Source organism: Drosophila grimshawi, unplaced genomic scaffold (assembly GCF_018153295.1).
Source record: "Drosophila grimshawi isolate 15287-2541.00 unplaced genomic scaffold, ASM1815329v1 contig_848, whole genome shotgun sequence".
In the NCBI taxonomy this organism is placed as follows: domain Eukaryota; kingdom Metazoa; phylum Arthropoda; class Insecta; order Diptera; family Drosophilidae; genus Drosophila; species Drosophila grimshawi.
The window spans coordinates 22,488,326-22,560,000 of NW_025063692.1; the positions used below are offsets into that span (position 1 = coordinate 22,488,326).

The 71,675-nt window shown below is 37.3% G+C and overlaps 4 protein-coding genes and 1 long non-coding RNA gene across 5 annotated transcripts in view; 3 read left to right on the forward strand and 2 right to left on the reverse strand.

The window, feature by feature from the left end:
• Window positions 1-4,432: 4,432 nt before the first annotated feature.
• Window positions 4,433-5,088, reverse strand: LOC6565355 (cofilin/actin-depolymerizing factor homolog). The gene has a single exon (XM_001991156.3). The coding sequence runs from the start codon at window positions 4,989-4,991 to the stop codon at window positions 4,545-4,547; it is 447 nt and encodes a 148-aa protein (XP_001991192.1). The 5' UTR covers window positions 4,992-5,088; the 3' UTR covers window positions 4,433-4,544.
• Window positions 5,089-5,466: 378 nt separating this feature from the next.
• LOC116805597 lies at window positions 5,467-6,022 on the forward strand. The gene is made up of 3 exons (XR_004365272.1): window positions 5,467-5,559; window positions 5,621-5,760; window positions 5,831-6,022. It is a non-coding gene; the product is annotated as an uncharacterized LOC116805597 (long non-coding RNA).
• An 18,572-nt stretch (window positions 6,023-24,594) lies between these two features.
• LOC6565354 (cholecystokinin receptor type A) lies at window positions 24,595-49,414 on the forward strand. The gene is made up of 5 exons (XM_001991155.2): window positions 24,595-25,426; window positions 40,506-40,706; window positions 40,770-41,138; window positions 48,585-48,879; window positions 48,951-49,414. The coding sequence occupies exons 1-5, from the start codon at window positions 24,595-24,597 to the stop codon at window positions 49,360-49,362; spliced, it is 2,109 nt and encodes a 702-aa protein (XP_001991191.1). The 3' UTR covers window positions 49,363-49,414.
• On the reverse strand, window positions 43,666-44,431 carry LOC116805576. Its single transcript, XM_032738275.1, has 3 exons — window positions 44,362-44,431; window positions 43,973-44,302; window positions 43,666-43,920 (listed from the first exon to the last, which is right to left on the reverse strand). The coding sequence occupies exons 1-3, from the start codon at window positions 44,417-44,419 to the stop codon at window positions 43,871-43,873; spliced, it is 438 nt and encodes a 145-aa protein (XP_032594166.1). The 5' UTR covers window positions 44,420-44,431; the 3' UTR covers window positions 43,666-43,870.
• Window positions 49,415-69,457: 20,043 nt separating the features above from the next.
• The window catches only part of LOC6565353 (cytochrome P450 18a1), a 4,072-nt gene continuing 1,854 nt past the window's right edge, over window positions 69,458-71,675 (forward strand). The window contains exons 1-3 of the mRNA XM_001991154.3: window positions 69,458-70,162; window positions 70,991-71,112; window positions 71,293-71,675. The exon at window positions 71,293-71,675 is cut by the window's right edge and continues 47 nt beyond it. Coding sequence (XP_001991190.1) covers window positions 69,775-70,162; window positions 70,991-71,112; window positions 71,293-71,675 — 893 coding nt within the window. The 5' untranslated portion in view covers window positions 69,458-69,774. The remainder of the gene's footprint in view (window positions 70,163-70,990; window positions 71,113-71,292) is intronic.

Here is a 71,675-nt window from a genome sequence, read left to right on the forward strand (position 1 = left end):
TTCGAACATTTGTATGGATTCAGGTAGAGGTACATTAAATTGAAATTGAGCTGAACTCAACTTTTCAAAGTCACTGATGCGTATGCGTGACAAAGGTGAAGGATGCAGTGTCAATTGAACATTCCTTACGATACATCTTTTATTAAACTAAAAAGTTAAAATAAATTTAATTGAATTGAAAAAGAAAATGTACACAGAATTTAAGTTTTGATTTTATTATTACTGATAACTGCAATAAAATGAGGCAATCAGATACACTCAATTGTTGTACATTGCAACCCCACGTAATGGACATTCACCATATCCTTAATTATGTCTTAACAACAAGATTGTATTTAAAGAAGCGCCTCTTAAAATAAAAATTATAACTCAAGTGAGAGGGAAACAGCTACGCTCCATTATTGGGTATAACCTAGTTAAATGAAATATTTTTGATGTATCTCAACGAAAATTGTTAATCTTATGCTAAAGTTATTACATTGATTTCGACCAGCGAAATTTATGGTTGAACCAAATTCGAGGACTCCTAGAGATTCTGCAAGCAGGCCGTTACTAAATTTTGCACAAACTTATAATACTGGGAGTGGCAACAGAAACATTCGCCAACGAACCACAAAATACATTAATTACCTTTTGTCAAAAGCAGTGGCAATCAACTAGCAAATTATTGGCACGTGGCCACTTCGACTAGCAAGCTGGCAGAAGGCAGAAACCAAAAAGCCTAGGCGATTAGATGAGCTAATATCCAATAAATACTTTGGCTGATTTATGACGAAAGCCCCCAACTCCCCCTGACCAAGAAGGCGAGCGGTATTCAAGTAGGACTCGCTTACTGTGCCCCATCTGTCATAAAATTCATTTTATATGCAGATAAAATACCAAATTACCAAGCTTACAACTTTGTCACATTCTCCTATTCTTGCTCTCTCTATCTCTCAGCCACAAATGGAGCCCATTCAATTAGTGGAGCTGCTTGTGACTTTGCACAAAGTTTACTACTCGGGACCGCGGACAAAAATGTTCTCGATGCGTACTCAGTCTGTTTAACAACCTACGTGTGCCGCATTGCGTTTGCATAGCATATATATATATAGTATATAGTATATATTTTGACTATTCTTACTCAGGATTATCATTAAATTCAGAGGGTTGTCTATCTAGTTGTTTAAACAAACTGATTTCAAAGATAACATTGCCTGCAAAATCTATTGAAAGCAACTATAATCTATATTCATGGGTAAACAAAAACAGCTTGAGCAAACATCGCCTCTTGGGTAGATGCAGTGGCTGTTGAAATCGAGCTTATCTTTGTTCAAGTATCTTACTGAAAGTATTTCAAATGTTCGCTTCTACTAACAAAATTGAATTGCATATCTATAATTCAGCATGCGCATTTCGTCGAGCCGAATGGAATTTATTCTTGTTTCACGTATAGTGGCTTTCAATTTAAGTCCGACCATGAACAATTCCTCACATAACTCTTGTGAGGATATGTCTTAAAAAGAAAAGAGAGTCAAAATAATTGTATTCTATTTTATTTATTACAATAAAATGACAAATTACAATTTTGATTTTCGAATTCAGCGGCGACTTAAAGAGCAGCTGATCTACATCTCTCTGATTGACAACCAGTTGGCAGGCCTTATTGGTGCAGGTGGCAACGCCCCTTGCAATCGAAGTGCAATCGAACTACAACTACAACTGTAGCTGCAGCCAACTTCACTGGCCTTCGATCACTCTTCTTCTACCAAGCATCTTAGCCGCTCACGAGAAATGTTTTCTAATCAGCGTACATCTCAAAATTGTGTGGAAAATAAATAAATGGACTCCATACCGTACAGAGTCAACTCCACAATATTATTTAATTAAGTTTTATTTAAAATAAATATTTTTGGAAATAAGTTACTTATTTGTTTGGATTTCATTTCATAGCTTGCAGCTCATCGCACGAACAAATGCTTTGTAATATTTATTGGAATATCTTAAAGGACTGTGAACGCCACCAGGCCTGCTGCCAGCGATGGAATAAACCAACAATAGCGTGAGTATGGCAATGGCGAAAAATAATAAAGCCCTGTCTGTATCGAGAAGCAGGAACTAGTAAGAACAAATCGAAAGAAATATATTTGTAAAATTATAAGATTACGAACGAGCATCCTACCTGATTAAAAAGGCTAACTCTTGTGCGACCTTCCGTCAGTATAAATATATGCTGTATATTGTGCATATATATTATATAATCTATTAATTATAATCTTATGGGTATTTTGAGTCCATTGAAGTCATAACATCATATTACTATACTTACATACTTTCATTAAAATGAAAGTATTTTTTTTAGTTAGTTAATTATCTGCTCATGGGAGGAGCCTTAATAAAACTTCCATATTTCGATAACGATAGTGAATATTAAAGTAAGAATTAACACCAATTGTTAATCTTCTTTATCTGGGCACGTTAGACAAACACGAGTAGCGCATCTCTAAATGATAGTAGTCCTCGATCGATATCGTGAGGTCACCTCTTGAAAGTTTTCGGTTTGCTTCCCTATGTTTCTGCCTACAATTTTTATTTATGTAACGCTCTCGCAAAAGAATACGCCACGCGTATTCGTTTCTGCGACAAATGATGGCTAGGATTCTACCTGAATATTTTTACCAACACCCAGCTTTTTCCTCTTGCTGCTCAGAGATAGAGTTTCGTTCCTGTATTGTGCAGTTTCAACTTTCACTTGGTATGTAAATACTTTCAATTGTTCTTCCTACTTGCATTTTTTTTGGCATTGCTGACAGCGCAAATAATTTGTGTGCTCTGAAGTGATGGACACGAGCTGAGTGGATGTCACACTTGAGACTCATGCATCAGTGAGTAATGTTCTCACAGCCTCTCTCCCTCTCTCCTTCCATCCCTGTTTTCTTTTTTAAAGCAATCTCATGATTCGTTATTGACTAACTCAAAGTTCGGCCTGCGCTTGCTTTGTGCCAGTGCAATTTGTTTAGAAACCCAGAAATGAAAGGAACAAACTCTAGCTGCTGCGATACGTGTGTAATATTAATCAAGGCAAACTTATAATTAAAGTTACTTTCGCCAAGGTACGAAACGAATTTTGTGTTGACTTGGATTAGACATGAAAGAAAAATACCCAAAATGAAATATAGATATATATATGACACAAGATTGTGAAACTCTTTTGCATTTTAAATATTAGTTGTTCGATTCACCTCGCTAAATTTAAGTATAAATCAAACCAAGTTGTTGATTTCATTTGTTTATGCTGCAATATTTCTCTTTTATGCAGAAGCGTACCATGTTCAATTATTGTATTGTTTGCTTTATTTAATTTTTTTGTTGCTTTTTTTCTGTCTGTCTTTGTCACCGTGTACCATTTGCCGTGTCTGTTGCACAAATAAATTGGCTACATTTTAATTTTCCACTAGATTTGCGTGGCTTTTTGGCACGTGTTTTATATGCTCTTTGCCCTTTTTTGGTTCGCTTTGATTTTTATATTCAACATTCTTGGATGGGTGTGAGAGTATGTATATATATATGCGTGGATTTTGTCCGTGGGCTTGTGCATTCTGTGCCAGGTTGTTTGTTCTTGCTGTATATTTACGTTTTTACATATTGCATATACATACATACAAGCTTATGGCCAACATCCTTTCGCAAATCTTTGTATATTCTGAGTATTTTTCATGTGTGTTCTTTATTCATGCTGTGAGCTCTGATTGTTGGCTTTCGTTTTAAGTCTCGCAAGTGGCACAGTAACTGTTGCCTGGCATCGAGGCGTATGATGAATATATTTTTGATATCTACGTTGGGTGTTGGTGGACAGTTTATACAGTAAACATGCCTTTGCAAATGAACTGTTATTCCTGTACGCCAATCACGCAGTTCTTTTCACTTTCCTTTCGTTTTAATTTGACCACTAGCTTACAAACAGGAACAAGAAAAAATAGGAATATTTCTGAAAATAATTTTCCTATTCTCAATTTGAGCAGGCGACGTGCCCATTATCAATTTGATTAATTCTATTGTTCTGCCAAATGAAATGGAAGACTCTCGCTCTCGACGAAGTGGGCGCTGCTCGCAACTTGGTCATGATTTATGAATGAGATAAAAAGTCTCAATGGCAAAACTTTTGCCTATCTCCCCAGCGACAATGCAGACGTCGTCGCCAGCAGAAATTATTTTTGGGTATATACCGTCGGGATGACAAGTGTTGTTGCCATATGCGGGTCAAAACTAAACACATTTAGCACTGGAAAATTATATTCGTCTTCAGTGTTTGCCAAATGTCAAGGAGCCGAATCAATGACCACATAACCAAATGTTAAATTGGCTTATTAGACGCGTGGAAGATCAAATAAAGTTGCCGCCAAGTGGATTAGGTTTCAGATGTGGCACATGAGCCAAATGTTCAATAGAAGGATTAGGTTGCAAACTTTATAGGTAACACAGATAAATAATACAATTAAGGATAGTTACATTTAATGCATTTGAATTTCGGTTGCTCTTGAAGTTGTAATCGTTGGAGTTTTCACTCAATTGCGGTCAAGAACGCGAAGCTGCTTCTCGACACACTCGCGACTTGCTTCGTCCAATTCGGTAGCCTGTATATATTTATGCACGCCAATCAGCTGCTGTTTAAGTGCAGCAAATGAGGTCGAGTAGAGCATCTTGTCCTTAATCTTGGCTTGCATTGGGCACCAGAGCATCATAAAGATCCTCTCCTTTAAGGAAGTGGACGAGGTGCCCTGGCACTGATGATGGTACGCATAGTCATAGACAGCATAGCGGCACTGTTCCGGTCCCCCCTTCCGTAAATCAACTAGAAAATCATCATAGCCAGCATCACGCCGACCCACAATCTCAATGCTGATCTCACTCTCCTCTTTTATGGCAAGGATCACATAGCGATGCTGCTTGAATTTGTGTATCTGCTCGAAAATGTCATTGCACTCCATAGAAACTTGAATACCTGACGTCATGTTGTTCCACCTTTTGTGAACGGATGCATTCACTGGCTCGTCAAATTCAAAGAAATCGCGTATCGTTTATTTACAATTTATGTGCTGGCTAAGTTTTCTTAAAAATTTCGATAAGTTGTGTGCTTCTCTCGCATTGGTGAAGGAAATGAAACTTACGAGACTAACTGTGTAGACTCTAAATGAATAGCCTACCTGGTAATATGAATACACATTCACATCTCATTCCAAGCAGCAAGATTCGATTCAAAAAATCATTTTACGAATTATACGTCTTAAAAAAGTACGGAATAAGTTCACGACAAAATTATAATACATTCTGTAAGGTTACGAAAAAAGAAGGCATTTATCCGTTCATTATCTTATAATTTTGCTTGTGTATATATATGTATATGTGTATATATGTATATGTATAAAGTTACCAAACTTGAAAGGTAAAGGTTAACCGCCTACAATTTAAGAGGTGAAGCTACCAAGCTTTGAAGTCAGATTACCAAGAAGCTGGTAAGAACATTTCTTGGCAGTGCCAGGTTTTTTTGGAAATGGAGTCACCAAATTTAAAAGGAAAATTGTAATTATATTTCAAATGTAAATGTCATTAATTTAACTTGTATTTTTTGAGACTTCCAAAGAAAAGACGAAAATGAGCCATTGCCAATAGCGAACGATCTATATGGGAGATAGTATATGCATTTTTGAATCTGAATTAAATAATTATGTAAAGCTTGTATTACGCTCAACTTGGCTGTATTTTTAAAGAGTGTCAGGAAATGTAAGCATAATTAATGAATTCTGCTGTTGCCATTTGATTTCTATATGCTTTTACCCCATGCATATTTCAGAGTGCTTCATCATGCATGGCTTATACACGTATTCCCATCAAAAGTCACCCCAATTTGCCAGAACCAACGCGTAAATCGAGAATCTCTTATGACGGCTGAGTGTGGCCATAAAGTAAAGAATATTCAAACGAGAAAGGAAAAACTCCAATTAGGAGTATTATAGTCGAGACCAGAGATGCTCTGCATGATGAAATCACCACATTCGATTAATAAATATAAATTTGTTACTAAGAAAGATTTTCTGGAATAATATTTAATTTGGTTATGTATAAAATTATTAATTTATTCATTTAATCTTTTGGCTGCAGCTAGCTATGTTTTGAATTAGTTTTATAATTAAAATAAATTTAATGGCACCCTGTTTTTATTAAACATTTTATGGTTACTGGTTAACACAATATGAATAACAAGAAATAACAACCACATACCATGAGACATCCTGTAAATGTCACAAGGCTCTAAATCATCAATACTTAAAGCCATCGATTATAATGTGCAAAATGTATACTAAACAGCCTTAAGAGTTGGCTGGCCTTAAATTTGATTTGCTTTGAGTATTTTTGGTGAGTATCAAAAGCAATGGGCAGCGTAGTAAAATTCGTTTTGGGAACGTTACGGTGTTTACTACTAGGGTTTCTCCACTGGAACAACGACAACAAATTGTGGGAATTAAAGACCACGTAAACAGAGCCACCCTGTGGCCAATATTCAGCGGGGATTTCGCTTTTATTACGCGTAAATGAAAGACATTTGTTGTCGAATGTCGCACAGGCGTATGGAGTGTGGGTCTGGGACTGAGACCGTGACTGGGACTGGGAATGGGAATGGGTGAGTGGGTATTCACATTGGGTATGAGGTTGGATTTGGTGGCTAGAGGAGAAGCGGACTGCGGGGATGGTTATAAAATGTTTTACTCGAAATTTAAATGCGAATGATTAACAAGTAATCGAAGCATCCCTAGACACACACACAAATAAACAGCATGGCCGGCCTGCTTTCAATTAAGTGTTCAGGCATTATTCATGAGTCTTTTGCTAATGAACCCAAGTACTAGCCCAGCCAGGGCCCCCTGCAGCGGAACGCAAAATGGCAGAAGTTCACTTGAGTTTAATTGATTTGAGCCATTTGTTTAAAACAACAGCACACATACCCGCAAACACCCAAACATATTCGAGCTCTAAGCACAACAACAAAGAAAGCAATTATAGAGGCGTGCAATTATTTTATTTTCTTTTATTACTTTTATTTTGATTTTCGTTTTGCCCACAGCTACGCTCATCTACTTTTTGTGTGTGCTTTTCATACCGGCTAAGCGCACAACTGGGATACAATTATAATTAGTTTTTTGTTTATTGAATTCGAGTGCATGTATTTTGAAAATGTTTGCCCTCAATGAACATGTTTACACATACAACGTTTTTAGGAACTCACTGGTTGCCAACCAACAGACAATTTTATATTTTCCAATTGCCAGGTTATACAAAACAATTACATACATGCAAATTAAAGAGAAACTATGGATGTGCAAATAGAATTTTTTATATTCACTTTAGTTTTTTCTTAATTAAACCGTATGGCAACTAGTGGCAAGTGTTGAAAGAAAGTGCATATACATACGTAAAATCAGCGGGGATATACAAGAATATGTAGTCTACGTAAAGTTTTTCTCTTTCAACAAAAGTCTTAACGACGGGACGCCTTGGTCGATGGCAGCTGTCGGCGGTTCCATAAGAAATGAGAAAAGTTGAACTGTGAAAGAAGTGAGCTAATGACTGATGATAAATTTCAAACTCAACGCAGAGCGGCAGACACCAAGCAAAGTTGAAAGTTGAGAGTTGAATCCGGAGGATGGCGGAATTGGCATTTTGCAATGCGGTGCAATGCAACCTGAAGTACACTCAGAAAAACAAGTAAGAATGTTGAAGTCGAGTGAGTACCCTGAACCCAGTTGTTAAATACATATTCTAATTTTATTGACATATTTCCTCTTTGAATTCTTTGCTCAATCAAATCTAACTATCTCTATCAATAATACGCATATGCTTTTAAGATTGCATTTTGTTTATTAATAGAAAATTTCGTTTAAAGTGGATATGCAAATACTTATTTTTAGAAAAATCGTTTTTGAAATGCAGAAAATAGAAAATTTGCTCTCTCTACTGCTGTGATAAGTTTTTTTTTTTTCTACTTAAATTATGCGAATTTATAAACTACCCAAAATGTTTTTGTGAATGTGAAATCTTAACAAAAAAATATCAGTGGCAAAAAGCTAATATTAGAGTTCTTTATAAACACAAAAAAATACCAAGAAAATGAGAAACATTTTAGAATAATTTACACTGGGATTAAGAAAATAAAAACCCATCTTTTAGAAAGCTTCCATTTTAGAAATATTATCCTAAGAAATAAGGTGAGTTTCCAGTTTCTTCAAATCTAGGGGGATTAGTATAAACCTTAACAATGTATAAACATATGCACAAATATTATATAGACGGATGTTTCAGAGCCTTCTTTGCTGAGTGTAGAAAATCAGATACTTTACTTTAATTGTCAAAAAACCTTATAGTTTTAACTTTAAAACTCAAACTTTTAATTTTTAAATTACAATGTAAGAAAAATTGATTAGATTAAAAATTTCCATGGATTGCATTTCCAGTTTAATATAGCAACAGCCAACTGATAGCTTCAGTTGAGAAACAGTTGAGAAATTTAAGTGCAGTCTAGCAAAGACAAAATAATATAAATATTGAAATTAGTCATATTTACGCAGTACTTAATATTTAAGGTTCAATATGTAAAATATTGATATGGATTAACTGCAGATGCCCAAAAAAAAAACAACATTAAAAGATCAAAGGGAATACATTATGAGAGCTACTCAAGGTAATTGACGTCGCATGTCGCCGGAAATTAAATGTGGTGGGGTTTCTGGTGGTGGGGCTTCTGTGAGCGTACATTCTTAAGGTAACGGCACGACTAATGCGTGATAAATTTCGATTTTCAGTTCGTGACACACACGCAATTCCGTCAGCCGTGTGCCACATGTGATGGCATGTAGTAACATGCAGTCCTGTGTACTCTAAGACGGAGACATCCTTTGTCAATTTGTCTTTTGTGCAGAGCATCGCCAAAGCATCTTCCGTTTCCTTGACATATGTGAATAAGTGAAAGTGGTTTCGCAGCAATGGAAATAGAAAGGCCAGCGATGATCAGTGCATGTACCGAGGTATCTGCTCGATTAGCTCATCAATGGAATCAGCTGCCATGAAAATTGCCTGTACACCTTTAACACAACAAAAAAGTGTTTTAGACTTTTGCTTAATATGAAGCTCAAAGCGAACTGTTTTGCATATATCTGTCTGTAACTTAATTAGCCTAAAATCTAACACAACTGCGTTGCTTATCACCTTCCTTCTCAGGTTCTTGATGGCAAACTTCGGCCTTCACTCTCCTCCTGTTATCCAACGTTAGCGCTATATTCGCACATTTCATTTGCATTTGTAACGCTTTTGAGAAACTTTTAATATTGTTGCGAGATATTTGACTCATTAAATGCTTGTTGAATAACGCATTCCTTAATGACTTTGCAAATGAATTCGTAATGCGTTTCACAACACAGAATTGTTTTTTACACCCTTGCAGCGGGTAGTATAAATAATATGAAATTTGGAATAAATCTATAATAATATGAAATCAATTCATAGGAATTCAATTTAAGGCGGACTTACATTGTCCATATTATAAGTATTACAAGACATTATTTCATTTCGCAAAGTCAGTTGAATAAAAAAATCAACTAATTCTATTTAATGGTTAATCAACTACTTACGAACTCTTAATGCTCGCTTCGTTGAGTACATAAGTGGTAAATCCGTTTCATATAAACGATTTCCTATGAATGGACTTGCAGTTCACAGAAATGCTGCAGAAAAGTAATTGTTGAATCGGTAGAAAAGCCTGCATTTTTGTGGTGCGGTTGACACAAAAGTACCGCTTACGAAGGCTAAAGGTGTATGTTTAAATGTCATTTGTTCCATTCAATTTTGCAATTTTCTTTCCTATATGTTATTTATATATATATATATTCGCCACTTAGTTGGAGGGAATATTGTACTGTCAGTCTTCGCTGAGAGCTGTCAGGTAAAGCGACGTTTAAAGAATTTAATTAAAAATAAAGTAATGTTTATGATAGCTCTTGTTTTGCCTCAAGAAGTGGTTACATTAATTGTTTTGTGTTAATTCATTGAAGACTCCCACATAAACTCCCACATAAATATATTAAAATCTTTTTTCTTGACCTAAGGCTACAAGAGCTAATGCCTCCTTATGTCTGTTAGCCTGCTGTCTCCTGTTAGGTATCGTCATCGCTCCAGGGTATAACAACGTTTTGGTGCTCCTTGTTTGCCCGTTTGCCTGTGTGCTTTGTAACCTCAATAGCACCTAATCAAATTTTTACGGCTTTTGTGCAATTAAACTCGTATCATTGAGAAGAGCAGCACAGAGCACAAGGACGAAGCCGACGCCACAGGGCCTGCCATTTGTTTTCATATTACACACACACACACATACGTACACAGTTATACGAGTGTATACATTGGCCATGTTTGAGTATATGTGAATATTTTGTCACTTATTTGACATAATATAACGAGAATGGTTTTATGGTGAAGAGGTTTTCCAACTCCCCTGCTTTTCAATTTTCACGACAAGCTTAAATTTAAAATATTGGTGGTATAGATGGTTATATATATATATATATTAGATGGGATAACCGATGTGGAAGATGTAAAGCCATGGGAAATGTATGTCGAAAAACAACAACGTATTTTAATACTCTTAATAGGATAGTATAATATTATTTAGACATCGGCACGCCGATAATAGTGTTCCTTCCTATTTTTAACTTTGTGAACAACACGCCTTGTCAACTGTATCCCATGCAAATGAAGGACATGACGGTGACACAGGAAGTTCTTTTTTGCTCGCTTCTGTCTCCGCCCGCGATGTTATACGACCAATGACATGGCAAGAATGACACACAAAATGTATAAATAAACAAACAGAAAATACAACAGCGCATAGCAAGTGGAAGTGGAAGTGATATTGGGCGTGCGTGATAAGAAGATGTCATGACATATAGAGTTTTGAAGCTGCTATTTTTGATCACCTCATTCATCCAAATTATTCTTTTCGCCCAAAAAAGGCTTTTTTCCAAGAGTTAATTGCGAAGTAAATATTAATTATTATGTAATGTTTTCAAAGAGAATATTTGGTATTTATTGTTATAATATCAAGGAAACTAAAGATGAATCGATTTGAATTTTTAGCTGCGGTGCTTATCTTTAAGTGTAAAATAAAAACATTACAATTTTCTGAAAGTAAAACTTTTACTTTGAAGCTTCTATTTGTCTACTTTGCATTAAAAAATATTCAGAGAGCGAAATCGGACAGACTGTAATGTGAATATATCATTTTGTAATTAAATAAGCTATAAACCCAATAACTGTCTAGCTGGCTGCCTGCCTGTCGTGCTAGCTGCTAACGGATTCCTTTGGACCAGCGAAACATGCACGTACATCAGGCAGCCTAGCGAATGTTAATGCCCTTCGGGGCTGGTCTCGGCCACAGAGGACACCCAGCCACCCGTCAACCAGAACCCTGTTGCGTGCTTCTAACTTTCTACAATGCGCACGCAGTTTGCATATTTGCACATCAATTTGGAACTTACACAGGGAGGTGTTCAGATTTTGTAGGTGGTGGTGAAGCAGCAGGAAGAGCAGCAGGATGTCCATGGCATCAAGGAACAGGCCAGCATCCATCGTTTTGATTACAGTGCAGTGCGTGTTTAATTTGTGCTACCAACTCAGCGATCAAACTGAGACTGTAATTAGTTCACATCCATATCCACGTATGCCACACGCCACATGCCTCAACCCCCATCCCCCATCCGTCACTCATCGCTCGGGACAAACGGAAGTTTGAGGAAAGCATGTCAGCGAGCCATTGTCGCACAATTAACCAAACAATTAATCAAGATGCAGCCAACTCGCAGGCAACTTTAAGCAAAATTTAATTTAATTTTGCGCTAATGTTAAAATTTTGCAAATGCCGAAAGGCGGCTAGGCGGAAAAAAGCAATTCAAGTGTCATATGCCAAAAGAGAGAGACAGAGAGAGAGAGATAGAGAGTGATGCAGGAAGAAGGAGGATGCAGGAGGTGTCTAAAAGTAAGCTGCTTGTGGAGTTCAACTGTATGGGCTCGTGTTTGACAGTGTGACTTTAATTTTGGACTTTGCGAGTTTTGCGCTGACGGCTTTTGATCACACTCATAAATCATGAAAAAGTTTGAGTTTTTTCGCGCTCTTGGACCATTGTAGGGGCGCTTCATGCCATTTGGCAGAGCCTCCAAATTAATCAAATCGCGAACGACCAAGTCCCTTTTTATACCCTGAATACATTATAAATGGGTGGAAATGGTATGATGAAGTCGTGCCAAAGTATGCAATTGCCAGGGGGAGTACAACCTGCCAAGTCGGCCTAGCCGTTTCGAGAATATCGATACAAATCGATGTCATCAAAATCGGATAAGAAATCGCAGGACCCAATATTATTCTCATGTTGACTTCAATCCTATCGGCATAGCAAGCATTTTGTGCATTTTCCCTCTAAACCTTTCCGTTATTTCCTTATTTCCACTTTCTCTTGAAAGTTCTACAACTAATCTATTGATCGCACGAACCTTTTCGAGTTCTCTCTACTGATAGCTATAGACTCTAATAATAATTCAGAGTCATCTATTTCTATCATCGCGAATCATGTTTAAACGTTTTATTCATTAATAAGAATTTTGTATGCATTTGTGGTTGGTCATCTTCACAAATCATAAATTTTGTTTCATTCTTTTTTGGTCTGGTAACGTTTTTTTCTGGTTTTTCTCCAATGCAACATATAATGGATCAGTTTTGCTATTAAATGCCTGATTAGGGAATTCTAATTTGTTTCTTTCGACAATTGAAATAGACAGATATAAACTACAATAAATATTGAAATAAGTTGGGTAAGTTGAATTAAATTGCATCCAACTTAATACTTGAAGCGTACATTTAATAAAACATTTTGTTCTTTCATGGTTGCTGCTCTTTGCTAAGGAGGCTTCGCAAGAAATTACTGGGCTTTGTCAGGACAGCACACAGAGAAGCAAATTTCATTTCAATCTAGTTTTGATTCCACTTGGGAAACTTGAAAGTTGATGAAATGGCACGAACGAAGTCAATAACAATGCGAATGCAACCAGCATTTGCACCATGAGCACAGCAATAAAAGATAAAAGAATTCTCGGGAAAGCTGTTGCCCATGAATTTCACATACTTTATTGAGAGCAGAGCCGCACAATAGACGCACACCACACACACACACACACACACACACCACACACACATAAGGCCCATACACACCCACAGCAATGCGCATTCACACAGAGTTGATTGTAAAAATCAAAGCAAAGTCGAAAAAGACACAGAGCAAACAAAACACGTGCCAAAAATCCACGCAAATCTAGTGGAAAATTAAAATTTTGGCAATTTATGCGTGCAACAGAGACGGCAAATGGCAGACAGACTGTGACAGAGACAAAGGCAGAGAGATAATGGCAGAAAAGGGCCCACAAGGCCATAGAGGCCGACAAATTTACGACTTTTGAGTGTCTCTCGTTCTTCCACAAAGGATTTGTATACAGTTCTTTGATTTGGCGTTAAGAACAAATTCCGATGCCTTAAGCCAAATGCGGCCACCGACGCACATGGGACCTCGTCTGTGCTGCTAATGTATCCACTACCAGCAAGCCTTTGTATATAACTACGGAACCTGTCACAACATCATGTTACATTTAACTCGAGACAGTTAATATATATATTATTTACCTTGTACAGCTTCACCTCTGTTCATTTTCGTGCAATATGGGGCGCAATAAAATGTGGTGTCTTTATACACATTAGTGTACACATACAGCCCAGATTTCTATTAATTCGTACATTGAGAATATTACTGATAGTAGTACTTTCAGAGACTTTTTAATGCTTAGGGCGTGACTGTACATAGGAGCTTACACCTTTTGGAAAGCTTATTTAATTGCCTTAAATAACATATATAGATTAATATCATACTCTCGATGCCAAGTCTTAGTTCCTTGCGGGATGTGGAAATACAATATCGTGTTCAGTTACCATTCCTAAAACATTTTATCTATACATATTTACTACTAATGAAAAGAAAATGCAGTATCTTTTAAAGCGTAAAGCAATATCTTCTGCACCAACTGGCATAATTTACGCATCTGTTGAGTCTTGTAAATGGCAAATATTTTGAATATCTTTACTTACTAGTAATCTGGAATAGTTATATATTTTGCAATCATACTTTTAGAAGCACACAAGCTGCATGAAAATATAAGGATATGAAGCGTTATATACTTGCGACTTAAAAAATTACCTAAATATGCTTTAAATCATAACAAAATTTCTGATTTCAAACACAAACACAACTCTCAAGAAATGCCTGAAATACTGAGGCGAGTGAAACACCTGCCATTTATGTATGCACATACATATATGATGAGAAAAATTTGCGACAATTTGTGTATTTACATGCACTGGGTTCATCGAAATTAATAATTTAAAGAATATTTCATTATATTGTTGACAAGTAAAATGCGTAGGAGCTTCTCATTTCTGGCTATGCCTGTTATGCGTATATTGAGGTGGCATGCAGCGGAGGGGCAAGCACTCTATGCTAATAAGTCAGCGGAAAGCTGCACTAACAAAAATTTACGACGAAAAGCCAATCAATACAGGACGATGATAGCTGATAAGTTACACATGCACAAACACAGTTAAAGCTCACAATCCCTACTCCGAAACGCCTTAAAGGGCGACAACAATGAAGCTAAAAATCTGAGCAGGCCCGGATACAACATTGGCGTAAGCCGGTTGTGAGTTGGGTACATTTGGGGCGACGCCATTTTCCTGCTGTTTGCCAAGAATGGAATCAAGGGACAACATGTTCTTTGCTAAGCAAACAACGTCAAAATGTTATATGCATTAAAAATTTAGAAAGTTCTCAGTAAAAAGGCATTTGCCATCTAATTATGCTAATATATTTATTTACATACATATATAAACAGCTTAGTGAATCAAGGGATCGATAATTAGGATTAGTCTTTTCAATTAAAGTTTTTTTTTTTAAATTTTGCGCTTTTTATTTTATTTTTTTATGTACATTTTGAATGTGTGTTGTGTGAGCGATGATGATTTTAAATGGCCAACTTTGAGGAGTACAAACAAATTATCTCTCAAATGAAATGAATGGACCTGCTCACTACAATGATTGTTAGATGTTGATGTTTCATATGTGCTGCATTCTTTCAGGCGTCTCTGGTTAGAAATTGACAATTCGCCGAGCCGAAATTCAGATGAGCAATTCATGCATGCCACAGCATAGGAGTGTATCAATTTGAATTGCAAACTTCAATGAAAGCTGGCAACGACACAAGCAGTGGTCCAGCGGCATGAACAGGGACCGACACATACCCTCATCAGCATCACTGAGTACTTGTCGCATGTGGCATGTGGAACGTGGCGAATGGATTGTGGCGTGTGGCCAATGCTCAGGCGGCTGCTACCAAGAAGGGCTCAATACCCTTTAAAATTAAAACACAAGGTACTCGAGTTTCATAAGAATTTGTGGGTGAACTTGGTAAGTTCGAATGCATCTATGACAATAATAATATATTATATGTAAGTCTCTGAAATCGAATATTTTCTATCAAACCAACATGAGTAAACATAAAAGTATTTTTTTCTTTCGATTTTTATTTTCATAATGTCTTAGACAGTTGAACCCAACAGCATGCTAGCTAATTATAATTTCTTTATTAGCTAACATATATACATATATATATCGGTTGTTATATTCTCTGTTCTCCATGTCTCAACAGATTGTAAGTGTATTAAAACTTTGGCATCTTGAAATCACTTGAATTTCGTTGGTAAATACATGAAATTGACATTTTTGTATTTCATGCTGAAATATTTAATATGTTGCCCAATTCCCAGCCATCGAATGAGTATTCAGACATGCTTGGGGATACTATTTAACTATCTATGTATGTGCATATGTTCTTGTGTTGTGGAGCTTTGACCTCTTTGCAATATTCGTGGTCGACGAACTTGCCACGAGACACATGACGTACGAGTAGGGTGAGGGTATACAAAACAGCAGCCTGGACAACCATAACCACTGTCTAAAAGTCTGCACGAGCTTTTGCGATTGTGTAATTGGTTAGATATATATACATATATATATATATATATGCTCGCATGACAACCAATAAGCATGTACACAATTATGTACATTTGCAATCAGCGTAAGAAACGGTCGGTTGGAGCTCTCAATGGACTCGATATTAAGCCGCACATGAAGTCCAACTACATACCAATTAATAAACAATCGTGCTGAGGGTATTATAATTAAATAAAAAAGCAATTAGTTAAAAGATGAGTTCTCGTACGAAAGTTCGTATGCTTAACAAGGTATGCCGGGCAACTACAATACAGATGATGTCTTTCTAATTGTGCCTGTTATGGCAATCGGATATCGATTGTTATCGATATTAGCAAAACTATGGAAGTTGTCGATAAGCAACTCAAACTTTATAGCTGCTATTGATGCTGATCAAAAAGTACATAAATTGTATTGAGCTGGGAATGCTTTTGTTTTCCTGGCCCAATTTCAACAGTCGTCCTTAACCAATTTTTTGAAAAGGGTTTAAAAAGATAATATTTATGCTATGCTTGTACACGCATTTTCGCCTTGCTCAATCTACAAAGGGACAACACTTAAGTGGGTCACAAGATTTGCTCTCCTAGGTTAGGTCACTGGCAGGACTGGGTACGTGCTGAGGGTACGTCGAGGGTTGAGCATGAGGTCACTAACTGCTTATGTGATTAGCGTTAAAATTAAAATGCTTTTTGCCGCTTAATGGCTAGCATGTGCAGCAATGGGCTTGCGGCTTGTGGCTCAAAGAACTGGTGGATTGCTTAGCAACAAAAAGAGCCGCAATTCAAAGTAATTGTCAGTGAGGCTAGAGCGAGATAGATAGAGAACATGAGATAGAAAAGAAAGGGAGAGTGGTAGATGGGCCTCATCGCTTGGGACTTGGGCCCAATTGAAGTTCAGTAATTGAAATGAGCTGCGGCCCGATGGGTCGCTGTTTAGCTAAGTCAGTGGGTTGCTGGGTCGCTTGGTCGGTGGTTTATTGGTCTGCTCCTTGACAGTCAAGGTGTCATCTGGCTGGCTGTTAGCTTGCAGTGGGTAGGCCAAATTGATGGTCGCTAATTAATTCGCCTAGCAGCGCGATGCACACAAATGAAATACTCATTAATTAAAAACGGATTTTGCGTGACCTAAGCTGTCAACTCATTCAGCATCCGTGGACAGTGACCACCCACGGAGAGGCTGTGTATCTATCAGTGTATGTATGCGATTATTTATTTATTATAGCGCTACAAGTTTGCTACTTATAAATTATTACGCTTGCCACAAAAGTGTTATTAAAGAGAATATAATTACGTTACAAATAAGAGTGAACAAATACATATATAGATATATAGTTACCGCATGTGGCTTAATGCCTAGATCTTATTAATGCAAAATTGTTAATATTATTAAAAAGTTCACTTAGTTCATTTATTTGTATATATTGTCTGTGTTGTGCTCAAGATTGGCTTCTGAGATCCATAAATTAGCTTAGACGTAATTTGACATTTGATTTTAAAGCACACTTTTAGCTCTCACATCAATTTACCAGTGATTATTTTTGTGTTTTCACTCCAAATTTCTTATAAAGAACATGACACACATGCGACTTGTGTTTGCACTCAAAATTAGAGTTAATTATGAAATATGCCGTCATAAGTCACAGATTTTTCAATTTCACTATGGGATAAATGTCTGGAGTCTGGAATGTGTTCTTTAATGGGCTGGGCTGCACATACATATACCCTTTAAACAATTATACGATACGGCGCACTTCAAGCGAGTGAAGAAACCGCAAAAGTTTACAACGACAAACACAATCATAAAAGGCCGTGAACAAGATAAAGAGGCCAACCGAGCAAAAGAAGCAAGGCGAAGCCAAATGGACCAAATGAGCATCCACTGGCGACACGTGGCTCCCAGAACCGAGAGGGCTAAGTCTGCCACAAGCTTTGCCACAAGAAAGAAATAAAGGGAGTGAAAGAAAAAACGACAAAGCCTAACCCGCATCTGCCCAATTCCCATTCCCATGGCTTCAACTGTTCTTTAGGCGCCATCCGGAATTATCATAAAATTGCGTCTTAAAATATTTGAGCTTACTCGTTTTGTTTCTTGCTGTTGCATATCCGGATGTTCTTGCTGCTGCCGCTGTTGTTTTTTGCTGCGCTGTTTAAACATTGATAAGCCGCTGCCATCTGCAAATGACTGCACTAAACGCGCTGCTTTGAACTGGCCCCAAAGGCTTTGTAGCTGGTCACTGTTTTATTCCAAATTTTATGTGCTTAAGTTCAGACATTAATTTTATATACGACTGTGTACCTTAAATATTTTGCTGGCATTCATTCGCTTTCATGCCTAACAGCGGAGACACATTAGCTAAATTTTGACAGCAACTAAGTAACGCGTTATAATTTACATTTCCGATTTTCACAAAGTACGTACGATATACAGAAGTTGTTAAACCAAACTTATTTTCATGTTGAGACAATAACACGCACATCTAAATGCTCATGTATATGTATGTGTTTATAGGGATGTATATCCACTCATACAGGATATCGTCTAGTCGGGTTCGCGCGACTAGAGCACTCTTGCATGTTATTGTTATTTTTTACATTTGCTTTGACACTAATGTTTTTTTCTTATATCCGTTGATGCCTTTGCTTTTTGTTAAGATAATGCGCCAGGGCCAGCAATGGGTTTGACGTGGAAGAAGGGTTAAAGGGAAAACTAACTGAACTGCCAACAGTATTTTTAGCTCACAAGTGAAAGAAAGTTGCCAGTCGTTCAGTAAACAACATCAACGTCAGTAACACAAGACGGAAGTGACTTGGAAATTGTCTAGTCAAGGAGCAATATAAATTCACGTGTGTGTTTGCCACTTTTTGTCTTGTGTGTATTTGTGTATGTGCGTGAACAATGAGGCGTTGCTGTGAGTGCCATTGTCAACAGGAGTAAGAACAACTACTGGAAAACAAGTTCAACAATAACACGAGGAAATGGAAATGCACACATTCTATATAGAGTGGTGCAAGGGGAGGGTGCTGCTCGGGTAAACTGTTTATAAATCACACTGCACTCCCAAATCGGATGACTTTGGCTTAACAGCCAGTTGCCAATTGTAGGGGCGCGCTTTTATTTCTTTTTTTGCTGAGCGCCATTTAATATTTCGAAATAGAAGCGCATTAAAGATAAAAAAAAGAATGCAACAAATTATTTTGCTTAATGAAAATTTGTTTTTGTAAACAACTGAAGCTGCAGCTATGCAAACTGCATGCTATTCTATTCAATAAAAACCATTTGTTCAAGTGCAGGATTAAGGAGAAAGTGGCATGATTATGCAAGCTGTACTGCTGCTGTTTTCGTGCCGCTACAGTCCGATGCAGGCTTTACTCCTGTATCTGTTTAAAGAGGTTCCAGTGATATATTTTGCAGGGTATTTAATCTTCTTTGGCCTATCTTATGTAGGTTTTGGAATTTTTATGTTCTGTAATTTATCTTGAAATGCGGCTACAATTGTGTGCCCGGAAGGGGGGGCAGGGTAAGCTGAAATTGACGGGTATCTGAATTCAGCGGCACGTGGTGCCAATGTTGTCTATTGCAAATTTGATTCCTCTAGGTAATCACTGGTTCGCACTGCGGTTGCTATCATTCATCAGAACTGGGAGTTTAAGTCACTTTTCATTTCCACGTTGATGTGGTGTCGATCCATAAATGATGGCATAGCAATCAATCAAAATTAAAATATTGCACGCGTAATGTCGCTTGCGTATTTGCTGGCTTCTGTTGCATGCCTGATACTGGTAAATGCATTATTAATCTCAGCATTTCAGATATAAAACAAGCATTAATCAACACTCTGGCATTTATTGCAGATTTAACATGTTCGTAAAGTTTATAATAATAGGTAGGTAATGAAATAGGTAGCTGTATGAAAGATTATTTCCAAAGTTTAAAACTCACAAGTGTACTATGTGTTTCTAATTTAAGGTGTTTAATGAAATGTATGCTGAACTTATTTATTTTGTTTGCATATTTATATTTTTTGTTTGGTGTTAAACAGATTCAAGTCATCTTCTAAAATCTGTTTCACAGTGGATGGTCATCGTTCATTTACGATTCTATTAGTATTATTCCTGCTTTGATTGATTCGGTAGCCACGCAGCGGGTCTCTATTTTTTGCTATATGCTGTAATTTTTTAGATAACACTTTAAGGGGGTTCTGCTCTCAGATCCAGTCAGGTGATAAAGTTAACCATTCGCAGCTCAACTTGCTTGTTCGGCTTTTCCCATACAAATTGCATGCTTTTTCAATTTCAGGTTGAGCGAGTAAATTACATTTGCTCGTTAAGCCAAATGCATGGCCGTGAGTTAATGGTAACAAATCTGAGCAGCGCACAAGCAATTTGCCTATGCTGTACCGCGGGCATATGTGGAGGGGATGGGAGGGTGTCTTGTGTTTGATTTATTTGGACAAGATGTCACACACGTAGTAATGTTACTCCAAAATATGGACGAAAAATGCAGACATAAACATTTCACCGTTACATAGACCGTAGGGCGTATGGCAATCGTCAAGTTGAAGAGAAACCCAATTTAAGCGAGGAAGAGGGCTCTTGGTGAGAGGTGTCTGACTATTAAATAGCCTGTAGCCTATCCAAAGTACCTCATTACCTTCGAACACATTTGTCATCATCAATATATTGTGTCAATATCTTAAGCATATAGTCTTTGAGATCGACTAAGAGCAACGGAGATATATGTATATATATACCTAAAAATACTCCCTTAATCTACTTGAATGTATACAGGGTATACACAACATGTGCATGTCTATGGTTGGCGGTGTGTAGTCATGTGTATAGGTAAGTTCGTGTTTGGTCTGGCCAAAAAAAAAAAAAAAAAAAAAAAAAACGTGCGCCGCCTGTCAAATGCGCATCGAGGGCTGCAACGGGGCCAAGCTCCCATTGTGAAATCGGACTAAGCCCAAGAACGAAGCAGGGAGAGATGCCTCGGGCTTTTGGCTTTTTTTGAATGGGAGCATGTATAATAAAATATATGTGCGCACAAGGCATGTTCAACCAACGGCAGACACAAAACATAAATCCAGTATGGCAGAACATAATTAATAACATGTGAGAACGCTGCAGAACGCTGTGTACCCGATTGCGGAATACTCTGGGACCGGCTTTATTTTTATCAGCAAGTACCCTTTTTGTGGGGGTGGGTTTGCCTCGACTATTGCATGATCAATAATTAACCATTTCAATTTTGGGTCTATTGATTTTTAACCTCCTAGTGAGCGTGGTATCCCAATTCAAAAACTTCCTACTCCGTGATCAATATTGAACAAAACCAATATAGCCATTTACCTTCGGTATCAGGGTATATATAAAAGTGTATTTTTTCCACAATAGTAAATATATTTGAATTTAAGACGAAAACAAAAACATACTCCAACTAATGCATTGGGCATTTGAATTCGGAGAAATTAATTTCAGTAATTGCAATAATATACCAAAATAAAAAATGATGAACTAAGCACAATGAAAAATAGTATGGCATTGGCTTGGAGAAAGTAGGTCTTCGAATATAATCAAGTACAATGAGTGTAAGATGGCTGGGAACGTGGTTGTTTCACCAGGATGTTTTAATAATATCTTGGATATATTTGGAATTTATTAGCTTAGGCCCATCCTTATGAATCTCGTTTGCAAGTTAGGCAAAGTCAACACCCAAACAGATTGCGGACCGACCCCTAATGAACTTAAAGGTGGGTGGCCAGGGACGAGCAATGGTGCTCGAGGTAGTGCTTTTGTTTTAAGCTTTTAGCACGGATTGTCGATTTCTTTATTGTTGTTAAGTTGTCTCGATTTATGTATTTACCGCGTTTGCCATTGGGGGCAAATTTAGTACTGCACTTTGCAGCATAATTTAAGCTTACAGAAAGCGAAAGGAGCAAGAAAAGAGAAATGGCAACGGCAACAGCAACAGCAACAGCAGCAGCAGCAGCAACAAAAACAAAAACAACAATAATAATAATAAAAGGCCATAAAATGCTGGCATTAGCTGCAAACAAAGTAAAGAAATGCCACAAACAAAATCACAGTGCAAACACAAATAAAACTTTTTCGAAAGGCCCCAACCAGAAATTTTGCAGTGAAGTCCAAAAAGAAATTTTGCGTTCAAATGAGTAAACACAGGCCAATACAAGTCCTGAACTCTGACTTGGACTCGGCCAGGTAACTCAAATCATCAAAGAACTTGCTAAAAATATAAGACATTTAATAAACAACTGAACAGATGTCAGGACTAGAGGTCTTCTTAAGTCGTTAAGGAGCTCTAAATTCCGCTTACCTATTGTGGCATTATGAATGCTTGATGACTATACGACCAAGGAAAAGCAACATCATAAGGATAAGAATGCGAGCTACATATGTATGTATGTAATTCTCAGGCGGCTAAAACTTTAAACTCGTCCGAACATTAACAACTCTTAATTTGTCAGTCCTAAGCCTCCTAAAGTTACCTTACTCATCAAAAACCTTCCATTATCCTCAGCTAGACGCGCAGAGCTCACAACAATTCATTATCCATTAGCAGCGCTAAGAGCTGATGGTATCCTTGAATTCACTCCTCCAATTAACCAACACATTTATGGCCCGGCTTTATGTTTGTTTGTTTGTTTGTGTGTGTAGCTGGTACAGCACAATGTCAGAGTAAAGTGCATTCGGCTTAAGTTAAAACCGTGGCATTTGCTCACACAAAATCCCAGAGCTAATGTTCGATATCAGTTGTCAACAGAGTTAATTGAATATTCAGCGATAGTGCGGATATTATTGACTGTGCTCGAATCATTCCTCCCGCTCTGCAGATTGAACCTAATTTGATTTACCAAAAAAGAAAGGTTTTAAATTACCAAATTGTAATAACCTCTGCAATTCTGGCATATTCGATTCCGTTATGCAGAAATCGAAAGTTGATATTAACGAATTGAATTCGTACTATTCGAAATATTGACGTGGTAATTCAACTAAGCCTATTTAAACATGTATTTTCCGGCAATCTTTTAATTTGCTCACATTAAGACATCTAGTTAAATTGTGGGTGTTATGAACAAATGCAAATACAATAACTGAAATTAATTAAAACAAAGTAAATAAATAAATGGACCAAGTTGCCAGAGCTGCGAACTGGAGCCGAAATCTGGACGGCTTTGCTTGATCTTAATTAATGCAACGGCATTATTTATGTGCCTTTTGGGTCCTTCAAGAAGTTTAATTGAATTAGTCAGTTTTTCCAGAATGAAAAAAGAGACAAAGATGTTACAAAATCAACAATAAAGATAAACTTTTGCCTTAATGTCCAAAATATCTTAAGTGTCTTTTTTAAAGTAAAGTAAACAAAAAAACAAAAACAGAAACAAAAGTTGTGCAAAATGTTCAGTTTCTTTTGTGGTTGAAGTTGCCACTTGATTTATAAACACAAAACGAAACAACGAAGGCCTTGACTAGAAGATACCCAAGTTCTTACTAATTATAAAAACCACAAACAGTCCAAAGAGACACTGACACTTAAACAACTACATAACATACCCTGGTTAGGGTCTTTAATAAGTACGGGGTATACAAAGAGCATATGGCAGGCGGGCAACACAATCAGTCTTAAATGTGTCGGCGGGCAAACAAAAAATGGCGGTTAAATAATGAGCCAAAGGTGTAAACAAGTGGAAGCCGACTGCGGTACGCTAATTAACTTGACAAATATGATGTCCTTTCCATTGGCAGCCACTGATTGTAATAATACTGTTACGCCACGAGCTTTCTGCCCGACTGCGCCGGTTTTGACTCCGGAAGAAGCTCAAATGTTTTGTGACATGCAAATTTTGTCAAGTTACTTAGTTATGTAAATGAGGTCTATTGCGGTAATTAAACGTTTATGCAATGCTGAGCATTCTTTTCTACAAATACCTCACAGTAGATACAAAAGAAAATGTCAGATTCACAAAATGTGAAATGTGATTTAATTAAATACCTCAGATTGAAAATCAAAATAGTAAAGCCTTTTAATTGCATAGTCGAAATATGTGTACTTTATTGTTTGAACATGAGACTTTGAATTCAGATTAATCTTAATTGACTCTGTTTCAAGCCCATAACGAGTATCTGTTGACATGTAACATTTGAGTCTTGCAGGCTTCCACTTTTATTAGAGTTACAGCAAACATATTCTATGAAGACAATATAAAATTGAAAATTTGTCAGTATATACGTGCATGTTTATGTATTCAAAGTTGAATATTGTGCAAATTGACTAAGAGAAATACGACGAAATAGGCAACGACATCGCAGGCAAACAATGAAAGATGACTATGGTAGCAACAAGTCCGTTGGCAACATGTTGCTGAACTGTGTGTTGTATGTTGCTTAATATTTTCGTGTTGATGTTGATATTGATGACTGTGGTGAGTTTAGCATCTGTTGCCAGAACTGTTGGTCCAAAAAGCCAACAAAGAACCATTGGCGGGCTTCGGGAATCAGTGCACGACGGAGTCTACGAAGCGGAGGCACACAGCGCGGCTTCCGCTGATTATCCAGTTGGTTGTCCTGCTTCTTCGCTTGCCTGCTCGCTAGCTGTGTCTTTCGCTATCGTTTTCTTTAACTTTTTTTTGCCCGTGTTGACGCGAGTGCAAGTGCAATTTCCCAGAGACAGCCTCACGATTGGAGCCATCTTCAACTATCGTCGGCTGCTGTCTGCGCTCGCGCCGCTGACAACCAATGCAGCATTGCAGCTCAATGCTAGCTTTGCTGCTGTGGAGCTCTACGGCGGCGCCAGCGACAGCATCAGCGATGGCATCAACGGCAGTGATCTCTACATTTACGGCAACGAACTTCATCTCGAGGAAATCTCATCGTCCGCGTCGCTGGCCACATCGTCCCCGCTGAATGCGATAACCGTTGCATCTGCAGTTGGTTCGGGAACGATTGTTCCCATGCCAATGGCACCGACTAATCGGAGCATGTCGCGTGTTATAGCCGATGTGCCCATTTGGGTGATACCCTGCTACAGCATTATACTCCTATGCGCTGTGGTGGGCAACCTGCTAGTGGTGCTTACCCTGGTGCAGAATCGTCGCATGCGCACCATTACCAACGTCTTTCTGCTTAATTTGGCCATATCCGATATACTGCTGGGCGTGCTTTGCATGCCGGTGACCCTGGTCGGCACACTGCTGCGACACTTCATCTTTGGCGAGTTTCTATGCAAGCTTCTCCAGTTCGCTCAAGGTGAGTCATCCAGTGCATGTGCGCCGGCAAGTGTTCGGACTCTGCGAGAAGAGCTTATATTACCATCTGTCTGCCATTATGCCCATATATGCATAGATTATTCACATATTTAGCTTACGATGCCATCCGAGGGCGAATGTCAAGTGTTGCCAGCCACTTGAATTGTAAATAGTCACAAGAGCGATGGACCTCGAACCTTGGCTAGAAGCGGTCCTGTAGATTAGCGGTCCTTGCTGTGCTGTGTGTTTTATAACCAAGTCTATTCGCAAGTGTGGAAATGTTAGCTTTTAACTACTTGTACAAATTCATGCTGTGGCCTAAGGACTGCACGGAAGGATGCTTGATTATCTCCTGGCTGGCCAATGCCAATGCCAATGGCTACAATCTGGGCCATATAAGTATGTGAGACCCACTCGCACTCTAAGTTCACCTGATGCCACTCAAAATGAGCTGGGTTAAAATGCTTACTAAACACCTCAATTTGTGTGCGTATTAAATGTTATGAGTTTTTTACTAGCTTATCTAAATGAGCACGGGTGACAAGTTTGCTAAAACGTTTTTTAAGGACATAATGGACTAATCACTGTGCAAATGTAAACATCTACATACATACGTTTTCTAATGACATAATGGACTAATCGCTCCACATGTGCAAATAATGAACACACTTTCATATACATATATGTAAAATGAAAATTAAAATTTGTAAAGACGAGCTTGCGAAATACATTTAAAAGCAAAACTTTCCAAGGAGGTGGGTAACATTAATTGTTGATGAAATATCACTTTGTTATTTGTTGATTCAAATTCGTTAAATAATGTAAACCTATTCCATATCAAGAACCATTTTAAGAAGTTTAATGGGCCCTTTAAGTTGCTAACTCGACCTTGGTAAGCATAAGCTGTCAAGAACATAAAAATATGTCTGCACTATAAGCTGAGAACTCACACACACACACATTCGAACACCCACTTAAGTGCTTGAGTTCTCTGAGTACCATATCAAACACCCCTTAAAAAACAAATTGGTTTACCACTGACTTCTATAAACAGCAGTAAGAAGGCATTAACTTCGATTTATGCACATGTTAAGGAATCTAGGATACAGTTTTTATTACAATTGATTTCAATTTTATGACCACTTTTTATTTAAGGCACTCTCAATTATTTATGAAGGGCGATTTTTCACGCATCGGTCGATACGGCATCATAATTTTGAAATAAAAAATGCCATCATACATAACGATTAACGATTTTCTGTATCCCTTTTAGAACCCATAACTATTAAGTATGGTTAGAAAATATTCATGATTAAACTCTTCAAATATAAGAGCTAGAGAATTTAAATGTATTTTCTCTAGTAAGTAACACAGTTTGCTGTCAATCGATAGTGATTGATACACAATTCATCTTACTTAAGCATATCTTCAATATGTAATCACAGTCAATCTAAAGCAGCATATACAAATAAGTCAGTAGTTCAGCGTATAGGATATGTTTTAGTGGAGCATCCTTGCCATGCATTGCATTTTCACTTGCTTATTATACAGCACTTTAGATGCTAGACCCAAAAACCAACTGCCAGCAAACGAGTCATCGCAGAAAAGTTATCACAATGGGTTCAAAAGTTGAAATATGCATATACACAGAGCACATAAGCATAAGGAAATAAGCGTCTATAGAGAGGCACTCACTCGCTTAAGTAGTTATTAGTTTCATAAAGCAGGCTAAGGAACTTTTCAGCCATAAAATGGATTTTGCCATCGCTGGTATAAACCTTTTGTTGTCATGCCGCAGCCATCACTGGAATAAAGTGCCTGTGAAGCAGAAAGTGGCGATCAACTTAGTTGGGTTACTAAACCAATACCTCCCACAGCCAATGTTAACAAGAGCTTAGAGAATTTGTTTTGGCACCTGTCACAAATGCTTATATAATTGGTGAAATTGATTTACTTAGCTTAAAGCACTTTTGAAAGCCACTCGGCCAACGAAAGGGTTGAAGGAACAATCTTTTTCAAAATATCCGACTTCGATTTTTGACTAGCAACTGCAGCTGGAAAAAGTTTCGATAAGCACTGGCCAAACAAATAATTTAATAATAGATAAATAACCATCAACAGCTAATGTACAAGCCAAGTGGCTTGTGTCCTCTGGACACAACCTGTACCTGCGTCCAAACCAAGACAAATGGCAATCTGGTTAACATGACTCTTAAGGGTAACACGAAATAAATCCTTATTTTCAATGCGAATTAGGCTAGTCTTTGCATAACATGAGTCGAACCACATTGTGAAAATGTGAAAAATTGCGAGACTGTACAAATGTCTCCTTTTGTCTGTGTGGGTGAGTGTGTGCTTTCAAAATATATTACCATTGCCATGACGATTCGAGAATGCGAGTTTCTTTTGCTGTTGTACGTTGAGTCTGAGACTTAGAGTCAAATATATGCTAATGTTTCAACACGCTCTCATCTGTGGTGGTGAAGAAAAAGATACGCTCGATAGCTTTTGACTAGTTTCAAATGGGACTATTAAACAGCACACTTTTTATCAAAGCACTAAAAAATGGAACAAAGAGCGCACACTCTCTGTTCTAATTTGATTTTAGTGCCAGACTTGAGTGTATTTTTTATAGTTTTCGTTAGAATTATATTATTTTCTATGAAATGTGATCATAACGTTTCACTGTGTTTCATAGCGTGGCAATGCTGCTGGTGATTGGCGTTCCTTTGCTGGCACATGCAGTTTTTATGAGTTACTTCCGTTTCCGGTTTTGTTGCCATTCTCGCTGTAGCTGGTTATCAGCTCATTTTAAAATGTTGTTTATTTTTGTTGATTGTCCTTTGCAATTGTTGTTACACATGCATGGCTCTTATTGGGCTTTCATCTTTTAAAGTGGCACAAACATACTCAACTTATTAGCAGCATAATAACAATGCCGAGCAAATAACCTGCAATACATTGGCGAAAATGAATTGGACTTTTACCCAATCTGTTGCACAACATCCAGTCGTAAATTTATAAATGTCAAATGTGTCGCTGGCTAGCCTGACACACCAATTTATGGCACCAATATGTCAAGGTGCAGAACTTGTGTTGTATTAGTCGCATCCACTGTGAGTACTCAAAACCAAACCAAAACTCATACTCGAACTCGAACTGAAACACAAAACAAGGTCCCAGCCCACCCCAAATGCCTGTCTACTCTCAAGTTTAGGAATCCGGTTACGGCCAAATATCAATTTGCCAGGCAATTTTCAAATTTTTTCCTTGACAATGCTCCACACCCAATTCATATCAAATCCTCAATCGCACGGCTTATGACGGCTGTCAGTTTGCCGAGTGCGAACATCTTGCGCGTTCCCACGCAGATAAGAGGTTGCCCCAAATATGTATGCTACATATTTCCGACCTAATTCACAGCAATATTAATATTTAAATACACATCATACATGAGTCTTTTATTAATCATATACAGCATACAGTACTCATTCATTTAAGTCAAGCATGGTTTAGAAAGTAAATGTTATCTGCTACCCGAAGACTTATCACTCTTATTCAAAGCTTAGACGGCCAAATGAATAAATAATTTGATTTTTGTATCATCTGCGCTATTTCATTCTCTATTATTTCTTTTTGTGCTGTTCAAAAGTTAACGTTCATTAATAAGGATTTTAGTGAAGCATGCAAATTTAAAAAGTTTGTAGTTTAGGCTTTAGAGTAAAAAGAAAAGTCTTTTTATATTTAAAAGAGTATTAGACTCATTATCTAGTCGAAATGATGAGTGATGAGATCCTTTGAGTACCAGTACATAATCTGATTGTCGTATTTCTTATATCCTTTCTACTGGCTCAAAGAAGTAAAAACATTATTCTGAAAACAGTTCACACTGAACAATTACATCATCCAATTACTTTAACAAGGTGCAAATGACATGCAACGCATTTAAATTGATTTTATATTAAGAAAGGATTTTGTGCCTTAGGCTAATTTTCATGACTCCATTGCTTTAGTGCATTTTGACAGCAATCCGAGCGCAATATGTCTTTTGAAACAATTACCGAAAAAGAGCTTGTTTTTATTTATACAACAATATTGTATTGGCCATATATTTTTCATTTCCTTAAGTATCTCGAATGAGCATACTTTTTTTAAGCTTGCAAGAAATAGATTTAGTGATTTGCACTTATGAATTTTCAGAATTTGTAAAACATTTTCATGCAACATGAAAAAATTCGGAATTCGGGCAATCATGTCTTTGGTGTATTCTTGAATCACCGTTAGGGTTGATCCATTCTTGATCTGCAAAGATAACCGAGTTAGTGATATTTTATATTTAATATTCTTTAAATTTGAGTTACAAAATCAATTTGAGTTTCGTAACACAGAAACAGTTTCTGCCTTTTAAAATAAGTAGTTTCTTTTTTTTCTTATGTTATTTATTTGTCAGCTTTATTGATTTTGTTTGCCAGGATTTTTAATAAAAGTTAGCCAACCGCAAATGTAAAGCACTCACGGTAAAAAATACACCCACTGAAAGGCACCATACAATGTCCCACATGGCGACCCACTCTCATGTGTCCCGCACAGGTTATGCATCATAAAGCATTTGCCGCAATTAATTTTCTTCAAAGAAGCGACGTCAACCTCTTCGCTACGGCTTTCATTTTCTGGTATGCGAATAATCCCGCTGAAATGCACTTGTTGTGCGTTGGGATTTACAACATGCGGTCTAAGAGCATTTGGCCCATATGCAGGTCTACCACGTATATAAGCCAGTATATATATATTGCCAACTAGTCTTTTAATTCAAATTTGCACAAATGAAGTCATACTTACATACAAAACATGTTTCAGATATGTTCTTAAGCGGCGCTTAGCGCTCGCACAAATAAACCAGAGAATTTCGAAAAACAAAAAGTCCATTGTGGTAAGCAAGAGGGGCAACCTTGGGGAAAAAAAACAAGAAATAGTTTAATTTGGATCTGTGAAGTGTAAGTCAATAAAACCGCATATCTAGCACAACTTTAATGATAGAGACACGAAACGTGGAAGGTAACCTGCTGGTTATGTCTTTTAAGGATTGGCATATACAATTTCAGACCATGCCCACACACGCCGCACGAGGTACTTTGGCCCTAAAAATGTGAAATGCTCAAAAGCCCATATATCTCGTAATTTAGGAACAAATTCCACATCCACGCCCACTCTCGGCGTCTAGAATTCACAAAAGCTTACATCTGCCACAATTGTAAAGCAAACTTGAAGGATAGATTACTGGGAACATCCTTTAAATATCAGAATTGGTTCTTCTTTATTTTCACCCACCATTGTATGATTTATAGGTATCAGAGTATTTCGTAGTCGGTTACGCCCAACTGCAATTTTTTTTTAGATTTTTTGTAAAAAGAAAAAAACCAATAAAAAATTGACATGCTGGTACTATTTCTAAATTTAGGATTCCAGTGCTACGTTAAGAAAATTACTATTTAATATATCTTTTTTATCATACTTTATTTTCTAAGTGGGTTTTCCTAAGGAGTTCTAATATAAGGTTGTGGCTTGGTTATGGGCTGGTGTTGTTGAAGGTGGTCTGTGATGGAATAAATGTTGACAGTTTTTTATAATTTGTTCATTATTAATGTTTGGGTTATTGCAGAAGAGACAATTGCTTGTGATTTTATTTGTGTGTCTCAAATTTTCAATATATAAAGACATAAGCCTCTTACTAAACAAATATTTCAACGGAAACAAAAGGAGTGCGTTTGAGTTAGAATTCGTTTTGTATTTCGTTGAAAAAATAAGAGGCTTATTTCTTTTGTTTGATTGTTGTACTTGTAAAGTACTTAAATTAAAGCTAGCTTGGAAATTTAATTAGGATATAAAAGCAGAGCTGAAACGATAAATAGCTATACAAAATGAACAATTTCTAATAAATACTTTCCTTTTATTTATAATGTTTCTATTTTTTTCCAATTCGCAATTCCATATGTGGGGACTTTGAAGGCGAAAGCCTTTTCTTGTTGTTTTCAATAGACATACTTGTTTTGTTTTCAAAGACATACTTTATGTTTCGGGAACACACACCCACAAGCGCATACATGCGCAAATGGCAGAGATCAGTTGACACCAAGGTGTGACTAATATGAGTAGCGAAATCGCACTCCACAAGTACAAATAAATTAATGCGACGAGCTGATGAAATAGGCTTTGAATCAAGGGGATAAGGAAGCCCCAGGTGACATTTTTGCGTGTTTATGTTCGAGTGTGTGTGTATTTACTTATGTGTGTTTGCTCTTGTCACATGCCACAAAAGCATACAAATGAGCTGCCATTTTTGAAACGCGCAAAAAAGAAAAAATGTTTTTGCCTATAGGCAATTTAAACTTTTGCAAGACTCTGATTTAGTTCATATTTTGACAAAGGTTCTTGAACTGAGGCTGGCAGTCTCATTGGGAATGCCGCAAAGCAGGTGCATAGGCATAGGTAGTGCCTTCGACAACGCCATCTGTTCGACTCCAGACCCAAGTTCGACTAGCGCTCCCGTTATGTATCGCTTTTAGCCTTAAAAATGGCGATGAAATGTGAGCCAAGGCACTAGTCAATTGGCATTTGGGGGTTGCTGCTACATGCAAATCAACTCGACCACTTTGACACACAATTTATTTTGGAATTTATTATGAGCAGAGAAAAGGTATTCGGCTTTCACAGCTCTCTCCAGCTCCAGCTCCATCATTCATCCAATCATCCGCTCAACGATAAAGCAACAACCACATTTTTTAACAGTTTTAAAAACTTCGCCAGTCATGCTTATATATGATATGCCTTTGAATGCTGCTCGTCTCGTCTTCCTCACAAAGATTGTTTGCTTTTTGTAATATCTCAGCCGGTAATACTTGACTTAATACTTGGCCATGCCTGTGCTTGCAAGGGCAGAATAAACAGAAGATTGAAATTCGCTTCTGAAATAGTTGTAAAGATGGTTTTTTTGTAGAGGATTGTTACTTGTTTTTTGTTTGATCCAGCTTATGTCAAGAGTTCTAATCAAAGTTTAAGATGAACAAGTACAGCAATTGTACAAGTGCACTCAGTACTTAACAACTTTTTCCGGCTACTTCTCTCGTCCGGTAAAAAGCTGTCAAGAATTCAAATAAACGTTTAATTCAAGTTGCACTTAATTAACCATAACAGAGTATTCACCTCTTAAGTATAAATTGTTAATAAGTTTGCTTATTGAAGTCCTTTTGAAAATAACTCTAATTGAGCACAAAAATAAGTTAACTAATAAATATTTTTTTAATTTTCTTTAAAAACAAAAAATCACTTTGTACTTATATTAATATTAGCAAACATTTTTGATTGCATATACGCCAGTCTAATTGATGAATATTTATGTTAGTCTGCAAGGATATTAATCTTATCAAAGAGAACTTTCTGTTTCTTGATTGAGAATCAGACTTTTGATTGAACTTTGAACAAACATTTAACATCTGGGCACGTGCATAAGTTTTAACAACATTTGGAAGATGGCACATCGTTAATTAAGACTGAGTTTGAAATGGCGCGAACTCGTGTCTCGCTTCCGCTGCTATCTCCCACTGCCATTGTCAATGTCTCTCGTCCTCCCCCTCCCCCCATCATTTCCTGTCAACCAGCCAATATCAATTTGTACATGGCGCGTGTGCATCACATTTTAATTTGTTATGGTTAACAATGTGATTTACAACATCTGTGCAAGTGTAGGGCCTTGGAAATAACACATATTACCAATAAAATTGAGGCATCAACGGTTGGTTCTGCTTGCCCGCCAGCTCACTCAGCCAATAACTTGCCTTGTCAATAAAAATAAAAAAAACAAAGGAAACCAATTTCTTTTATAATTTTTGGAGAACAAAGTTAGTCCCAACCGGAATGAAAAAAAAACAACTGAAAATAACAAAAAATAAACCAACACTCACATTCAAACATAAAGTTGATATAATGGTGTACCCTGTATTTAATTAGAAAAAAGGGAAGACAACTACTACTAATAATAATACTTTGTCTTAGTTAAAAACATACATATGTATATACATATTTACATATAGACAGTAACGTGGACAGTGAACGATTTTGTCAAGTTGTAAATACTATCTGTATAATCGGGCTAAAGAGTATCTTCCGGTCGATCAGTCTCATCTAACGGCTTCATATATATGTATATATAAATATATTTTGCGACGGCCGAAACTTTTGTGTTGCCATTTTTTATTGTTAGCTCAAATTTGAAATGGTTTTTATTGAGAACACGCACACAAACATACTGCCAATTGGTTGAGCATTTCATTGACAGGACACAGATTCGAATTTCAACTGAAACGAAACAGGGACCCAGTCCATAAAATCACAGATACGGCTACCAAGCAGTCTATAAGCGAAATACCCAGCGGTAAATAATAAGACAACGACCAGGGCATTCCCCCCTCTTATATCAACATGTTGATATTTGAATACGGAAATGCCGATCAGCATTATCTATATATATACATATATATATATGTATGTATTTCTATATACTTTTTTCCGACGACCGGTACTTTTGTTTTGCCATTTTTTATTGTTAGCTCAAATTTGAAATGATTTTTATTGAGAACACGCGCACAAGCATACTGGCAACTGGTTGAGCATTTCATTACCAGGACACAGATTCGATTTTCAGCTGAAACGAAATAGAGACCCAGTCCATGGAATCACAGTTATAGCTATCAAGCAGTCTATAAACGAAATGGCCAGCGCTAAATCACAAAACAACGACCAGGGGCATTCCCCCTCTTATGTCAATATTATGGTATTTGAATACTAGCTAAAAGCGTTTTTCATATTGATCACAACTGATTTATGCTACATTTCTGACTATTAAGTCTAGAGAAACAGAATGGGGATATTTAATATGTGCCCTATGCATGTGTATTTATCATTGATTATTTTGCGAGGGAGTGCGAAACATGTTTGCGTCTTTGTTATATGATAATCTATTTGAAAAATAAACCTACGTGAAATAAACTTTAAAAGAGCCTATGCGCGTTTACAAAAGTTTCCAATAACGACACCGACACGTTGTGCAAATTTTGTTTGGCGATATTTGATTCCAGAGGGATACTAGAGAATAAAATTTAATTTATTTATTACATTACATTACGTTTCCTCGCTGAACACTGTGTGCTTCGAGAGCTACAGGCAAAGATGTTCTATTTATATGCATTTATAGTGCTAAATTTAAATTACTTTAAATATGTCATCCAGATTGAAAATGGTTGCAGGTTCTTAATGATTACAGAAAATGTTCAAAACGGACGGATAAATATTAAACCAGTGCCCAGCAAGGAAATATTGCTTAGCTTATAAATATGAATTCTTAGCAAATGTTGGAGATTTATTTGTCTTGAAATACATTCCCCATTTCAATAGAAAATTAAAAAGTAGACTTGATTTGTTTAAGGGCTTTTGATGCATTGTTGGGCAAGTCAGCGTGTCCCCAAATTGTAGTTGTTGTACAATCAAAAATCACTTTTTATGATGCAACTCTGTTTACTTTACATAATCCATTAATATATTTAATTATCTCGTTGGCTGTATTTGTAGCAAAATCCTTCGATGCAGACGCGAATGCGGTTCGAATGTTATTCCACTTCCGACTGTGGTTCCACTCGTCATCATGACTAATTTCATATTTCACTGAGCAACGTGGTTGATGTTGTTCATGTTGTTGCTGCTGCACACAAATTGGCGACAGCTCAGCAACTTAGTTGCGGTCGAAGTTGTGGATGCAAATTTGTAATTCCCATGGTGTCTAGGCAAATTAAATAAGACTTGCAAAATGTGGGCTGGTACAAATTAAGTAACCACCTCCTCAACCGCACGTTGCCCCAAGGAAAAGATGAATAAGTCCAGGTTGGATATTCAATTACTCAGTATCAAACATCTGTTGCTTCAACGGATTTTGACTTTGTTTGCCTTGCTTTCTTTAAAATCGACCAAATAGATATCAGTTAACTCTGCACAGCCCCAAACCACATTTTCCTATCACTTTTGACTCCTTATAGCCAAAGGATGTCGAAAAAAATGTCAACAAAATGCATCAAGCTCTAAATTATCAAATAAAAGCTAAAAAATAAAGTTATATTCAGAATGCAGTTTCATCGTTTTTTCTAATTCAATAATCCTCAAATATTGTTCAATGCTTTAAAGTTTGTGACACACAGAAGAAAGAGAATAATTTAACTTTTTATAGTATATTTCATATATAGTGTTGCTATGTCAATAATAAAGCAAGTTTATATTCAAATCATTTTCCACCGGATTTGACAAACACGACAATTCATAATTATTGGTTCGATGAAGCGGACTGAAATGAATTGATCAAAATTGCGTTGCGAAACTACGAGTAAATACGAGTATGCCTTTTCTCGCACACTTGTGTGGGCGTGTTGTGGTTTTATCGTGTAGCATGCAACGCGTGTCATATTGCAACAATAACAATCTGCATTAGCATTATCCAGAACAGGCAAAAAACAATACAAAAAACAACAAGGACCATTCGTGTTCCTGGTAAATAATAACTGTAAATCTATCTGACCCACAATATGTCATTTTGTTTCGGAATCCAATTGTCGCATATTTTCAAAGTAACGCTTTAAGCTCTTAGGGTCGAATGGTCCGTATTGATTTCGGGACAATCAAAATGTACTATTTGAAACAAAATCAATTTTTACATTTGTTATGACAACAAAGCGTTAATATAATTTATTATTTATACAATATATTTACCAATTCACTTAAAAATTGTTTATAATATGTGTCGTATATTAAAACTAGTTGTATCAGCAATGTAGTTGTATCAAATATAGTCCAATTATCGATCATATTTCCAATGATGCTTACATAATTCATAAAATATTTATGATAACCTCTACGACCTGGTCGTTTGTAAATAATAAAATTGTCCAACTTCAACACATAATAAACCTATTAAAAATGTTATTTAAAATACAAAAACGTCTTCATCCTTTAATCTATCAACAACTAACTGGGAGACCTTTTCGGATTTATTTTTGTATCCTTAACCCATTAAATATTGTTAAAAGGGTATAATTAATTTGTGTAAATTTATGTAACCGCCAAAAGGTAGCATCTCCGAGCACACGGATCTCAGATCTCATACTTTGGCACACAACCTTTATACGCTCTTTAGCAATTTTTAGCAGGTTGCTGCACTGGCTAAATAGCCTCCAGTAACAAATTTGCGGCATAGTTTTAGGAGCACACAAAGCACATACACAAATAATATAAAATTGCACATATCTCGGTCATATCCCTGCATATATTTTAAAGAGATGGTGATTAATATCGCAAGGACAACCTATTTAATTTAAGTACAACTGAAAGGTGATCCGAAGAGCAAATTTAGAACACAACGACGTTGTTTAAGTATCGAAAATAGACTTCTGCTGAATTGCTTCGGCAGGTTTATTGAAAACTTCTAAATTTTCGTACAGCTTTATACAATTAGTCTTATCCTACTTAGGACATTGCCTAGGCACATATTTACTGCTGCAAATGCGTCTAGACTCTTTATCCTATCAGTTCGGAGAACTCTTATCCGGAAGTTTTATTACGGATATTGAACATCCTTGTAAGGATGGTTATATATATAGATATTTATACTTTTTTTTATATCATGGAATGGACTTATTTAACAATTGAAATAATTAATTATACTAATAGAAGATTATATACAAACTATATCGATCTGCATTCAAAGATTGTGGAGTTATCCAAGAGACCAAACTGAAAATATATCCCTTTTAAAACGGATATCCCATGTGTAAAAAGGATAGATTAATGCTTTCAATTTTATTATGCATTCGTCAAGGCTTTATATCTAGATATCACATGTAAAGCAAAACATTTGCATTTTGTCTGATTCAGTAACACATAGCTTCCATGGCGGGAGTCCCTCGTCAGCGCTGCCAAATCCCCAGGAGACAGTTTGATTTGGAGTGTGATTTACCCTTTGCATAGCCAAAATCTCATTAAAGCATTTGCAGCCATATCAACCTGACCTGGAAGGACTTGCCTGACCAAATTTCATTTTCGAATTTGACTTATGGCCCTGAAAAAAACAAGTTGAGAATCGTTTTAGATACATTCAATAAATGATGAATGTCAAAGAATATCTTACGAGAATGCAGAAGCGTGAATGCTTAAGCAAAAGCAAAAGCAGTCTAAAGTCGTATAAATACGTGTTAAAGCTTAAGCAAAAACTTAAGTGGAGTTAAACTAAAGTAACTCATTAAGAATTGACTTTAGCTTAAGTACAGATATGCCTTTAACTAAACATATCCAATCCAGAATAGTTAGCTGCAACTGTACTTAAGTTGTGATTCAGCCCATATACATATCCAATTACTTATCAAGTGCTCATGTTACCTTAGAGATCTAATAATTTGTATCTTATTGAGTATTAGAAGGAATTAAGATATCTCACTAAGTACCGTGGTTATTAAGTAAGTTTTAAGTCTTAAAGTTGTCCAATTGCTTTCAATCTATTTACTTATTCAGTATTTAATTTTAAGTATGCACAGAAGATGCCATTAAATAATCAGTGTCCACAAAACTGGCTGAGAGTAAACTTAAAGACTTGGAATTTTAATTTCCCTCAGGAGTACCACACTTCCATTATAATGTTTTGGTAAATACTTACTTTATGAGATAAGGAATAATTGAAATATATATATATATATATATATATATATATGTGTATAAATATATTTATTTATTAAGATTGTGCGACCTGCGCAATTTTTACTTCAATTATATTTACATTTTCAAAATATTTTGGGCCGCATTCATTTTTGTTACTTCTAGGCAACCGCTTTCAATGAATTTCCTTTTGGGATTTGCGTTTATTTTCTTTAAATGTATTTTGGCTACCTATATGCTCAGATTTCCGTTGGGATGGTCTGTCGCACACCAATTTCCTATATTTAGCATTCCCATGAAATTTGCATGTTTATTTGCGGGCGAGTCCATTGAACCATGGCCATGGTCCAGAGTGCCATTGCGGTAATGCCGGCCAAGCTAAATTTAATTTTGTTATTTTGCTAATGAGCTTGGCTTGTTTAACAATTTTGCCCACGCCCGGCTAATGGGTTGCCCCGCTCCAGCACAACACATACAAAGTTACTCATCCTCCGACTTAGAAATATAAACAGTGCAAACTTAAGCGGCTCATTTACATACAGCACCAAAATTCAGAGTTCTGAACTCGTCCCCGTTCCCATCTGCGCACCATCCAACTTCGTTTGCTTATGGGTACTTTCATGAGTGTGTGTGTATGTGTGTGCGTGTGTGTATTATATTTACGTTATATCTGCATGTGAGTAGATGCAAATTGAGTGGGAATATGGGAAGTTCATTTTGCTGGAGCACCTAATTTTTTTGTTTTTATATTTATCTTTACGTTAGTCAACAGAGAGGTATCTACGCGACTCAGCTTTAGCTGTCAGCCCGCTCATAATCAGCAGTCTGTGGCAAAGTGCAGATATATTCATATTGTTGGTAATTCAATTGCCGCTTTGATAAGTTGGGCATAGCTGTCCAGGTAAGGCAGGAGCGCGTAAGTTCATTAAGCTGTCGCTCGGTAGGGATGTGGCCAGCATGCGGTTGGCATGTAAATTAAGTTAACTCGGGCGAAATGTTAGCGATGGTAATATTATTATTATCATTAACGTTGGCGTGGACCAAATGGATCACATTGGTTATGCCGAGGGCCGACAAACAAATTCGGTACCTCTACCACAACCATCGCCGAAGCCGGCATAAAATTTGCATTTAAATGATGAAGCGCACCACGAATTTCCTCTACTCTTGACCGATAGTAGATGCAACCTTTCATGACAAAATTGGTTGTATATTTAATAGGTATGCTCATGAAAAAAAAAATCGAATCGCCTTTCAGCTGCTGTTCCAGTACCAAAAAAATAAACCAAAAACTAGCTTTTTGCTAAAGTTTCAGGAAATTTAATCATTACACTTTGGCTGACTTAGTTATTTCCTATGGTGGTGCAAGCCATGGAGGTTGGGAGTGTCACTGCACTCCGGAAAAAGGCGAGCTGAATTTATTAATTACGAAATTAATTATTCTGAACCTATACACTCATAGCTCGCTATACGGCCGCTCTTTATACGGCATTTCTCTGTAACGGCCCTCTTCAATTAAGGCACGCTTTCGATTTATGGCCTAAATCGTTTCGCTATAACGGCAAAGAAAAAACTTTTTCTTCTTTGTCTTCAGATTGAAGCCATTTAAAACAAAATTATCTATGTATACATACATATATTTTATGTAACATGAAGTTGTTTCATTTTTGTTTATAGATTATTATTAGTTTTTTGACGCTGTTATTATGTTACGTGCAAGTGTACGTACTTGTTATGTATGTATTTGTTATTCAAATGAATAATAAACAATGTTAAATTTTCTGAACAAATTTCGAACCGATCCCATTGTATTTGTATGAATTTGTATTAGAATAATTGATTGTTTATACGGCTTTCCGTTTTGCGGCCAAGTTTCGTGGAACATATCTAGGCCGTAAAGCGAGGTATGAGTGTATTTCTAAAAACAATGGCAAAAATTTAGAATATTTACATTTATTTATTTTATTATAAAATATTAGTATTTTAAGATTTCACTCATACAAACATTTTATGATGTTTATAAATTGATACAGTCTAATTTGAAAAAAAAAGATCTTTAAACGATTCGGACCCGAATCACTGAGCAACAAAATTTCATTACTATTTTTTAAATATCAAAAAGGATTGTTTCTCACAATAACAATTTGCATTTCTGCTTTTTAGAAATATTAAGAAGTACATTTCTGAAGCAAAGAAACAAAGCCTTTCGTATTTTTAGAAATGTTTTTCGAATATTTAGTCATTATTGATAATATCTAGAAAATGCTTATAGTTTTCAGGACTGTTTTTTCTGAGTGTACCAATTTAATGAACTTAAATAAATTGTTATAATTTTACAGCCGCTTCGGTGGCCGTCTCCTCTTGGACACTGGTCGCCATATCCTGTGAACGTTACTATGCCATTTGTCACCCGCTGAGATCTCGCACCTGGCAGACGATCAACCATGCCAATAAGATCATCGCTTTCATCTGGCTAGGCAGTCTGGTCTGCATGACGCCAATTGCGTATTTTAGTCAGCTAATGCCGACCAGTCGTCAAGGTGCGTGCCATCAAGCCAATTTCAACTATATACTATATACTACAATACCAATTTGATTTGCAGGGCTGCGCAAGTGCCGGGAACAGTGGCCAGCCGGCTCACTGGCTTATGAGCGTGCGTATAACATATTTTTGGACCTGGCGCTTCTGGTGCTGCCGCTGCTGGCGCTCAGCTTTGCCTATATGTTTATTACTCGCACTCTCTATGTGAGCATGCGGAATGAGCGCGCCATGAATTTTGGCAGCAGTGGTCCGGATGACGTCTTGCCTGCCGCAAACAGCAGCAGCAGCACCAGCAACAACATCGGATGCAGTGGATTCCGTCGCCCGAATCAGTCAAAGCGCCTAAAGATGCGCCAGGAGGCATCGAGTATCGATGCTGCCACTCAGCTAGATATGCAGCAACAATTTGGGGCACCGCAATACTATTACGGTAAGTAAATCAAGAACTGCGGCAATTGAGTGCACGGTTTGTTTTTTAGGTTCATTACGGTTGTTCCATGCACAATTTGGTTTTCTTACTTCAAAAAAGGAAATTAGTTCAATATGTAAACTCGGCTAAAGAAAATTTCTCAGCTTTGTGCCAATTTTGTGCTAGCAACCGTTACTGAAGAATTCCACATCTTTTTGTCCTTCCGCTTCGCTGCGGCGCACTCACAATTTGCATGCCAAAGTCATCCACGCGCAAAATGTGCTTCAGTTCAGCGTTCTACTTTTTTCCGCCGTTCAATCGGTCCGTCGAGTTGTCGCTCTGACGCTCTGTTGTAGTGGTGGCTCCACTGAGATGCGAATATCCATGCAATATCCACGTTACTCATACGCCGCATTAGACAGTCGTTTTTTGGCACATGGACTATAAATTGCTGCATGCGAAAGGCGCCGAGGTTCGATTCAATCTGATTTCACAGCATTGATAACTTCAAGTGAGCCACTTAAATAGCCCTTCATTTGCATTCGTGAACATTTTGAACAACTTTAAGTCGCTTTAGCTGTACAATTTACTTTAACTGGAGCACTTTCGGCTTAGTCACTAATGCCAGCCAGCTGGATACTTGAATTTTAGTAGAATGCCAGTGCCATGCCAGTGCTCAACAATTTACCACTTTCCTGCTCTCTCTTTTGGCCAGATCCTATGCGAAGTGCTTGTCTGCGAAGTGTCAATCAATTACGAGCATGGATTACAGATTACTTAAAGATTGCCATGAAAATCATTTCTAGTTGTCAAATAAATATGGTTAGGTTTTAGTTAATGCCTATAAAAAAAATAAAGTTTTTAGATTAAATACACTTTGTGTGCTTGAAGATGCCTAGATATGGCTGTCGTACATATTTGCAGAATTTCATGATACCCTTTCTATGCATTTTAATAGGTGTTTTGTTATACAAAAAGGGAGCACTTTCATTTGGGAACCCTGTCGGAACGAACGCCCGCATTAACATGAAAGCGCCTTAAATAAGTAAACAGTAATTGCATATTAGCATAAACTTTCGTTTATTTCCAGAGCTTTTAAATGCATAGCTCAACGCTAATAATGAATTATCACAGAGTGTCGCCATAAAGGATACTGAGCTCTGGGTGCCCCTTGAGGCTAGCGCTGGACCAGCTGGCAGATGAGTGTCGTTGGCACGCTCTTTCCACATCCGCTTTGCATTACAATGTACTCAAGTATTTGAAATGCTATTCACAACGAAAGGGTCAAATTAAATACCGTAAATTATGCTCGGGTCGAGCATTTAAATACTCATTTGATGCCCTTATCTCGTTTATCGACCAAAGAGTCCCAGCTAAAATTAGTTAGGCCACATCTGTCATGGCAATTGGTGACACGCATGCCACATGCCTTCCATAAATAGCCATACCACATTGCCACAAACATCTAAAAAACAAAAAAAGAAAAAAAAAGCATCTTCAATGCCTGTTGATGATAAATTTTATTAAATTTTAAAACCTATGCAATTTACGGCCGGCACTTAACAATTCTGTGTCATAAATTACTATGCACACCAGCCGCCGGGCCAGGCAGTTAGTCAGTCATTCTTCATTCTTTATTCCAGCCCGACAAGGATAAGGCAAAAATGTTTTATTGCCGAACGCCCAGAATGCTGGCGGTTTGCTGGTAATTTGCATAGCCAAGTTTTATACAATTAGAGCCTTAAACCCATTATGTTTTCTATTATGACTGAGCTCATTAAAGCCCCGTATAGAGCATCAAAATTGTGCCATGACTCGTAAAATGGCACCGATAAAGACTAAATGTTTATTTACTTGGATCCAGAATTCAAACTGTGTCAATAAAAAAGTAATTAGCTTACTTAGCTGCCACTCAAATATTTTTAATTGTCACATCAAAGATGCCCAAAATTCACAAGCCCAGCAACTGTTATATTTTATTTATTTATTTTGGCACAATATTTTCATTAGAGCACTAAGCAATGCATAATACATAATACTGAAAATCAAAATTAGGATTTTGTTTCACTTTATAACATGAATTAATGAAAAATCTTCAAACATAATTAAGGGAAGTACAAAATAATGAGTATTTAATGTGAATTTACACCTATGGTGATTGAAGCAACTGTCGTAGATCTCTACAAGAAATGGCCAAATGATGTCGCCTCATCTGGGCTCCGGATCACAGGAAAATTTAAATTGCGCTGCTGATGAATAAGCCAGGCATGGTGCTACCTCACATCTCCTTCAAGAGAAATGGTGTGGAAATGCATGTCCACTCGCATACTCCTAGTCAGAGAGAAATACGAGCAACAAACAATCAATCTGGCCAAGCTTAGCTGCGTCAACTGCAGTGCAGTGACCCAAGCTATGACCAGACACTGGTTGAAAGGTTGAATCATGCAGCGTCATGGCGAGTTCTGTGGGAGCCGTTGAGAATCAACACTTCTTTTGCTGTTGGCCAGCCCTTGGCGGCACATATATCTATATATATATATTTAACTGCAGCCAATCCACGGGATGGAACATGGTGCCTCCAATGCGATGTATAATGCGGTTGAAGGGACAAGGTAGCACAATAAGTTAAACATGGGTCAAGTGACGGGCTCTCTCATCTGACTAACCTAACCTATCGTAGCTGTGCATTTAAAGTATTTTGAATTTCGTGACAACTATTTAAAATAATACATATGTAGGTCAAAAAATATGAATTAAATTTCGCTAAAGTGCGCCATATTGTAGTCATCAGCAGCAACCAGTTCTACAAAAATGTTAGTGGTTAATACGAGTGGACAGCAGTTGCGAATCTTTACCGTTTGCCTCAATGACTTCCCCTGAGCGAATGGGCAGAGAGTCCTTCGCGTCCACCAGGCGAATGTCGGCAGTCCTTTCGGCGTCGGATGCTTCCGCAGACTGTTCGACAATATTTCGAGCGATTATCAGGCGCTGTTTAAGTTCGAGTCGCTGACCGCGGTCCATGTTCCTCTTCCTGATGAAGTCCATCAGACGGCTGTTATATCTATTGTCGAACACTTGATTTCGGGCTATTTGAACATAATTATCCGAGTCTTGCCTCGTATCTTTTGTGTCACTTTTCTCACTTCTATTAAAATGGTCAAGGAACAGTTTGACGCAAAAAAACGCTGAAGAAAGCATAAGTTTTTCACACAATTCAGCTGAAAAAAGATAGGATCCAGTTTACCCCATATGACAATCAGTAGAAATAGCACGATCTGCAGACAAATGCGCCAGTTACACATTCTTAGTGGTTTTTTTTAATTCGTTTTCTACAGGAACTTTAGGTTAGCCAGCTTTGTTTAAGTTGTAACATCAAGGCCTACTCAGACCGGAATGAATTAAATAATAGCAAGGCATAAGATACTCAGAAATCAGTTTGGCCAAGGCTTCGCAACAGAGATACGTCTCCTCCTCCTCATAATAAAGCTTAAAACTAACTAAAGATTAATGGAAATTGCAGACAAATTAATGGAATGATCAAAATATCGTATTACAAATCGAAGACTATACAATTTATGAATCAATATTTCTTTATACTCTTTTCAATGGAAACCAATTGAACCGTTGAATTGATAAATGCTGCATCGTAATGGTTTCATTTTATTTCACGCGCTGAAATGGAACAAATATTTTGTGTATCACAATCACGAGACCACCACGAATGTCACCATCGCTGCCCCAAAATGAGGCCATTGCTGAGTCCTTGACAGCAAGTCAGGTGTACTAAACAGTCGAGAGCTTCGAGCCTCACTTCTCCTAATTAGAATATTCGAATTGCCTTTCTCACAATATGACTTCTTTCCCTCTGCTCCCTGCCTGCCAGGCCAAGTAGTCAATGGAAACCAACAGTGGAATTATTAGCCACATTATTGGCAGTATTAAATTTGATATATATTCAAACATTAGCGGAACTCCAGCTGTCAAACATATATTGATATTGGTGTGTTGTGCTTCGAATTTGATAAGTTAACGAGTGTGAAATTGTTGCGTTTTACACGCAAATGGAAATACAATAAAGCTATTCAGGAAATTGTCTATTAAATCTGGTATCCGCACATCAACAGCAGCATTATGCATATATTTTTTTAATTATGATTTGGATATGTCTTCTCGATCTCTATCCCGATCTCGAGCAAATAATTAAGAAACTTACGCTGTTATTTTACATTTGAAGCTGTGCAGCAATGCACAAGTGTCATACAAAACAAGCCACAGAGCATAAATTAGTTAATTAAAGCAGTTTAATTGGAGAATATGCAAATATTTGCTCCATTTGGTGTTCCATTAGCAAAAATGCGAGCTATTAGCTGCCGTTTGTTTGCAAATAAATCAATTCTGCACCATCGTTTTTTTGCAAATTGGCAATATCATGCGTAAACACATATGTTTATTTGTGTATGTTTAACGTCTTCATATGTGTGATGGTGAGCAAACAATGGAATGAAAATATATTGTGTTTTATGATATGTGTGCCATGTATACAAAGCAAATAATTGATACGGCTTTATTTGAATTTTCTTTGAATGGGATAATTAAGTATCCATATTTATTTAATGTTTTATAGGTAGAAACATATTAGTTGCATACAGAAATTTGGAATGGGAAAGGACAAAACACTCTAGCCTGAGAAGATAGCTAAGGTTAACAGGCAAATAGACCAATTGAAAATAATGTGTTAAAATTAAAACAAAAAAAACTAAAACAAACACGGCTAAAAAAATAGCAAAACATGATCACAAGTGCAAAAATGTGCAATCTTACGGTCTGGACTGAATTAATATGCTACGGCATCAAAAATCCGATTTGGTTTAAGGTTACAAGTATCGAAACATCGTGTTCAACTAATTTTATAAAGTAATAATCGATTAGTTTAGAAGAAAATGAAGTCCAATTCGGTTTTAACTAAGGTGCATCACATTAAATTTTGCAAAAGAATACATGTCACAAAGTTTAAATTCTGTGGTTTAAACGATATTAATTATTGCTGGCACGATTTAAATAATACTGAGAGATTTTTCCCTACTCGAAGCTGTGGCGATGTTTCACTCATAGCCTGGGCTGCATTCAGTCATCACAATAGGACCCCGATGTGTAAAATTTCAGAATGTCTGAACTTGGAGGATTATATAAACCTATTGGACGAAGTTTTGGTGAACTTGATAGAGCATCAATCAGACCCAAATGCGTTATTCCAACAGGACAATGTTCCAATACATGTGTTGCGGGCCTGTCGTGAGTGGTTTCGGGATGGGGATCTTAAGCTTTTAGAGTGGCCAGCAAGATCACCCGACCTGAATCCCATAGAGAACATGTGGGGAAACTTGCACCGTCAAATTTATTCTGCTAATCGACAGTTTGAGACAGTTGAGCTGTTACGAAAGGATGTCGTTGAGGAATGGTCACAAATCCCACTACCTGGCTTCAAACAAGTTGTTGAATCGATGACAAATGTTACCAATTTAATATGTTTTTTATTTGACATGTATTTAGAATAGCTGACAATTGTGGAATAAGTAAAAGTGGATACATGTATATATGTATATATATATATATATATATATATATATGTATATATATACAGTGTCTCGCAGCTTATTTCGGCAGTGTCTAGCAAAAATTTTAATTGCCTGCCATAAACTAATAATACAATATTTTTCAAAAATTCCAAAGACCTATGGCAGGTACATATATTAACCACCATAATGACTATATGACCCCCATAAACTGGGGTTTTCCCGCCGGCTGGGCCGGGTTATGTAAAAAAGTAGCTTAATTTATGGTCACAGCTTATTTTCAACAGTGACATTATGGACACCTGGGTGCCATAAAACCCGGATTTTTTACGTAATGTTGATTATTTTCGGTATAAATAGACCAATCCTTCATAGTCAGTTTAGTTATATCCTGCATCTCGGGTGCAATCAGTCAACAAGGACTATGGGCAAACGGACTACCATTGAACAACGGAAACTGATCCTGGAACACTTCAGGATTGGATATTCATATCGCCAAATAGCTAAAATGGTCAATTTAAACAGGTCAACTGTATACAGCATCATTCGTCGATTCGTCGACGAAAATCGGATAGAGGACAAGGGCAGAAATGCACCAAACAAGATTTTCACCGAACAGGAGGAGCGGAGGATCATCAGGAAAATAAGGGAAAATGGCAAGCTATCGGCTCCAAAACTGACTCCATAGATGGAGGACGAAATGGGGCAAAAGTGCAGTGTGGAAACTGTGCTCCGGGTTCTGCGCAAACATGACTTTAATGCCCGAGTACCACGGAAGAAGCCCTTTATAAGCGCAAAAAATAAAGGGACTAGGATGGCATTCGTCAAAACCCACTTGGACAAGGATTTGGAGTTCTGGAACACATTCATATTTGAAGATGAGCCCAAATTAAACATTTTTGGCTCAGACGGACAAAATTATGTGTGGCGACAGTCCAATACTGAGCTGAGTCCCAAAATCCTAAAGGCAACAGTCAAGCACGACGGAGGAAGTTTCATGGTATGGGCATCTATCTCGGAAGCCGGCGTCGGAAATTTGGTGTTTTTTGAAACAACAATGGACAAGAGTGTGTATTTCACTATATTAAAGGAAAATTTACTCCAAAGTGCCGAGAAGCTAGAAATCCGACGTACTTTCCAGATCTACCACGACAACGACCAGGACAACAGCCAAGCATAAGTCCGGATTAGTGCAGTCCTGGCATATCTGGAACTGCCCCCACAAGATAATTCCACTGGCCCAGTCTCCAGACTTAAATGTTATTTAAAATTTGTGGGCTCTGCTGGAAAATACCATCCGGAATCACAGATCCGATCTCAAGAATGCTCTGCTGGATGAGTGGAGCAAAATCAGTCCAGAAACGACCCGGAAGCTGGTATCTTCCATGAACAATAGGTTAAGGGGAGTTATTAAGGCTAAAGGATATCATACTAAGTATTAACATCCTTATTTAAGTTTTTATACGCCAAATATGTTACTTTTCTCTAGACTGTTGAAATAAGCTTTGACCTGTATTTTGGATAAGTTTTCAGTTTTTGACTAATTTTAGTTAATTAATTAATATTTTAATGAAAACTGAAGTTTCCTTTTCAAACGTGATATAACATAAAACAAATTGACATTTAAACATTTTGCGTTTGTTTCTTTGTTTAAACTTTATAGCACTTTAAAATTTTTGCTAGACACTGCCGAAATAAGCTGCGAGACACTGTATGTATATAAATATAGATTTATAATTATATGATGTTATTAGAAGCTGATGTTGATCAGCTAAAAGCATTGATACTATTGACAATTGCATACTTTGTTGTTGCTTCAACTTCAATATCAATTGATGTTTTAAATTGTAACTCGAATTGCAATTATGATTTTTGTTCGTGCATTCTCTTGCAGCAGATGGATACAGTCATGGCGGCAGCAAGCGTCGCTTGTTTGGCTCAAACAATGGGCGACAGCATCTTTACTGCATGCGCAGTGCTTCGGTTAAGTCGGTGCGACATCAACAAAAACAACAATATCAAAATCAGCAGCAACTCAACGGATCCGACGACTGTTGTGTCCGCTTGCAGCGTTTGCGGCACCAACACCAGCAGCAGCATCTGTGCATGAGCATGACCAATGGGCAGGGGGAGCGACGCAAATCGCTATCCACGCCCAGTTTGCGTATCACAGAGGCGACACTGCGCAGGTAAGTCTAAGGCTTGCCACCTATTTAATTGCAGCATATGCAATATAATGTTGCAACTTTTGATTGGTCAGATCCAACGATACTAAGAGCTTGGAGAGCAAGAAGCGGGTGGTAAAGATGCTGTTTGTGCTGGTGCTGGAGTTCTTCATTTGCTGGACACCGCTGTATGTCATCAATACGCTGACTATGCTGATTGGACCAGCGGTGTACGAGTATGTGGATTATACGGCCATCAGTTTCTTGCAGCTGCTCGCCTACTCCTCGAGCTGCTGCAATCCCATAACCTATTGCTTCATGAACGCGAACTTCCGACGGGCCTTCGTGGACACCTTTAAGGGCATGCGATTGTGGGATGGTGGACGTTTGCGGTTTTGTCGACGTCGCTCCCAGAATGAGACGAATCTATCTGTGGCTGGCAATTCGATTGCTTTGGCCAATTCGGCCATGTCCAGCCATACCATATTGGAGAGTCCGCGCCTCTGAGCCAGCCGGCATCAGCAACAAAAGTCGCGGTCATTGCAGCGGAGGGACAAGGACAGGGATAAGGATAGGGATAGGGGTAGGGAGAGAGTCGAGAAGAAAGCAATGAATGCCGTTCAAATGGAAACAGAGTCGCTGTAGACGCATTTCGAATACAAGTATGTGATGTGCAAGAAACTGAATCTGTGGTTGTCAACGATTCTACTACAAGTAAGGGAATTGTGTTGGGTATGGATAAAATATATACATATAAATAATACATGGGTTTATATTGCATTAGTGAAGCTACCTATTAACTGTATTGCTAAAATACATTTTTTTTTTCACTTCAGAATAGTTGTATTGCATTTGATATTGAAAATCTAATTGTTAAATATAAGTAACTCATTAGACTTATCCTCGCCTGCATTTCACAGGCTGCGTTTCAATGTTTGTACAAAAACAGATGTAATTTTATATTTATATATATAGTCTATTATTAAATGTGCAAGCAATCAAGTATAAAATTACAAAAAAAAATATGTATTTAAGCGTAATTAAAGTAAGTAAAGAGAATGTATGGGAAAAGAACAGAAAAACTCTTCTACAAAACCCATTGAAATATAACTAAGCAATGCATTTTGAGAGCTGAAAATCGCAAAAAAAAATGTTAAACATTCAACTACCAGTATGGTATACTATATAAACACTAAGAATTACGAGTAAATATAAATATTAATGTTGCTAAATCGAGTTTTTATTACCAGTACTACGAATTATTAATGTATTTTAATTGTGTCAGACAACAAGCAAGACTAGAAGAGAGAACTAACTTTGCAATTACGTGAATTAAATACGATGCCTACGTCATAGACCAGGCAATAATATACCTTAAAAATAATTGTGACTGTTTTACAATATACAATATACCCCTGATTTAACATTAAAAAAAAGTCCAAGCATCGACGTGTTTGAAACCGCCCGTTAATATCATTGTCAGCTGTCAGTTTGCCACATCTTGATATGATTATCACATTGCGAATGCAGCTTAAGTAAGAATAAATAAATAATGTTGAGCTTCACAAACTGGTCCAAGTTATAGCTTGTCCAATTCATGAGTCTTTTAAGTGTGACAAAAACTTTATATACATATTTGTATTGTCTAATACAATGAATTTTAAACTAATACAAAAAGCAAAAACAGCAACAGAAATATGTAGATGAGTTCGTGTTTAGGAATTATAAATATAAATGTATCTACTTTCAAATTATTTATGTGTGAAAAATACATACACATGCTTAAGCAGTGGGTATATACAGCAATATAAATAATGTGTATGTGTTAAATGAAATTTGAATATTTTTCCCTCCTGTCAACTTCAAAGAACTTAATAAATTCAAATAATGCAGCACATATAATAGCGATAAATGTTTTAATGTTATTTGCAACACAAAATAGACTGGTGAATATTCCTTGGACTCTGCATACTTTTAGGCTCGTCTGAAGCCAAACAGCTGAAGTCGCAACCGAAACACACGTTAATTAATTGACTGCCATCGAGCTGACCAAAAATTAAGCAATCACTGTGGATAACTTGATGAACTCACAAACACAAATACAAACACATAGCAGCATATATGTAGATACATGTGTAGGTGGGCCTGTGTGGGATGCAAATACTATGAACTGATTGCCCATTTCGGGCTAACGAGTAGCGCATTAATTCTACACTTCTCTGCTGTGTTAGCTGTTATGGCAAAGAATAAAATAAAAAAATGCGCTAGCCGCAGCATCTCTCCGATGGCCATTAAGCTGCCAAACGCATTTACACCGCCAGCTGCATAAATTACGGCAAGGATACATTGTTCGGCTAAAGACAGGGACGAGCATTCCGACACTCGCTTAAATACATGAAGCAGACTCGAAGGAGAAATCAATTTCCGCCTGCGCATGGGAAATAAAGTGTGTGCAATTGTTGGAGGCAGTCGTTTGTTAACTGAATGGACGGATTTAATTGCACATTCATTTGCTTGTGTGACAGATTGTTATACATGCAACTGCATTTTGCCTTTTCATTATTATAATTAAGATGGCCATATGTTGCCATATTGATTATTTTGATGAATTCGAATCTGCCAACGAATTCCATGAACTGTAAGGAATAACACAAGTTAAGACTTGCGTCATTATTATTATTTTCTTTTTGTATGAATTATTTAAGCTTGTATTTTATTATTTGCGTACATCCTCGCACATTAAACGATGCATGCAACATAATCTCTTTGAAGATAAAAAAGAATATACATATATATATCTTATTTAATACGCATATTAAATATTTATTCTTTGATGCAAATTTTCTTTACTGTTGATTTGGCACATTTTATATTATGTACGTTCACAAGGTACTTCTGTATAAGTAATATACAGCCATTGCCATTATCTAAAAGTAATTATTTTTTTCATACATGTATACTAATCTTAAAGAGGAGTCAGTCTAACATATTAATATGCAATATAACATTTAGGCATTCAGTAAAAGCTGATTGCTTATTAATGGTAAAAGCCTTGCGCATACTCTGTGAATGCCATTAATAATAACATCTAGTCCATAGATACTGCCTCGTATCATATGAAAAGCAGCTGCTGCTGTGAATCATGGCATATTCCATTAACGCATTCACTGCTCGAATTGTCACAATTGCCTCCGCCGTAGTCCGAGTCTGAGTACATGACATCAGCTGGCCAAGTGTCCTTAGCCGCTGTAGATGTTGGCGGCGTCTACGTGACAATTACCACTGTTATTACACGTAATGAATAAAGCCAGCACCTGCAAACAAACCAAAAAGCAGAGGCAGCAGCAGCAGCAGCAGCAAAAGCAGAAGCAGAAACTGTGACAAAGTATTCGCAGGGTTGGACACGTCAGCAATAGCTGGCAAGGGAACTATCAAGTGCTTTTTGTTTTGTTTGCCTGATAAAACCTTCTTGGAATTGTAATCAGATCACGGCCGACGAGCAACCGGCGACCAACTCAGCTTAACTCAACTCAACTCAACGCACGTATGTAAATGTTTATGCACGAAAGTTGTTGCAAAAGATCATTCCAAGATGTCGAGAGCAGTAACTGAAATCGGGTCCTTGAATAGCATCACTTGGGCAGTTCCTAACTATGGCGTGCAACTAAACATGCTTAATTCCCCACTTATGCAAATGGTCAGGAAGTCGAATGCTGCTATTCTCGAAGATGGCTATTTCAGTTGGCCATGCCAAGCGACCATTTGTTCTGGCCAGCTGCACTAACTTATTTATTTATTTATGAAGGACTTACTGCGTGAGTCTGTTGTGGCAGCACATGCCATACCCAGTGGCATTGTCTTCCCACTCCTGCCCATGCGCCCTGAGCCCTGAGGCATTCTGCTAACGCTCACTCCTTCCCAGCAGGAGCAGCAGCCAAGTTCTGCCCGCTTCACCACATTAATGTTGATGTTTTCTCAGAACTTAAGCATGAAATGGCCATTAATTAAAATGCGTGCAAAACTCATTTCTTTAGTTCCACTTCACGCTTAAGCATATATGTACACGTATGTATATCTATGTGCATACACCCATAACTATAAGCACATGTATGTGTTATATGCCAGCAATTTTACACGTTCGCGGCAACAATAAAAGTAAATACATCCCATATATGTGTACATCCATAGTAAGGTACAAACTACATAAATATGTATATATATGCATATGCATATGTATATGTATATGTACATATGAAATACAGCAAACCAAAATAGAAAACAATCAAAAATAGTAGGTATTCTTCGTTTAAAGTATTGCTCTTAGCCTTTATGTTGCAGCAAATTTACGAAAGTTTGGCAATAAAACAATTAAAATATCCAAGGTCTTCAAGCAATATACGTTTTAAGGAATAGTCATGATTTTCTCATTGTGTATAAAGCTGATCAAAAATATTTTGCATGTACCAATATTATTTTTATTTATTAGTTATGATTAGTTTATTTGTTACAGGTCTTTGTTTTCATAGCCAGGCGCCCAGCGCCCTGCCAAAGATTTTGGTACCTTTGTAGAGATATGGAGATAAAAGTTTTTATAGAGTAGTAAATTCACAAACATACACCACAAATGCTGCGTTAGTTTAGGCAATGGCTATGCTTCTTTTTCTTAGGCTCAAGCTGGTCGAAAATAAATACGCAATTGTGTTAATATTATTTTGATCTTGAATAAAAAAATATAAAATGTTTTTAGGTATGCTATTCCCAGACTTATATTCCAAACTTCAGTTATTTGCTGGTGTTAATATGATTTCTGAGCTACTTTTTTCTCAATGTACATAATTATGAACTGTTTTTTTTTTTTTTTTTTTAAATCTGTTCCTTTTTCAGACATTGACATTATGTGAAAAATACAGTGAAATTGACAGGTTGAATTGAAATCGGTTTATATCGGCGTCCCAAAGGCCAAGTTGTTGGTATGGTTAGAGAATGGTCTCGTTTATATGGAGCTAAATTCAGCTACTTGCTCAGTTACATATGGGATTTGTATTAGGCAGATATGCTTTGGAAGAATAATTCTGTGATGGTAAAAAAAATGTTAGTGAGTCAATATCCGAAAGCTCTTATATAATCCGAAGACCTGTAGACCTAGTTCACTGAAGGTGACTATTGGGAGACGATTACGACATTTAACGCAAAATTATGCGAGCCTTAGCTCAATATACTTTTATTAATTCAGCTTTCAAGTGACAAAAGTGCAGATCAACAACTATAAACAAAAACAAAAAATATATATATATATACACAAATACACTTGCAGTTGCTTGAGTTATTGAAGGCGTTAAGTGAATGCCTAACAGTGTCTGCGCCTGTTGCCCATCAAGTATACGCATAGAGGGCCCGTAAGGCAACGGTATGGGCGACCTTGACCAGCTTTTTTCATATGCTACTTATGTATATTGTGATTTTTTGTTCGTCTTCGATGGCGATTGCGACCGCGACTTGAAGGCGCATTTGCGCAACGGACGCGCCCTTTTTACTCAATTATACAATTGCGGCTGCCGTTAGCTTGGATTTCGCTGGTTTCCACTTCGACTTCACTTGAAACGGGTTATTCGCATTGTATATTAATTATACTGTTTATCTGTCGCAATTTTTAAACGTGGCTCAGCTATTTGGAGAAGTTTCGCGGCTCATTTCATGCAGTTGACCTTCGCATACAGCGAAATTTGTTAACACTCCATTTTGATCACACACCTAAATGATTTTTTTTACATTCTGCAATTTTTACAGCTTGAATTTTAAATGCCTACAATTGTTATTTAAGCTGAGTGAAAGTTTTTTTAGCCTACCTTAAAGACCTTAAATAATTTCATAAGATATCAGCTGGGCTTACGCAAATTATTAAATAATGGAATCATGTTGAATTTCTTAAATCTTGAAATGTTAAATAGCTATACATATACGAGTATATATTTTTCTTCCCGGTAACTCGAACAACTGGAACGCCCTCTACCGGATAGATTGCATAACTCCTCTCTGTGCTTAGCCGAGAACAGAACCTCAGTTTATCTTGTACGAGCTCTTATGTATACATGTGCACTTATATAATATTATAATTTTGTCGTGAAGTTTGTAACCTGAGATGTCTCTGATCAGCAACACTGTCCGAGTCGTCATACCCAGATCCGCATGTCAGTCTGTTTCAATGCAAAATTGTTTCTCAGTTTTGGAGCCAAAGTATCTTAGAATTAGAATATCAAGTGTGCTCCAGTTCACAAAAAAAAAATTCTTGTCATTTTCAAAGCGGACATCTGGACGCTACTATTTCGCTTGAATTACAGCACGCCTGAATATCCCTCCATTTGCTGCAACCGTACTTATTTTAGAGCAGGCGGAAGCGGATCACTAAATCATATAGCTGACTATCAGTCCAGAGATTGGTTCTTATATGATAAACTTTTTTGTTTACCAAGTTATCTGGACCAAACTCATTTGATTTATTATTCTGAATTTGCATCAAAAGTTATCAACATTGGACTACTATTACATATTGCTTTCATATGAACAATTAGATGATTTTATAGAAAGATGTATACATCTGCAGCTTGCAAGGGTATATCATTGTGCCTTGGACATCTCCTGCCTTTTGTTTTAATTTGTAATAATCTTGCCTAAAAATAAGTAAATGCCCAAAAATTATATATTGAGATTTTTAATCTGAAAAATTTTATTCTTTCAAAATTAATGAAGGGATACATTACTAAGAATATTTAAAACTAATTTATTTCTTGCATTTTAATTATTTTATCGACTTACACTTCGACACATAACTTTATCGATTGGCCAGCCTCCAGTGGGCGTGGCACCTTAATCTTAGTACCTCGTCTGGCACAAATATGTTCGAGCATAGACAACTAGACGAACGGACAATATCCTCCCATACCTTCGAAATCGGAGTATCAAATATGTAGTATGGTCTTTGAATATTAATGGTAAGGCATGGCATCGAACTGATGTATCTGAGTAATAATTGTATTTTGTGATTTGAACCGTAGAGCTCGTTTAAATGCCAACATGTACAAATGTGATTTGCCCATCAGTCGCTTACTGTAGACATGGAAATCTAGCAAATCGTTTCTACGAACCAATAAGAAAAACATGTGTAAAACCCATATTTAAATATAGCATAGCTCCGTCAGTGTTCTTATGTCTGCGATTTGTTTTAATGTGGTTTAATATTGTCCAATCGCTGTTGTTTTTTGTGCATTTCAGTCTAGACAATGTGACGTTAATTATTCTCAGTATCTTGAAAGCTATGTTGAAAAAGTTTGCTTGCATTTTAATTATTTATGAAGAAGCTAAATGAATCGTATGAATAACGAATTTCCAAATAACAGGTGATTTAAATGAGAAATGTGCATGTTATTCCTATTTTTAGCATTGCACTCTACATACTAAGCACGTTCCCATCGAGCTTATCACAAACACAACGCTCGAGTTACTGATATATATTTATATATAAATAATATATATATTTATATTTATATATATATATATATATATATAAGTACAATGGTATTGAATTGCTGAATTACCGAATAGTCGCTAATACTACACACTATAACAACATGATATTCACGATGGCTCATGACAATGACCCAGCGAAGGGTTGTCATTCAAGTACTGAGTGCTGTTGTTGATGATGAGTCTTATTACATATTTAGTTCTCCGACAATAAAACGGAAATGTTTTTGCTGACATCGCATTTGAATGCATTCAAAATACAGTTGAGCATTTAATGCCATTGGAAATTATCAATGAAAGCCTCACTCAGAAATAAAATCGCTCTGAATTTTTGAAAATTGCCATTCTTTTGGGGTACAACTGTTATTCAGAAAGTAACCAGGATTTTTCTCTTTTAATTCCAGTGTACATTTTTCAACCAATTGAGAACAAATATTTCAAATTTGCAGGGTTTTTTTTATGTGCCTACAACAGGACTGTAATATTCGCTTTTAATATTCTTCTATCGTACTTTATGATTTCACATATACCAACATTATAGATAGTTTATAAATTTATATATTTTAATTTTTAAAAAAAAAAGTATAATTTTAAGGCGAAATGAATCCAAGACCCATCGTTCCCGAGTAAAGTTACCAAAAACAGCAGGTAACAGCTAAAATCGAAATCTGAATCTAAGTAGTCGAGAGAGCAAATTTCATTTCTATTGACTGAATTTCAGTAATTTGTATTTCTGCATTTTTTCTTAATATTTTCTGTTTATTTCTTTCGTAAATTTAGAAATATTTCTAAAACCAGAAAAATGTTCAAGCTTTCAAGACTATTTTCATTTTAATGCAATTTTTCCTTAGGGTACGTAAAACAATATAATTACTCAATTTAAAAAGATTAATGCATTAAATATCACAAGTTAATCATTGAGTTTGTCCAACAAATACTAAGAGCAGAGTTTTAGACAAAGATAGATTAAGATTAAGATATATTCCAGTCAAGATCTGAAGATCCGATAATTCCTCTAGAAACAGCAAAAAAAAAACCGATAGATTCATCGTTCGATCGATCGGACGGTCCGCAGCTCATTTGCATTGTGATATTTGTGAAACCAAATAGGTCAATGGACATGAAAACAAGAGTAACCTTGAATACAAATATAACGAAATACCGAAACTACCAGAATCAAAACATAAACACTTGGGATACGAGCCAGAAAACACTCGAGGGTGTCACTGCCCACAGCCAGAATCGTTTGCTGGGTGCGGGCGATGAGGGCAGGGGCATGTGTCCATATGTATACTCAAAGCGAACACGCGGATTTTGTTTTGCTCTTTAAGATTCTTTTTTTGTTTTACAACCATAGGTCTACACGACGAAATTTCAATGAAAGACACACGCAGCCGGACAAGTCTTTTGAGGGGAAACGGAGCTATTTAGGCCCAGCTACGCTTCATTCAAAGAAGATGGCAAAAAACCCAAAGATGTTTCAGTCATACTGAACAAACGACCAACTTCGAGATGATCGGGAGCGGGGCGCACTAACTCTTCGACTTGGCAGCGGGTTCTCAGATTCGGGTGCTGATGAGGTTCATAAGCCGGAAATCTACGCGCTTGTCTCATTCACAGCTAGCTAGCAGAACATTGCTTATTTGTATACCCTGAACCCATTGAGAAGGGTATAATAAAGTTGGCCAAAAGTAGATAATCAGCAGAAGAAGATATCTGCGAGCCCCTTGATCGCCATCAAAAGCCGAGTCGATACTGTCATATTTGAACACGTAGATCTCAGAAACTGCAGGACCTAGAACATTATAATATATATATATTAATATTAGAATATTTATTTTATTAATTTCATTTAATCGAGAGCTTTCTCCGTCTCTGTAATGTAACCTTAACCGCTGAAATTAAAAGCCACAATTTGTAAGATACTGCCCATCAATGGGGTATACCTTAGCATGATATATATGTATACAAATTGCATTTAGAACAGTTAAAAAATACAGAAGCAGATCGTATATTATTTCATTTAATAAGAGGTGTGCCATTAATGATACGTAAAGAAATGTTTTGAGGGTATCTCGTCGTCGAGCTCCCTTGACTGTTTTTGCCTGTTTTAATCTGATTTTTTTAATATATATTAATTTTTTTCTTAAGAACAGGAATATGAAATAAATAAGAGTTTTGTTTGTTTTTCTTAGAATTCGCATTCTTTTAATGCGTTATTAAAAATGCAGATATTTTTATACATTTTTTCGCCAATTGACGCAAATTGAGCGCGTTTCAAGTTGAAAAATATATAACCTGCTGACAGCTTACAGCTCTGGAATATTTTAATTTATGCTCAAGGAAGTGGCGCACTAGTTTGTTGTGGCTTAAGCCTTAGCAACAGCTAAGCCCACCCCGTGTGAGATCGAGCTAGATGCCAGCTGCCAATCTCAATGTGAGGTGGTTGAACCCCCCACACTCTACAATCAAACTATCTCAACTACACACGGTCTACAGTCTACAGTCTACAGTATACAGTATACAGTCTAAACAGTCTACAAGTGTACAGGTATACAGTCTATAGCCTGCAGCTCCGATTCCAGCCTGGCCGTTATGGCGCAGTAGCAGCAAGAATGCTAAACGAAACCGCTCGAGACCTGAATCGTGGACGTGTGTGTTGCCAGCTTGTGGAGCTGGGCCTGATGCTGTTGCTGTTTCTGTTGCTGTTGCTGTCGTCGTTGCTGGTTCTGTGGCTTTTGCTGGCGTTTACGAGGGGGGGTTGGCTGGCGTGGAGATGTCAGCGTACGCGCTCAAGGTTGTGTTCGCTCTGCTAAGACGACTGGGGGCTATGGCGCATCGATTGACATTATATAATCGCTTTCAGGTTGAGCTCATTTGGCCATTTCATTTCATTTTTTTTTTTTAGAGAACGCTACTCGATCGTAGTATGAGACATGCGTACATCGCATGCCACCTACAAAGTTCATTGCTACCATCAATTGGCGCGAAAAACAAAATACGCTGAAAAGAAAACACGTTGTATCCGCATCTAATAGTGGATACCCATTCGCATTCGCATTCGCATACGCATACGCATACGCATAAGAAACTCTTAGCCAGGCCAACAAGTCGCGTAGTAAATGTGTGACGTGTTTGGGCTTTATTGTTTGGTGCCAATGGATGCTGGATGCCGACTGCTGGCTAATCGTGGCTGATGGCTCCCCCCTTTTTGGCATGAGTCAACTGCTGGCCGACAAGCAAGCAGACAGACAGCCAGACAGACAGAAAGACACACAGGCAGACAGACGGCCCGGCAACAGGTTGAACGACGACTGTGGGCCCTTTAACATGTTGTTGTTGTTGTTGCTGTTGCTGTTGTTGTTGGTATTGTTATTGATCGTTTGTTGTTATTATCGATTAATTAGGCGTAGCAAAAAAACGTCAACAGAAAACGAAATGTCGACGTTTTGTTTTTGATTTTAGCCGAGCCCTTATATGTACGTAACGGGCTGCCCCTCTCACACCCTTTTGGCAACGAGGGGCGATGCTGCCAGTTTAATGAACTCGAGCTTTGTTGTTGCTACCACAACACAGCAAATTCGTACGCACATTTTTCGCATTCTTACGAGGTGTGGATTTGAATTGTGGCTTCTAGACGACTATTTGGGGCCCCTTCGCTGGCCCACAGCAGCGGCCACTCCAATTACATAATGCCAAGAACAACAACTTATTTTTATTTATTTATTTTTTTTGGTTTAATTTTCCAGTCGGGTTCAATGAATTCGCAATATTTCACACGCCTTTTGATTCGCAGTATTTTTGTCATTTTTTCTTTTCTTATTTTCAGCTCTTTTTTTTCTTTTGTATTCCCTGTAATCAAGAAGAAAATGACATTAAGAACCCAGCACTGTGTGGCAATTGTGTACCAATATAAATGGAAGTTATATTTCTCATATGAGGGATCGAGCTCTTATTTTGTGAAAATATAAATACATAGCTAATTAATGTTATTACTAAAAATGCAGTTGAACTGAGTCTTAACTGTCTTAGACTAAATGCATGCCTTGGCGATATTAATTTAGTCGGTCTATGCAATTACGCAGTATCTATGAGTGCGAAACTAAACAATGGCAAATCACATGAGAATCAAAATAATAATAAAGACTGGCGTTTTTGCAGATATGCACATATATGTATGTATGTAGCTGTATGTATGATGTACATGCATATATATATTATTTTCGCTGAATTAGATTATTTTTGGAATGAGTCGTCTCGGCTCGGGCGTCTTGCACTTACGTAAACAGCAATTATGTTGCTGGTCGATTTGTCGATCTGTCGATCTGGCTTCAGGTTGCGTCAGCTCTAAACAAATACTACGCATTCATTTAATATTTTGCAAATGCTTAGAATCTAATTTGATAATGCAATTCTTGTGTAGACAATTCAAAAACAGTTGCAAATAGTAAACTACAGAAAATGTGGAATTTATGTGATTATAATACAATAAATGCGATGCAGTTCATTGACTTTGATTCTTTTTAGGCGTATGTACGTGTTAAACAGCCCGAATTGTTCGATTACCACATATGCATATATAGAGATGGGGAAGTACGCATTTCATTGATTGCAATATTATATTACTAATCGCAAAATTTAGCTGGCATAGCTTCAGGTTCAGGTTCAGGTTCAGGTTCAGCTTGAGGTTGATGCCCATGTTCGGGTTTGGGTTCAGGTTTAGGTTCAAATGTACATAGCCGGTGTGGCTCGTAGCGCATCCGAAAGACTCACATACCGGCACGAACCCAGCACGGGCACGGGCTCTCGATCGATAGCGAGAGCTGTGAAATTCTCTATACGTCTCAAGTGGCGTCGTCGTCGGCTTCTTTTGCGTCGTCGCGACATCGATTTGTCAGTGCGTTTTAAGTTTGAATTAATGAGTGTTCAAGGCCAAAAGGATGAGCGTCAATAGAGTGCGAGCGTGACGGCAGCACTCGATGAAGAAAGACGCAGAGATAGTATTTGCCGAATAATAAGTAGCTAGAAAGATTTATTTTTGTTTTCGTCGTTCATTTCATAATATTCAATTCAATGCCATTCCCGTTCCCGGCCAAGTCCGGATCATGGCCAAATCGATTGTCTGACCGATGGCCAGGGATGGAGCTGACGCTAAGACTGAGGCTGCGATTTGGTATCTGGCTCTTTCTGTTGTTAATATTGCTGTTGCCATTTTCAGTCTTTGTTTTTCTTGCCGCCAATTATGTCGATTCTGCGTTGTCATGTGACTCGATTTTTGTTATTGAATTTTTTTTTTTTGAATTGAATTGGTTTTTGTTCTGCTTTTTTTTTTGTGTTGTTGTCTGTTTTTGGTTTTGTTGTTTTTGATTTTATACCAGGAATTCACAATGTTGTTCTCAAGTTCAAGTTCAATAAAAGACGACCAATAACAAAACACACTTGACTATTTAGCATAGCTATGAGCTTAGGACAATTTAAGGCATTCTTAAAACTTTCGGGTAACGAACAAAAAATTGTTTTTCAAATCAATATGCATACAAACAAAAAGAAATTAATTGAAACTGACTTTTAATCATATTCATGTTCAGCGAATATTATCTGATGTAATTCAACTAAAAATAGTTTACTACATCAAAACAGCTTGCAAATTTAATCCGTAAATAAAGAAAAACAATTCTAGGAATGGACAACATTGCATAACTTTTAAATTTCATTCACAAATAATGTTGAGCGCATTTAGCTATCTGCATATATTTATATTATATATTATATATATATGTATATATGTTTTTTTCTATAATTAGATAAATTTGATGCATTTTGGCAATTTTAATTGGCACTTCTAATCCAATTTCCATTATGTAATTCATCTGTGTGTCAATTCATTATTTTTGATTTATTTCGGGGCTGCTCTAATCTAAAAATAATCATAATACGCTACTGGGCGGTCTTCTGGCCGCTAAATATAAACAATAGACATTCAAACCGCAAAAAGATTTGTTTATGCGCTTAATTAATTATGCATTGTACTCATGTGCATTAATATTAAGCATTTAGACAGCGAGCAATGGGTATTCAGTTGAGCAGGTTCCTCTATCGCACCAGAACCGGTACCACAACGAAAAAAAAAAAAAATTCCTGAATTTTAGAAAATTGTCCTGAAGCAAGAAAAATGTTGAGTATTAATACAAGTATTAATACAAAACAACACCCTTTAAATTAGATGCATATTTTGTTAGTCTGAAATTTGTGAAAAAATGATTTTTGAATAATAATAATAATAATTATAATAATAATAATAATAATAATAATAATAATAATAATAATAATAATAATAATAATAATAATAATAATAATAGTAATAATAATAATAATAATAATAATAATAATAATAATAATAATAATAATAATAATAATAATAATAATAATAATAATAATAATAATAATAATAATAATAATAATAATAATAATAATAATAATAATAATAATAATAATAATAATAATAATAATAAGGTGCCGACAACAGCATGGAAAACTCGTAAAATTGCAAATGTGCGATTTATTTTTCCGAGTGCAGCAACTCTTCCTTTTTCCCACTCCATATTCCCCCAACTCTAACTGCTCTCCTACTCAAAACTGTTGATGTTTTTGTGTTTTGGTATTATTCGGCGGTACATTTGAGTTGTTGTGAGTCTGTCGCTGGCTAATTTGATATTTATGGCAAATGTATGTACACATGCACATACGTATTCTAAGCGTGTGCACACGTTTTGTATGTATAATATGTATAATATGTATATATGGTATATACACATATACCTGGCTGTATTATAGTATTTTACAAATGATGCTTTGTTTGGCTACTCAAGGTCGCGCTATAAAAAGTGTGAAAAAAACACTCAATTCTAAATATTGCATCACGAATGTGAACACACGATAAGCCAAGTTCTCTCATCCGTACAACGACGCAAAAGATACACTCAATTTTGATTGGTATGCGTTGAAGAGGCGGGTGTCATTAAGTCATTTTGGTATGCAAGAGGCAGATGGACCTCTCAGATAAGATGTCCGTATTATTTTTGAGTTTTTCCGATTAAGAAAACGACAAGCTTGCTTCAGAAATCCAAAAGATTCTTTCATACGCTAAAATATACAAATATTCGTGCAGTTTTTATATTATGTGCTTTAAATTCAGATGGTATTGCAGCGGAAATAAATTAAGCTGCATGTATATATATATATATATATATTGCTGAGTTACTGGAATTTCTAAATGAATGCAAATACCCATAAATCTTAAATGGTTTTTATTTTTCTTTTTCAAGACGTATTCTGTGGAATAAAGCCAAAACGATAATGTCTATTTTCTAAAATCAAAGGTATATTTTTCTTAATGCCGAAGTCATACACATATATAGACTGAGATATATATAGATTGATATGTATTTGTGGATTGACTGGCAAGCTTCTTGACATGGTCGAAATGCTCCTCAAGTTGACCAAGTGTATTGGTAAACAACATTTAATCAGCAATTGGAATATTAAAATAGACCGCTCGTAGTATAGTAGCAGCAAATTCTTACTTCGAAGGGGTGCAGATTGAGATTGGGGGGAGCAGACAGCGATCATTTGTGCATTAATTCAAATTCACTCATGAAGACCCCATGGAATTTCACAGAAATTATCCAATCAACATTATGCATAAATAAATACAAAAAAACACAAACAAAAAACAATCTCTCACGCGTGTAGCCATCTACATACGTATATCGATGTATAGATTATTCAGAGATGATATGCTTATACATGTGTATCTATAATTTTGGTATTTTGTGTGCATGCTAATGGTTAATGGTTAATGGTTAATGATTAAGTTTTTGTATACATTTGACTGTTGAATCGCTTTATAATTAATGGGCTATACTTTGTGTCTATAAGTGCAGCTGACTCTGACGCAGATGCTGACGTTTTTTGCGACGCCTTTGCGCATCCATTGAGATCGGCAAACCAGTTAGTTATTACCGACCGGGTAGCCTGGAGCTCACTGACTTTGGCTCTTTAACTGAAACTGAATCTGACACTGCCACTGCCACAGCCGTTGCTGCTGCCGCTGCCGCTGCTGCTGCTTCTGCTGCTGCTGCCACAATGCTGGCATATTTTTGCACTGACTCATGTCCGGCATCCTTGACGCCAGTCAGACACAGGCACAGGCACAGGCACAGGCTCAGGCTCCGGCCCAGGCTTAGGCACATTCGAGACTGTACAAGTGTACAAGCAACTATTGGTTCGGATTTGGGTTCGAGTTCGAATTCGGCTTTCGGTTTTGCCTAGCAGTCATTAGCCTGTAAGCAGCGCCGCATCAGTTCCTGGAAACTTCTCTCACTCTCGCTCTCTCTCTCTCCCTCTCTCTCTCTCTCTCTCTCTGTCGGTGTCTGTCTCTCTGGCCATCTCTCTGCCTCTGTTCTGCTTGGGCTGTAGGATCTGTGTCTGGGCCAATGACCGCATTCAAGGCCGCACACACAGCACACAGTTTTCCTGTTCTCATTTTTCACGCGTGTGTAAGTGATCCTTAAGTGGCCAACCTACACACTACACTTCAAAAAATAATACACTCGAACCGAATGATGTTCTGCTTTCTACAAATTATTTGTAAATGTGCGAAATAATAATTTCAAAATTTGATTTATTTTTATGTCACAAAATATACATTTCAGTTTGAGGAGTAATATTTGGAAAAACTAGCGAAGCTTAGCAAAGATATATTTATTAATCATGAAATTTACTCTATCTAATCAGGTGAGCTGCCCTTTTCTTTTGCTGAGTGTACTACAAATGCACTTGCACTTGCGTACATCACACACACACACACACACCGAGAGAGAGGGACACATTTTGTAGTTTGTTGTCCTGTGCTGGGGCGGGTGCATTGACCCAGCAACCATTGTCTCAAGTGCTTGGGTTATTTTTTATTTCTTTTTTTTTGATTTCCTAGAGGCCAGATTGCCTGTTGCCTGTTGCCAGTTGCCTGTTGCAACTTGATGCATCCTAGTTTTGCAGCTGTTGCTCGAGCTGTTGTTGTTGTTGTTGTTGCCAGTTCAATGACTTATCCGCTTAAACTGCTGCCATTTAGCTTGGCCTGTGCGGCTGTACAACAACAGTTGCTGTTTTTGTTTCTGTTTCTGTTTCTGTTGCCGTTGCCGTTGCCGTTTCCGATTCTGTTGCTGTTTCTGTTGCTATGCCAGATTTTGATTTTATTATTAGCTGCTCGAAAGCATCCTCTTTATCCTGATTTAGAATTACCTGCCAGCTCCGGCTAACGTTTATTGTACATTTTTATTGCATTTTATTTCGAATTGTAAAGTTTTTTGCTTCTTTTTTTTAAGCGTGTTTTGCCCACAGCCTTGATCTTCCAGGTTAACATTTGGCATTTGACGTTGTATTGTTTTTGTTTGTTAATTGTTTTTGTTACTCTTGACGAGACGGCATATTTTTTGAATGAGGACTGGATGTGGGACTGAAACTGGACTGGGGACTGGGGACTGGGATGCGTTGTGTGGCACAGGTTTATTAGCTCCAGGCTGGCTACCAGTTGAACTTAATTGCTATTATGATTATTCAAATTTCTACACGCATTCCAAGTTAAGTCAGCAAGAGACAGACAGAGAGACAGAGAGAGAGAGAGAGAGTGAGAGAGTGAGGGAGACAGACACAGTCGATGCCAATGCAGATAACTGATTGCCATTTGCTCATTATATGCTTGAATTAAATTTAAGTAGATGCAAATTAGTTGATTGGCCACTGATGCCAACACAAAACCGAGCAGAGCAAAAATACTCGAAACGGGAGTGGTGTGATCAACTATATATTATCATGTGTGGATCCGGTAAACGATATTGCATATATAACAAATGTAAGCCAATCACATCTTTTGTATAGTATTTAATAATTTAATGTATTCGCTACGTCTACACACAGACACATTTCTCGATCCGCATATACCATGTAGGTTATTCAAATATATTCTCTATATGTACCCGGATATGCACTTCCTTAGTGCTATAATCCCCCTTGCAATTCATTAAGTATTGGCTAACTAAAGAAACACTAATAAAAATTACTTTTGAACCAAAACAATCAAATTGCATCTGCTGCAACAATTTCATTGCTATTGGCTTATTGTGAGTAGAAACAAAAATCGTTATTCCAAATGAATTCAACTCTACATTAATGCTTTGTTAATTGGATAACATGTCGTCGTCACTCTAATTTTGACTCTATTCGCAGTGATTATCGCTGAGTTTTATATCAATTTCAGATTCAGATATTTAGTTGAATCTTGGCTTGTGCTATATGCACAATGCTTAAATAGGTTTACTTTTTCTGGCCTTGCTATTTTTGTCCAGGAAAATTGGCTCCAATAGTGTGATCAAATGTATTCCTATCCAATTCTTTTTGTCAGCGTCTTTGAATTGTTAATTGTTTGAAAGAAAAAAGTCCCTGCTATTTTTGTATAATTCTTCTCATATCAATACTGAATGTTATTTAAATTTCCGATTCAACTATTTAATTAGCCATTCACCTTAAGTTCTTGGCTTGTGTTATATTAGCAAATTGTAATATTATTCATAACAAAAATAGATCTGCAAAATGTTTAAGTAGTTCATTATTAAATATTTGTTATTTTAAAAGAAAAAATTATAATGGTTAGATTTGCCTTCTCAAATAAATACCAAAAAAATGTCTGAACCATTTTTCCACTCAGCCTCTTTGAATCTTCAATTATTAAAAAAAAAAAAAGTTCCAACTAGTTTTGTATATTTTTCCTCACATCTAAATTTATCACTGTCGTGTTCTGTTACATCAATTTAAATTTAGTAAAATATATAATAATTTTATTTTTATCTCTATCCGGATTTTGTGTCAGCCACTGTATAAGACATAGTATAATATAATTAATTTCTAAACATTTCTTGGCCACCAGCTGCGTCTGCTTCTGGTTCCGTCTGTCTTTCAGTCTTAGTCTTAGTCTTCAGTCTCCAGCAGCTGTCGACGTCAGTGCTGAGGGTCAAATCTTGTCCTTAAGAGAGCAACTTGGTCTTCAGCTGTTAGTGATAAACAACTAAATAAATAAATACAAAATCGAGTCAAAAGCTACAGAAACTTCTGCAGAATTCCATACAAATGCATTTTAATTTGAATATAAAGTCAAAATATTTTTCCATTGAATTTTTTATTTTATTTAATTTTTTTTCTTTTTGGTTTTGTTGTAGCGTCTTATTTATTATGCCTAATTAATAAAATGTTTGAACTTGAATGCGCTGATAAGGTCTGGTGTCATTTTAAATTAAACAAAACGCTGAAATCAGATCTGAGATATACAACATCATCTCCGGAGAGTGTCAGTCAACAAATATAATAAATAAAATGCTTAAAATACAAATAAAATATCAAATTCGATATCTGGCTGCAGCTCTGCATAGATCAGCTCGTGAAGGCTGAGCAAATTGACCCAAAATGCAAATTGCTCATTTTATTTTTGAGTCTGGTGTTGTTGTTATTGTTGTTTTCTTATTGTATTGTTTGAAGCGATCGATGCTCAGATCGGATCAGATCAGATCACAAGCATATAATATGTTGTCCAGTGCAACTGCTTCCGCTTCTGCCGACTGACTCTTGCACACATATAAAGAGCAGCCCGCCAAGCGGCACTGAATTGTTGCAAAAGTTGCAGTCCAGCAGAGTTCCGATCGGGTCTCGGGTCGGATGATTTGATTCGGGTGAGTTGTGGACATGTGCGATCTATGTGCGTTTATATTTGTGCATTATCAGCGAGTGGCGTGTACAATTCTAAACCTTGGGCATTATTCAAACGCTGATAAGCACGACAATAATACACCTGTCAGACGCCGAGGCACTGCGAACGAGGGCACTAAACTCCCGCCACAGTCGATGGCCGACTAGCGACTGTCGACAGCCGACTGCCGAATTACGACTGCCGACTGCCAACTGCCGACTGCTGACTGCCGACAGTCCGCTTGCCAGCCAAGTGGCGATGGCGTCTCTTGTTGCTCTTGAGCTTGGCTTGTGTTTTGAAAAACATAAACAGAGAACACGCGGCGCTGCGCGATGCACTCAAAACAAAAGCCGACGGCATTGAGCGGCCGTTTGAGCTCAAACATGTTCGCTAGCAGCAGCAGCAGCGGCGGCGAACATGTTAGCACTTCGCCGAAATTGAGTGAAAAAAACGAGCAATGCGCTGCTCTGCGCTGCGCTGCGCTGCTCTGCTCTGCTCTGCTCTGCTCATTGGTAACTTGTTGATTTGGCGCTGTCAGCTTTATGGTTAGCGGCTAGCGGGGCTGCTGACGGCTGACGGCTGGCGGCGGCAGCGGCGGCGGCGACTGATACGAGCGCATCAAACTGAGACTGAGACCGAGACTGAAATATGGCGCCGGCAGAGACGACAGCAGCAGCAGCAGCCGCAGTAGCAGCAGCAGCAGCAGCCCAGCTTTTGACTATCAGATTCTGTCCCAGAGTCAGAGTCAGAGCTCTGCCGCGAGCGAGCAAGCGCAGCTCAAAAACGTTGCAGACAGCGACGTCGCAATCGGTCGTCGTCGTTGTCGTCGTCGTCGTTGTCGTCGTCGTCGTCGTCGTCGTCACCATCGTCGGCTTTGGCTCTGTCGTCTCTGGCCTGGCTGTGGCGAGTGTGCGCGCGCTTAAAGCGGCCGAGCCGCGATTGCCGTCGATCACTCGTTCGTGTTCGGCGCTGCTCTGCGAAGCGGCGGGGCCGAGTTGTTATAAAAGTGACAAGGACATACGTAGAGCCATTAGTCGAAAACTATAAACGCTCGACGCGAAATCGTCTCCGGGTCTCGCCGTCTTATACTTCGACTAGAGTACACAACAATTTTTTTTTTTGTTAGCTCTGCTCCTCAATATTCAACCGTTTAAATTCGTTACCAAATCGCCAAGCAAAAATTTGTAGGCAATATTTTTTTTCACAAAAAAAAAATAAATAAATAAATAAACACACACACAAGCAAGCAAACAAACAAACAAACAAACAGAAAAGGAAAAGCAAACAGCGAAATACTGAAGAAAACAATTTTTTGTTTCGCACAGACATTAATTGCAAAACGCACAAAAAATTGTCAAAATCAGAATAAAAATTGTTTGCAAGTAAAAGCAAAAGTGACAACAAACAAAGCCTGAACAACTGATCAACAGATCAACTGATAAACTGATCAACTGATCAACTGAAAAGCTGAAAACAGCAGTAACTATAGCAGCACCAACAACAACAACAACAAGCAAGCGAGCGTCCTGTGTGAAGCGAAGAGCTTCAAACCCTCAAACCCTCCCCCCGGCCGAAGATACGCCTCCCAGAAAGATATCGGCAACATGCTGGCCGATTCGTATTTGATAAAATTTGTGCTGCGCCAGCTGCAGATGGAGCAGCAGGATGCACAGCATCTGTTGCTGGTTTTCCTCAGCTTTCTAACGGTAATCAGCCTGCTGCAGTGGCTCCTGCGTCACTATCAGGAACTGCGCAAGCTGCCCCCCGGCCCCTGGGGCCTGCCGGTCATCGGCTATCTGCTCTTCATGGGCAACGAGAAGCACACACGCTTCATGGAGCTGGCCACCAAATACGGCTCCCTATTCTCCACCCGCTTGGGCAGCCAGCTGACCGTCGTCATGAGTGACTACAAAATGATACGCGAGTGCTTTCGGCGCGAGGAGTTCACAGGACGACCGGATACGCCGTTCATGCAAACCCTCAACGGATATGGTGAGTACAAAGTTCCCACATATCCCAATGCAAATAAACTAAATAAATGTCGAGTGCAAAAGACAAAGCAAACAAATAAACAACACAACACAAGGCATAAAAATACACACACATTTTTTTTTTTTAATATCAATTGAATCTCTCACTGAATATAAACAATTTTTTCTTAATTATTTCTTTTTATAATCTTACTACGAGTAGTGTGAGAAATTTTACAACCTGCTTACAAATATTAGTTGTCACAGCACTGCATCCTGCCTGGGAATATATTTTAGTTTATAAATAAATATATATTCACGAGGAGTTAGTATGTTGGTGCAGGGCAGGTCGAAAAAGATCAATAATTTAGGGGGAAAGATGCTGAAAATATGTGGATAGCAATAATTTCTTTGTTTGCATTTTACTTCAATCCGCTTTTATTTACTTTTTAACTGCCCCTTTTGGTAAGCGGATTTTATTTTATATGAATATAATGATAATATAATGATAATAGCTCAACAAAAAAAACTTGTGGGGATTTTATTACTGATATTCCGTTTCAACAAAATGGCAAAGTAGGGCAAATCCAGCAATTCTGCTCGAGCCTACCTCAATTAAATAAAATATAAAACAAAATGCAGCCAGCAAAAAGAGAAGAGAAGGCAAAAATGCAAAACATTTATTTATACAAATTGAAAACTAAAAGGGAAGCGAAAGCATTTCGTTAAGTGCCCAACAGAAATGACAACTCTCGATTGACTCGAAATATCATATCGAATATATATATATATATATATATATATGTATACATCTTGAATATATTGTATTGTATTTTGTATGGATTTGCAGGCATTATCAATAGCACCGGCAAACTGTGGAAGGATCAGCGACGCTTTCTGCACGACAAGCTGCGCCAGTTCGGAATGACCTACATGGGCAGCGGCAAGCAGCAGATGCAGAAGCGCATTATGGTGAGTACTTTTGAAAGCCGTAAACTGAGCTGATCCAGCTTGAAAACCATAACCAAAACGATCAGCGATCGGTGATCAGCGATCAGCGATAACTGATACTGATACTGATAAACTATAAAAATTAAAGTGATTAAACTGATTAAACTGATTAAACGAACTTGCTGCGCGCTTTCCCAACAGACGGAGGTGCACGAGTTCATTGGACATTTGCATGCGAGCGATGGTCAACCGATTGACTTGTCTCCGGTCATCTCGGTGGCTGTGAGCAACGTCATTTGCAGCCTGATGATGTCCACCCGTTTCAGCATCGATGATCCCAAATTTAGACGCTTCAATTTCCTCATTGAGGAGGGTATGCGCCTGTTCGGTGAGATCCATACCGTTGACTATATACCGACGCTGCAATGCTTTCCCAGCATCTCAACGGCAAAGAATAAGATTGCCGAGAATCGTGCCGAGATGCAAAAATTCTATCAGGATGTCATTGATGAGCACAAGCGCAGCCTGGATCCCAGCAATGTGCGAGATCTCGTCGATTACTATCTATGTGAAATTGAAAAGGC

Bases quoted from the DNA above. Each gene is read 5' to 3' on its own strand.
- LOC6565355 (XM_001991156.3), bottom strand. From the start codon at position 4,991: ATGACGTCAGGTATTCAAGTTTCTATGGAGTGCAATGACATTTTCGAG.
- LOC6565354 (XM_001991155.2), top strand. From the start codon at position 24,595: ATGACTGTGGTGAGTTTAGCATCTGTTGCCAGAACTGTTGGTCCAAAA. The intron at 40,707-40,769 runs GTGCGTGCCATC...TTTGATTTGCAG, and splicing joins AATGCCGACCAGTCGTCAAG to GGCTGCGCAAGTGCCGGGAA. The intron at 48,880-48,950 runs GTAAGTCTAAGG...TTGATTGGTCAG, and splicing joins ACAGAGGCGACACTGCGCAG to ATCCAACGATACTAAGAGCT.
- LOC116805576 (XM_032738275.1), bottom strand. From the start codon at position 44,419: ATGTGTAACTGGCGCATTTGTCTGCAGATCGTGCTATTTCTACTGATT. The intron at 44,303-44,361 runs GTAAACTGGATC...TGCTTTCTTCAG, and splicing joins TCTACTGATTGTCATATGGG to CGTTTTTTTGCGTCAAACTG. The intron at 43,921-43,972 runs GTAAAGATTCGC...ACATTTTTGTAG, and splicing joins GGAAGTCATTGAGGCAAACG to AACTGGTTGCTGCTGATGAC.